Consider the following 70,545-nt stretch of genomic DNA (forward strand, 5'->3'; position numbering starts at 1 on the left):
GATCTCGCAGCAACAACTATCGGGGAGGAGTAGCCTGTCTGCTAGGGTGTCTCCTCAGCTTTCTGTGTGTCCCCACCCTGTAGTTTTCCCCATTTTGCCCATAGTCGTCAGATTTTGGAGGATGGCCAAAAAAAAGCAGAGATGGGTGTCAGAAGTGTAATGGGAAGGGAGGTGTAACTAAAAGATGACACACAGCCACACCTTCCAATGTGAGGAAGAAAGTTTGAACTTGTCCCCTACAACACTAGCTGATAATTGTTTTGTAGAGATTTCCGTGATGGGGGGCATTCATGGTAACAGCTTCGAGTTCCTATCCAGAAAATCAAGTGTTAGTGATTGTGGTGTTTCAGGAAACTTACCTGCCACATACTCTTCATGTGCTTCTGGGTTTCTCTTGTCTTGGCAGTTTGGTAACTCTTACTCGCCATCCCTCCGAATTAATGAATGTTCCACTTCATCAGCCACAAAAGAACTGTAGAACATTAGTGAACAACAAAACCGCTGCTGCAGCTACTGCTCTTCAATCTACATGCCCTCTGTTTACTGCAAAGAGTTGCTCTACTAGTGGAAATTCTAATCTTTCACAAACACAGGTAGGGAGAAAGATTTGCGAAGCTTTGCTCTTTTGTGTTAAATGGAGAAATTGTATTTTAGTTAGGTCCCAAGGATGTTTCTTTCTTTCATTGAGCTCGATAACTTGTTAAAATCGAGAGTATTTATGTGGTTCGGGGATATTTAAAAATCCGTCGTGCACCTAAAGTTCTTCAAGTTCATGTGAATAACTTTGACGTTACTTCTATTTAAGTGCCTTTTATTTGTGCGTAGAGAGGAGATTGTCACCTGTTGATAACGTTGCTGTTGCTTCACTGTTTTCCAGAGTTCTAGTAACTCACGTTGTGTACTTGAAGCTACCAAGCATCAGGATATTGGATTGCCGAGAGCATTTTCTTTCTGTTATCAGAAGTAAATTGAATCCACTAAACAGACTTTGGGTAGTAGAAACAAAGCTTTGCCTGAGCAGGTTCGGATTAAAGTAGGAGGTAAGCGATAAAACAGAAGCTGGCAGGTGCTTTCTCCTCCTGCCTGATGTCTCTGTCCCCCCCCTTTTTTTTTGGCCACGGGTGGGGGAGGGGAGAGCGGTGGTTTATAAACCAATGAAAGGATCTGGGAAGCCTGCTTGCATCTTAGGAATCCTTCTGTCCCTCTGCCCAGTCACCTCACTTGGAACATCCTTGCGAATTTTGAACATCACGTTTATCCTTGGCCTGGAAACGTTGAGTTTAGGGGCTGCTTTTTCTTAACAGTAACCTTCTTAAACAGAAACATGATAGACTTAGGTACATTTTCGATACTGACAGCAAATTTAGGGTTTTTTTTTTTTTTTTTCTCTTATTTCATACTTCATGAGTGAGGCAGGAGTCTGAAATCCGCTCAGAGCTTTAGGGGACCATCTGCAGATGGGCAAAGGATTGAGTTGGGAGCAAGAGGCCATAAGGTGATACAGAAAGTCTTAGAAAGAAAGAAACTTCTGAAGGCAAACTTTGCTTACCCCTGATGTTAACCCTCAATCCGTTTTTCCCGGAAAACATTCTTTTTCGAGTTATCCAACAATAACACAGCTTACACTCAGCTTTTCAAGAGCTGATAAAGACAGGGTAGGGATGGAGCTCTCCTTCTTTCTCCCACGCCAGTGATTAATTTTCCATTGTTCTTACGACATTGCTCGTGAAAGTATATGTGAGCATTTGTAAGGTATAAAGGTTAAAATTAAAATAGTCCCTGTACTGACTACTCAGCTGAGGAACCAAAATATTACCAATACTTGTGAATTCCTCTCTATGTCTTTTGAAAAGCTATCACCATTCTAAAATGTGTGTTAAGTGATTCTTTCACCGTAGAGGGTTTGGCTTTGTACGGTACCTCGGGAATGCACATCACCACAGGTACTTATTAGACGCCTGCTGTACTGTGATAGAAATTTGACATAGTTCTGTAGCACAGGTCAAAGCTATGACGTGATTACTCCTTTTGTGGGGGGAATCTCACTTGTAAGGTGAGGGCGTGTTTAATCCTAAACCACTTAGGTTCTGTCCTCTTCTGAGCATTGCAGTTAGAATATCAGTTGTCATCTTAGAATAATTGCATCTCAAGAAAATCTTTTGGAGAAAATATTTCTAGGTTTGTTTTTTTTTTTCCCATTCTGAGTATCAGAAAAATCAAACAACTTCTTGTTTTTTTTATTCATAGATGACAGTTAAAATGGCTCTTGATTTAAAAGGGGGACTTTTGATTGTATTGCTGTATAAGCTGTATTGATTACATAATACCTGGGGTGTTTTTTTTTTTTGCGGTACGTGGGCCTCTCACTGTTGTGGCCTCTCCCGTTGCGGCACACAGGCTCCGGACTCGCAGGCTCATTGGCCATGGCTCACGTGCCCAGCCGCTCCACGGCACGTGGGATCTTCCCGGACCGCGGCATGAACCCGTGTCCCCTGCATCAGCAGGCGGACTCTCAGCCACTGCGCCACCAGGAAAGCCCTCTGGGGTGTTTTAATTTAGTTTATGTTCAGCTGTATAGTTTGAAACCTAGAGCCTTGTGCCGGATGTTTCTGTGGAATTTTGGAGCGCTTCTTGTTTGGTTCTGTGTGCTCCTTACCCATTCATGTTTATATCTTGGATCGAAAATACCAAAAGATATATTCAGCATTCACGAGGGTAAGTTTAGAAGAACCGAACAATTAAAATACCACTTTTTCCTTCTTTTGCAAAGAAGAAGCGCTATGTAAACAAGCAAGAAATAAGAGGAGTCGGAGTAGGATACATCAGTTGGACACAAACATAGAACGAAGAACCCTTGGAGAGCTCCGGAATGTGGGTGAAGGCTCCACAGCAGCGCAGGGTGCTTGGCCGTCGGTGGAGTCGCCCCAGGCCGCCCTCGGGGAGCAGAGGCAGAGCGGGCCCCCGCGGGGCAGGTCCCAGCGGAGGGAGAGGCACAACCGCATGGAAAGAGATAGAAGGTAATGCGTGCTGTCGGTGGTATACAGTTGTCCTAGACGCCAAGCTGATGAGAGTCAGTGCTGGTAACAGGCACCTTTTTGTAGAAAACAATGGTGCAGGCACTTCTGTGTTCAAGGGAGGGAAAGCTGGCAAGAGTCAGTGGTCACCTTGCTTTGCTAGGTGGATGGGGGTAGCCAAGACCACCCCCAGGTTTGAAGATTCGTTAAGAGGACTCATGGCTTTGATTTATTTTGGGCAAAGAACCCAGCAAAGTCAGCAGAGGCGCATGGGGAGAGGTCTAGGGGCCCCAGGCGCCAGCTCCCCAGAACACCTCTCAGTGGAGCCACTCAGGATGCCTGTCACCCCCCAGCACTGGTGACATGTTCCCGGACAGCAAAGCTCCTTAGAGACTCGGGGCCATGGATCCTACTGGGGGCTGGTTGTGGGGGGGTATTCCCTAGGTGGCACGCGGCCAAATCCCAGACGCCCAGAAGGAAAGCTGGTGTTTAGCATAAGCCAGTGACCAATGGTGGTGGGAACCCCCCCGAAATCTAAGTTCCCAGGTGCTGGCCGGGGCCCCCTTCCTGGGAGGGAGTCCGCCTGCACACTGGGTTACTCCGTTTTGCTTGGTTCTTTTAAGGATATTGAAGAAGGAGGAAGTTACAGCTTATATAAGTTGTTTTATCTGTGGATTTTATTTGTGCTGTTCTGTGTAGAAGCAACAGGTGGTTACTTTTTCTGTTATAGCTGGGTACGGGATGATTCCCTAACATAGAGTTAATTAACTTAGTCATTTATTGAGTACTTTGTACCGGTTTCTGTTTTAGGCTCAGGAAATAGAGCATTGAGCAAGACAAATATTCATCTCTGAACCTACAGTGTGGAGCGGTGGAAATTTATTTCTTTAAAGGGATATATTAAAGCTAGGCATCTAGATCCCTTTCCTAAGGGTGTGTCCGCACATACACGCCAAGTGATGGGCATCACTGAACTCACCGTGAATCATAATGGGCATGGTTTATATTTATTTAATAAACATTTGCTGAGCACCTACCGTCTGAAAAAAAGCCTTATATGTACTACGTGTTGACGGTAAAAGTTTAAATTCTTGCTCTGCTCTTCCCTAGTTTAACAACTTCCTACACATTCTTTACCTCTCCACCTGAGTCTCTCGTCTATAAGATAGGTATATTACCTAGTGCGTAGATGGGACACAGGAAGTAAAGGAGCTGAAATGTAGTGTCTGGCCCAGTGCCTGCAGTTACAGAGCATCTAGTGAATTCCTGCTGTTGTTGTTACCTTAGAAAGTTGCTCTAAAGTTCTGAGCGTACAGGTGGGGAAATAGAAACAAGGGCCGTATTATCTGAAGGTAATACGTAAAAGTTAAAGATGGTCTAAGACTCCAGTTGTGATGTAAATCATCCCTAAAAAGACCAGGTTTGGGGTTATTAACCGGCTGGTAGCCTGTGGTCCTTTATGAACCGGGACCCCTGGAGGATCAAAGCTGTGAATCCTAGCTTCTGTGACTTTCTTGGCACCTGGAGGGCAGGTGAGTGAAAGAATGTCCTGCCCAGAAGAAACGCACACACAATTTTGCTTCCAGTTTCAGGGGGTTTGGGTCCATCCTTGGTCTAGAGACTTGGACCTGGTCCTTGCTCCTGGCCCAGGAGAAGTAAACAGGAAACTTTCCAGGGAGCGCAACTGGGCTTAGTGGGCCACTGAAGTGGGGCTGGCCGCTGTAGATGAGGCCTTAGTGAAGAGCGTCCGGGTTTTGCTGCTGGTCCTGGCTGTCGTGTAGTCGCTGCCATTGACCGCAGCACGGGCCTGGTTAGAGAACCGAGCTGAGGCTGGCACTGTAAACGTGGAACCTTTTGCAAAAGAGCCTTCCGTATCTAGATCCTGGGGCAGCGGCCGGCCGAGCGCCCCAGGCCGCCTGGAGTGAGGCCCCTGGGGCTGAGTGCTAAGAGTTTGTCTTCTCCGTTTCCCTTTTCTGTGCCTATGGGCATTTCCATCTTGTGTATTTCGTAAGTTCGTCAAGTTCCTTATTTTCCTTGTATATTTAGTTGCCTTTGAAAGCGATCCCTGTGTGCAGTTTGTGCTGATTGGATCATTTCTGGTTATTTATAGTGTGGTTACTCTTTAACATTAATTTTTAGCGATAGACTTGGTTTATTGTAAAAAAATAAAGCTTTTCTTTTTAAAACAATGATTTAATGGTTGGCTGTGTGTACGTAATAGTGGTAAACTCTTATTTATATGATTCCTTCAAATATGCTGAAGGTGTTTACAGCAATAAAAAAACTTAACTGTCACTATCTCTACTCAAAGATTAAATGGGTTAAAAACTTCCGGCCATTAATTTTTATGTGTCTTAGGCTTCCTGAATATTTGTGAAATTTAGTTACATTGAAGTTGTAGATTGTTTCTGGGTCGGATTACAAGACCCATCAGGAAACAGTCTGAAGTGACGTCAGTAGCAATTTGGGGGGGAATTAGAATGTAGGTAGCTTAAACCCTTGTGTCCTTCCTGTTTCCTTAGTGACTTTCCCCCTCTTCCTTGCATGAACATTTTGAAAGATGTGATACACAAAAGTCTTCCGTGATTTTCCTAAATTATTTCAGTACACATGTCATCCCACAGGTCTGTTCCGACTCTACCCAGGCTTGTGTCCCAGACACTGGGGGCACCTTGAATAAGACAGAGACCCCGTGGGCTGGAGGGAAGTGGCTAAGAGGTCGAGGGTGAATGGACCACCTCCATCCCGGTGTGGGGTCTGGTTGACAGGCTGCAAAGATGGCTCTCCCTGCTGTGCAAAAGGGAGACGGGACTCCAGGAGGAGAGGTTGGGGGTGGGCAGGAGTGGAGAGACAGACCCTGGTCAGAGGCCGCAGCCGCTCTGCTGAGACTGGCCAGGACCCGCGGTGCTGGATGTAGGGCTGCTGGGCGGAGGAAGTGGGGATCACGGTGGGGCGTGTGGCTGGAGCAGGTGGGCGGGTGGCGCCGTTTCCTGAGATGGGAGGATGTGTGGACGAGCAGGATGGGGTGGGGCGGAATCCACGTTCTGTGTCCGACGGGCTAGGTTTTCAGTGCCCAGGAGGCGTCAGGTGGAGAAGTTGAGAATGAGTAAACGAGTCTGCTAGCAGGTGGTTCGCTTTGTTTTATTTTTCTAATGAGCACAGAGTTCACTGAACACCTGCCCTCCCCTCACCTAGTGTGAGCCGTCAACATTTACCATGTTTAACACACACGTGCACGCGCACAGCACAGTTTCAAAGACAATGACAGATGCCATGACCCGTCACCTCTAAATATTTACGCCTGCGTCGCCCACGTAACGCCAGTGCCGTTTTCACACCTCACAAGGTCGATAGTCATTGTCTCATACCATCTACTACCCAGTCCGTATTCCCATGTCCCCCAGATGTTCTAAAGGTGACTTTTATGGCTGCGTGTTTTTCCAAACCAGCACCCAGCCATGCTCCTGTGTTGCCTTCAGTGACGTTTTTCTGTCTCTAAGCTATAGCAGTCCTTCCTACCCCACAGTTTCTACTACGGCACTGAGATTGTGAAGAGATTGGGCCAGACAGGTGCCTGTAGAACCCAGGATTTAGATGATTCGTTGTATTTATTTATGGTAATTAAAATTTTTATAGAATTTTAAACTTGCAGGAAAATTCCAAGATGAGTGCTAAGAGCTCCTTGTGTGCCCACCCAGCTTTACCCAGAACCCCCAGTTGTTCACATTTTGCCCCATTTGTTCTGTCTCTCGCAGTCTCAACCATTTGATGGTAAACTGTGGGCACCATGCCCCTTGATACCCAAACACTTCAGTGTGTGATTTTCAAGAATATTACATTATCTTACATAACCAGAATACAATGGCCCAAATCGGGACACTTCACATTGCTGTAATACTCTTATGTAATTCAAATTTTGCCTCGTGTCCCAATAACATCCTCTACACCATTTTCCCCCGTCCAGCCCCAATCCAGGATCACTGGTGACACAGTTGTTGTGAGGTGACATTTTGGGTTCATGACCTTGAACCCTAGCCAGGCTCTGGGGCTGTGGGGCAGTCTCTCACTCTCTGGGGCAGTGCTCCCCTCTCCTCTGTCGTGTCACCATCAGAGTCATTGGGCAGGACGGTGGCGCTGCCCCCCTGCTTTGTCTTCCCTCCTCCACCTGAAGAGGGGCTGGGGGCCGCCCCGCACCCACTTGTCCTTGCGCACCAGCCCCAGTTACCAGGTGCAGCTGTACTATTGCTTCTCCCTTTCCTGTGCAGTAGGAATTCTGTCCTTTTTATTTTAAATTTATTTTATTGAAGTATAGTTGATTCACAATGTTGTGTTAATTTCTGCTGTAGAGCCAAGTGACTCAGGTGTATATATATGTGTATACACATATATATACACACACGTATATATATATATATATATGTATATACATACATACATTCTTTTTCATATTCTTTTCCATTATGGTCTATCACAGGATACTGAATATAGTTCCCTGTGCTATAGAGGGAACTGTAACCCTATATAGGGTTAGGACCTTGTTTATCCATCCTATATGTAATAGTTTGCATCTGCTAACCCCAAGCTCCCACTCCATCAATCCCCCACCCCCACCCCCTTGACAACCACCAGTCTGTTCTCTATGTCTGTGAGTCTGTTTCCGTTTTGCAGATAAGACTGTTCTTTGTAAGGACAGCATTTTATCTATTCCTCCCATTTATTTATCACATTGTGATCAGTGAAGATGGCAGTTTTTAAAATCTTGTTGAGACTTCCATTGTGACCTCTTATGTGGTCAATTTTTTAAAATTCTGTGTTTATTTGGAAAGGATGTGCATTCTCTGTTAGGCGAATTCTGTATGTTTATTAGGTTGAGGTTACGAATTGTGGTTCAGGCCTTTCCTGTCCTCTCTTGTCTGTCAGACCTGTGGTTCTGAGAGCCCCCGTGGCATCTCCCGCCGTGACTGGCCTTGTCCCATCTCTGTGGGGCTCTCAGCGTGGCTGAGTGTCGGGGGCACACCCTCCCACCTGGGCCCCGAAGTTTGTCACCCCTCTTGGTTTCATTAACCCTTTTCCTTTAAGTCTCTCGTCTCTCTGTACAGATGACACCAGTTTTCTTCCTCTTCCTGACTTCCTGGTATAATTTCTTGACATGTAATTGGAACAGTCTTTCTTTTTCCTACGAAAAATAGTTTTTATTATTGACCTTCTCCTATTTACAAATTTAATGTGAATATCCAACTTTGACCAGAGGTCATCTCAGGGTGTCTGATGAGTTGTAAAAATCCCTTCAAACTCAGCTATTTCACTTAAGTTTCATTGAAATAGACGCTACTTGAGAGAGCAGAGTAACAATTACCAGCTTCCCTTTGAGGCAGTCAAGGGCGGGAGGTGTCCACTTGTCTCCCTCTTTCACGGTCACCCCAAGTTCCCATGAACTGAGTCGCAGGGACCTCGTGAGAGTCTAGACTGAGCCACACCTTAACCCCACTGCTGGCAGAAGTATTCAAAATAAAGACGGGTGCCCAGGGCTATCCACCTCATTTTATGACGATTGTTTAGAAAATCTCTTGAAGTACTTTCTTACATCTGAGAGATGATTCTTGTCTTCCTTCGGACTTCTATTTAGGTATTCTCAAAGGTAAATTCTACCTTCTCCAATATAGGCAAATATTTTATAGTTGGGCTTTGGGTGTCAGAATATAGACACCAATATATCAAACCATGGTTCATCTTACATTGCATTAAGACCCGTTGAAAATCTTTTATTTATTTATTTTTTTTTTCCTATTCTTTTTGCGGTATGCGGGCCTCTCACTGTTGTGGCCTCTCCCGTTGCGGAGCACAGGCTCCGGATGCGCAGGCCCAGCGGCCGTGGCTCACGGGCCCAGCCGCTCCGCGGCATATGGGATCCTCCCAGACCGGGGCACGAACCCGTATCCCCTGCATCGGCAGGCGGACTCTCAACCACTGCGCCACCAGGGAGGCCCGAAAATCTTTTAAATTTGGGGAAGGAAATTAGAATGTATTTATGTGCAGATATAGCTTCTGAGCATAGACAGTTGTTGCAAATGGCAGATGGCCTTGGTTGGGATGCCACTTAGCGTGTGGACAGGTGGAGTGCTCCAGCCGTTCCAGATGACTCAGAAGTCAGTGCAGTGGCAGCAGAGAGAGCGCTTATACTTCCCTTCCTGGACACAAATTAAATATAAACCTATTGTAGTCCAGCAACAAAGAGGCAGCACAATTCAAAAATGGGCAAAGGACTTGAATAGACATTTCTCCACAGAAGATAAGCACATGGCCAATAAGCACATGAAAAGATGCTCAACATCACTAATGATCAGGGAAATGCAAATCAAAAGCACTTTAATGGATGTGAGATAGCAGTTCACACCCATTGGCTGTGGCTCTTAGAAAAGAAAATAACAAGTGTTGGTGAGGATGTGGAGAAATTGCAGCCCTCGGGATTGCTGGTGGGAATGTAAAATGGTGCAGCTGGTGGTTCCTCAAAAAGTGAAACACAGAATTACCATATGACCCAAAAGAATAGGAATTACCCAGAAGAATAGAAAGCAGGGACTGAAACAGATATTTGTATACCAGTGTTCGTAGCCGCTTTATTCATAGTCACCAAAAGGTGGAAACAATCCAATCAACAGACGAATGGATAAGCAGAATGTCTGTACAGCCAATGGATTACTATTCAGCCATGAAAAGGAATGAAGTTCTGACACATGCCTCACAATATAGATGGACCTCCAAAACAGGCTGCTGACCGGGAAAAGGCAGACACAAAAAGACAAATACTGTATGATTCCACTTACATGAAGTACCTAGAGTCATCAGATTCATAACGTCAAAAAGTGGAATGAGGGGGGCCAGAGACTGGGGGAGGCAGATGGATGGAGGGAACATGTTTCACAGGGACAGAGTTTCCGTTTGGGGAGATGAGAAAGTGCTGCAAATAGATAACGGTGATGTTTACACAACATTGTGAATGTACTTAAGCCACTGAATTGTACACTTCCAAATGGTAAAAAATGGCAAATTTTATGTTATATATATTTTACCGCAATAAAAACATATAAACTTAGACTTAATTGTGTAGGAATGCTGTGCTTAAAAACAAAAACTTACAGAAATGTATACATGCACAAAAACGGAGAGGCTACAATAATGAACTCCTGTGTGCAATAACTCAGCTTCAGGCATAACTTTGTTTCACCTATACATCGCCATCCTCCCACCGTCACTGAGTTCTTTTTTTTTTTTTTTTTTTTTTTTTTTTTTGCTGTACGCGGGCCTCTCACTGTTTTGGCCTCTCCCGTTGCGGAGCACAGGCTCCGGACGCACAGGCTTAGCAGCCATGGCTCACGGGCCCAGCCGCTCCGCGGCACATGGGATCCTCCCAGACCGGGGCACGAACCTGTATCCCCTGCATCGGCAGGCGGACTCTCAACCACTGCGCCACCAGGGAGGCCCAGTCACTGAGTTCTTTTAAAGCATTTCCAGATGTCATATCATTTTCCTTCACAAATGTATCTCTAAAAATAAAAGGGCTGTTTAAAAGCACAATCACGTCATCATCATCTTCCTTAATCTCCATCCCTGTCCAGATTTCTCTGATTGGCTCACAAGTGTCTTTTTACTGTTGACTTACTTAAATCAGTATCCAAAGACTGCATTTGGTTCATAGCTCTTAAATACCTTTTAATCTGTTATGGCTCCCCTTTCCTATTTTCCTTGCTGTTTGTTTATTGATGAGGCTGAATGGTACTGAACCAGTTGTGGGTCCACTTGCCTGCACACAGTAAAGCCAATTTGCTGCCACCAGTTGCGGTGAAAATAAGTTCAGCGTTTCTTGCAGGTGCCAAACAAGCAGTGTGGGCAGCTATTGCTCAAAAGACCTGAAGTTCTTGTTTGGCACCCGCAATAAAAGCTGCACTTTCTTTCACTGCAAGCCAGTGTCTCTAGATTGGCCTTACTGTGCGTGGGTGAGTGGACCCATCATCTCGGCCCCCCGCGTGCCTGCATGCCTTGCTTTCAGCCGCCCTTTGAGCCAAATTCCCAAAGGAAGACAGGCACAAACTCACCTCCCACCCAACACGACGCCCACCTCGCCACTGTCCCCGCCCCCAGGAGAGGGGACCGGACCTCCCATCACTTCTGGGCGGGCTGCCCGGTCCTGCAGACCATGGGAATAAGGCCGGCCATTCCCGTCGCATCCAACGCGACCAGGGACGAGCAAGGAGGAGAAAACAAAAGCGTGCGGTGGATAAACACGCAGGCATGTTTCCATCAGAAGCAGGATGAGGCGCGGCTGTCACAGCCGTCACTCCTGGTGGCAGCCGCTGCGCTGGTACCGACAACGACCCTCCTCCATGAACCCGTCCACGCTCCCTGGGCCCCCGAGCAGCTGCTGGGAGTCCGTGGCCTGGTGGGTGACCCAAACCTTTGCTTCTGCCGGGTCTGAGCCTCAGCCGTCGGGCCCGAGGGCATCGCTGTGGCTGTCCACCGGCCTGGAGGACGAAGAGGACCTGGGTTCTCCGGCTCCTCACCCTGGACAGTCGGGCCCTGCCACCCCTGCTTTGGGCCTGAAGAGTCCCAAGTGGCCAGGCCACAGCCTCCCGCGACGGCCCCAGGAAGCCTCACTGCGTCCCTGCGAGGAAGCTCTCTTCCCCTCGGGACTGAGCCCTCTAGATCCGAGAGTCACAGAACAGGAAACACAGATTCTGCGGGGCATCAGGAGAGGTAATAGATAGAGGGGCCACCGCATTCGCACCCCTTGATTGCAGATCCAGCAATCCAGATCGCAGAGCTTGGTTCTAACTGGGCCGTTGGGCCAACCCCAAACAAATGTTCCATGATTTCCCCAGAGCTACGTAGTCCCTGCCTTCATGTTTCCAAGAAAGGTGCTTTAGCCCTGGATTTTTTTTTCCAACCTCTTTATTGGAGTATAGTTGCTTAAAATGGTTTGTTAGTTTCTCTTTTATAACAAAGTGAATCAGCTATCCACATGCACATATCCCCATATCTTAGTCATGGATTTTAAGGAAATAAGATCTGTGACCTTTAGAACGATTTCTTGTTGTATTCAACAAACATTTATTGCATCCTGTGTGCCAAGCACCCTGGTTGTAGCAGGGACCAGAAGGGTGGCCTTCCCAGCCCTGGAGACGTGTGTAATGGGGTCCTGTGAGGGTCGGCAGCCATGTCCCTGGAGCCTGGGGCCCCTTGTTGGCACTTGAGGGTGGCGTGTATTGACCATACACGTCTCCACGTCTAGTCCTCTGCTCTCCCATCTTAACACGGCAGAGACGTCTCAGGGGTCGCCTGGGGAGGCCCAGCCCCAACCCTGTTGTGAAGCGTTCTGCCTAATGCATTTCCTGAGCACCTTCTGTTTGCTAGCTGCCCGTGTTCTTGCAGACTTAGGTTAGCAGTGAGTTTAGGAATAAGGTGTATCTTTAATTTCCTTCTGATTTTCCACCGAGAACTGTCTTCTATTAGTATTCGATTAAACTCAGGCTGTTCCAGGCGAAGCGAGTTATGCTCTGATAAGAAAGGGCAGAATTAAAAGTTGGGCAGTGGGCCCCTCCCCTGATTGTCTGCTGTTACCGGGGGTCACCATTTCTTTCTGGCGAGCAGTGCCCCTCCCAGCATGTATGCGTGTGTGAGCATCACCATGGCTTGTGGAGGAAATGCGTCACTGGAACCTGGACACGGGGCGACGCCCAGTGCTTCAGGTGACCCTTCGTGTGGGTGGGGTTTATCTTCTTGGTGAGGCGGGGAGGGTTTGGAGTGGGGACTCGGCTCCCGTTTTCTTCTTGGCGGTGGAGTTGTGGGTCCTGCTGTTGACACTGGAAGTCTCTCCGTGACTGAGCACAGGGTGCCTTATTGGCGCGGAGCCCCTTCCCTGGCAGCCCGCGGACTGGGTCTTTTTTGTGTGTGTTTTCCAGATGTTCCAGGTACTGATTGTTTTTTATTTCTGTTAACATGACGTGTTTTACCTTTTTTATACACGTGTTGCAAGCTACCAAGTGACTTCCATTTGGCTCTTACAGAGCGAAGATTGAATGTTTACAGGTCAGTTCACTGTTGTCCTTGGGTCCCTGCAGTTGGCACTGTGTCCAGTAGAGGCCTGATTTCTCATACAACTGGTGGCTTCGGGAAGTCCTTTAAGAAACACTTTCCTTAAAGAGTCCCTTTTGCATTTCTTCTTACTTAAATGGTGGCGTCAGGTACAGTGGAAACCTAATGTTACTCTCTTTAAGGCCAGCATCAAATGATGTGTGTTAATTCCACTGCAAAGGCTGTGTGACTAAAAGCTAATGGACATGTACTATTTGGGAAGGAGGAGGCCTAACGGTCTACATTGAGCTCCGTTGATCTTAAGCTCCCACACTTCCTGGAGTCTCTCGCTTAGGCCTTTTTTTAAAAAAATTCCAAACTCTAATTTATCCCCCTGCCCGAGCATGCGGGCCGTGGGATACACTTTGTTTTCTATGTCTGAGTCTATTTCTGTTTTGTAATAAGTAAGTTTATTTATGTCAGGTTTTTTAGATTCCACATATAAGTGATATATATTCGTCTTTCTCGGATTTCATTTAGTATAATAATCTCTGGGTCCATGTATGTTGCTGCAAATGGCATTTCATTATAGCTGAGTAATGTTTTGATGTATACATTAACCACATCTTCTTTATCCATTGCATCCATCAGTGGACATCTAGGTTGATACATGCCCAGGACTGGGATTGCTGGATCATACAGCAACTCTAGTTTTTAAAGGAACCTCCGTACTGTTCTCTTCATTTTATTTTTTTGAGTAGTGTAGTTGACCCTTGAACAACATGGGTTTGAACGGTCCGGGTGCACTTACACAGGGACTTTTTCCAATAGTAAATAGTACGGTACTGCACAGTCTGCTGTATACGGAGGCCAAGTATAAGTTATACACGGGAAATGGATGGGAGTCCAGTTCCTGCATTGTTGAAAGGTCACCTCTAATTTTGAGGGTAAGTAGTTGCGTGAAGTTGAATAGGTAATTGTACGCATTTTAATAAGAATTGTTGTAGCCGTGATTGTACAACCTACTTAGTCGGTGTGATTATCTTGGTTGTAATTTGTGAAGCAGAAGTTTCTCTCTTGAGTGTCAAACTTAGGTGCTATGGTTTTGTTTTTCATATGCTGATAGAGACACTCAAGAGGTATTTAATACACCTTTACTACAGGAAGGGAAGTGAGGTTCTCCCCCAATGTAAAGAGAGCTATACTGTGTATAGGTTGCAAAGATAACTTTATATATAGAGAAAATTAGGATATAAAGAAAGGATATAAAATATGAAAGGATATAAAGAAAGCAGAAACCCCAGAAATGGCACCATTTGGAAGCCCAGTTACAGCTGTGGATGTGTTTGTGAACTTGGTTGGGGCAGGGTGGGGGTGGGGGTCAAGATGTGCTGGGAACTGTTACCTGCTGGCTTCGCTCAAGGGTGTGGGGCTCTTTCCATGGCAGGGGCTGTGGAGTTCATCATCCTTTAATTACAGTCTTAAAGAATTGCATCATATGGCTGTTTCTGGGTTTTTCTCAAGCTGGTCGCCTGGTGATGGACATTGGTTTGTGTCCCTTAATTTTTTAAAAAAAAAAGGCATGCTGGGAGCCCCCTTACAAATGACACAGGCTATTTATCATACTCTGACTGGCACTTGACACGATGGAGTTTCACAGTTGTCCCCATTTCCCTGGGCAGCACACCTAGCTGTTAGGTTTGCAGTTGGGGTTGAAGGCAGGGACACCCTGGTGTGAAGCCTGCCTTCTTCCGTGGTGCTGCCCCTTGAGCCTCCCAGCCCCCTCTCTGCTTATCAGAGGACTTACCCTACTTGTTAGTGTGTGGGTGTGGTCATGCTGTGGTCAGCGGAGGAGGACGCTGGGGGCTGCCTTGGTCAGGACTTGGCATGCTGAGCCGGCACAAGGAGTGGTCCCCCTGAAATGCCCCCAGTGCCCCATGGAGACAGGGCTAGGTCAGTGCTAGCCATTGACTCTTTCGGTTTGTTAGATTGTAATTTAAACAGTATTTGTGTTTTTAGTAGTAAGGTGGCTTTCTTCTGCACTTTCGCGACCCGGGCAGTGGTGGCAGGAGTCGGAGAAGTTGCCTCAAGTTGAGCTCTGCGTGGATCTGTAAAATCCTGTTTTTATTTAATAACTGCTTTATTTAAGCTTGGACCTTCCCCACTGCCCCCCAAAGGTAGACATTGGCCTCTTCTAATCTCAGAGAAAGAAAGGAAGATTCCGGCTCAAGTATACAGTTGAATTCTTGACGTTTGCATTTCCAAGGTCTCCAAGCATTACTTTTGCCCCTTGGCCTGTGGCATGAGATGCAGCTCCACTCATGAAGCACGTACTTGTGAGAAGCAGCAGGCCTTTGGTTTCTTCCTCCAGCCATTTTCTCTTTGGACTTGAGTGGCCGTCCCTCTGAATGCTGCCGTTTCATAACCGGTGCCTTCTCAGTCATCCGAGGAGAGGTGGGGAGGGTCTGGGAGAGCAGCCTCCTGGAGCGTCACTGTCACGGCCCTTCCGTCTCACTGGCCCATCAAGAGCAGCCCTTTGAAGTAGCCAGTAGTGTCAAGTCTGTGCCGTTGGCCATACTCAGACTGACCCCTTTGCACCTAAAATTAACAAGGACCCCAGAGGGCTTTTGTTTATGTTGTGTCTATTGATATTTTCCATATTTGGCATTAAAAATGAGACATTTAAATATACTTAAAAATAATAACGTAAATAACACTTTATGGAAACTGTGTTCCAAAAGAAAAACAATTTAATGAGAAAGGTAGTGTTGTCCTAGGGTTTTGCAGGTCTCCTGAACGTCTGGCTTAAGCGACAGTAGCCGGATTCTCTGGTCTCCTTCGTCCTATCTCTGTCATTTGGCTTCTGAGAAACCACCACGTCTGTGCCCTTAGTGTTGTGCAAAGAGTTTGACCTTGGGGGGGCTCTCCTGAAAGGCCCGGGGGCCACACTTTGAGAACCTCTGCTGTAGGTCATGGTTAGAAATGGTCTTGTTGTTGAGAAATGGGAATTTCAAAAGGCAGCTGACTCTGAACTTTAACACCTGGGAAAATGGGTTATATTTTAAGAAGATACGGGGCCCTCAACCACGTTCTTGCTTTTTGGGAAAAGCGTGGACTATCTGGCTAGTTTGTGGTCCCCAGTGAAGAGGGTTCAGTGCACACGTCCCCCTCAAAGTGGACCGGCGGGAACCAGAGCCCCAGAGTACAGCCGGGGTGCGCTGTGGGTGAGGAGGCCCCAGGGGTCTTTGGGCCTGAGGGAACGGTGGCATTTTGCCTTTACCGTAGGCTGTCCTCACCCACAGCCTCTCACCGGATCCTTACCAAGAGCTCTTGCCGCAGCGAGACACAGTGAACCGGGCCTGCACTGGGTGCTACGGGTGACACGGGGATCTGGCAGCAGTGCCCCCGTGGGTGCTGGAAGGGAGTAGCCAGCCCGGGTGCACTCGGGGCCCAGACAGACCACTGCGGACATGAAAGCGATAGGGTGGGTGGTTAGGGGGGCGGAGCTGGAGGATCAGGGTCCCTAGGAAGCAACCCCTGAGGTGCCCAGCAGGGCTGACTGTCCTGGGGAGCGACTTACTGTGCCCAGGTCCCGTCTGTGACCCTCCCTCCCCCCCACCTCACAGTCACACCCTCTGTCTTGGTTGGGGAAGGATGGGGGAGGCTCCCGTTTGGGGGCCCATCCCATTGTTGTCCTGGGCATTTAGCCAGACCTGCCCCATCTTGCAGACTCGGTGAGGACAGGAGCCTGTGCAGTTCAGAGGGTCCCTAAGACCCTGGCGGGGGCCTTGTCTTACAAGCACCAACCCCCAGGGTGTAGGATTCAGAGAGTCCCTTGCCAGTGTTTGAAGCCATGTCTTCTTGTTCCTTGAGAGACAAGAGGGAGCTGCCTCAGTGCCCTCGGGCTGCCGTGGCAAGGACCACAGGCTAGGAGCTTTGACACAGTGGACTTGATTTCTTGCAGCTCTGAAGGCGGGAGGCCCGAGGTCAAGATGCCGGGGCAGTTGGGTCCCGGTGGCAGGGCCAGGTGGGCTCTGGGGCCTCTTTTCCAGGGCAGATATCCCATTCAGGAGGGCTCCGGGGACACAAACGTGCAGACGCCAGCAGGAGTCCATCCAAGGGAGCAAGCGGTTCCGTAGAGGACAGGGAAAGCCTCGTTGCCTCCACCTTAACCCTGGATGCATTCAGGTGGCTCTGCTGGTTGTTCCTGAAGCGCTTTTGGAGAGCTGCCCACCGAGGTCACAAGCCTGTGTTTTCACTAGGAAGTGGATAGAGAGAAACCAGAGTGCCCGCTGCCCGCCCGCCAAGGGGGAGCTGGGGTCCCGGCCTCACCAGAGCTTTGCCGAGGCACCAGTCGTGGCGAGCTTTTCAGCAACAAGGTTGACTTTTTGTCTGCACAGACCCGTGAAGCAAAAACACCTAAGAAATTTTGGACAGCAGGTGGTTCCTAGATTTCTCTCTGTAGTTACCGCTTGAGAAGCTTATCGTGCTGTGGGTCCTTTTGCTTCAGTGGAATTTGAATGACAGTGTTACTTGGCAAGCAGCAGACTTTGGATTGGCCACCTAAAGGACTGCAGTGCCACTGGGGCAGTCGAGTCAGGATGAGCGTGGGGTCGCTGAGAGGGACCGCTGCCAGGGCGGCAGGATGTCGCATGTCCTCTCAAATTCCTGGGCGTGGCCTCGTTAGTGACTGTCCCATTAATAAAAACGGAATTGTGCAAGAGGCTTGTGAACTTGTGAAAGCTTGCTGTTTTCAGTACTTCATAGAACTTTCAGCACCTTCTCAATGCCTCCTCATCCCCAGCAAAGGATTCGTCATGAGACGGACGACTCTTAACGTGAAATATCAGTAACTGTGAACTTTGGCCCAGCCTGTTAGAACCATAAGTTGAGTTAGCAGAGTCCGAAATACTGAGGTTACGTTGTAGCATTGGATATAATTTGTGACCGAAATAATGAGGTTCTGTTGTAGCACTGGATATAATTTGTGACCCGCAGGTTAGAATTGTTTCAAAATTAAAAGTGTTAGCCTTGAATGTTGTTTCGGGGTGTGAGATTCGGAGGACCACCTTGTTTTGCCGCTAGGTGGGCAGGGCAGGTGCACGCTTGTGTGTTATGTGTTTGAGAAGCCGCAACTGTTTTCTCGTGTTTGTTGTGCTGTGAAAATAGGAGCTTCATTGTGGTTCTATATGACATTTTAAAGTATCTCAGAGAAATGAGTCTCCAGTCCATAGAACTAAGCATCTTCAGAGGGGTAAGATGCGGTTACTTACCTGTGGCGAGCTTTGTAGTAGTGGAGCCTTCAGATTTACGTGCTTGTAGAGTCGGGCAGCACCCACGTTGTTTGTTTGGGGAGCGTATTTTGGGTTTTGCTCGAAAGAAAATCACTTCTGGCAGCTTAACGTTTTCCAAGGGTTGTATAGTCTGAAGGGAAGACGAAGTGGGGCTTTAGAACAGTTTTGTGGAAGCAAATGTTTCCTCTCCTCGGACACTGGAGTGCGGATTCGTGTGAGTGCTTGGCGTGTATCCAGAATGTTCTTGAGCTACCGGAAATGGGGTGTTTTGAAACCCTTTGGAGGCGAAGAGCTCAGAAGCCCTGTCCAGGGTCACAGTCGGCCTCGTGAGCCAGCCCTGCCGGGTCGGCGTTTGCACTGCTGGCACAGAGGTTCCCGGTAGTGCCCCTGAGGGGCCAGAGGCGCCCGCAGCCAGGGGCCGCAGAGCAGTGCCGATGGACTGCATTTTTCAGGTGGTGTGTGTCAGGCGTTACCTCGAAGATGCACAGTGTGAGACTCGAGGAAATCAGCTGACTATATTTGTTACTGATGACAAAATTCCGGTGTTAAAGGAAAATTAGCATTTGGAAAAGCTTTTATCTGCCACCCTGAGCTTGATGGCTTCCCAGTAATGAAAGACATTTCAGGAGATGGGCGCTCACATTAAGAGATGCGTCTCACGTCGTCTAATGAAATGTGCCAGCGTGTGGACTCTGCATGTGTCCAACTGGCCACCGTGCACATAGGCAAAAGATGTTTTCAGAGTGCGTTACGACGCAGGAAGGTGCGGAGCATTCATGGCTGTGGTTGCAGATTCGTGTCACAAGTGGTTTTCACGGCACTGCGGCCCGTCGAGGTTTGATGTGGTATCAGGGAACATCCACAATTCTGAAAGCCTTTCTCAGGATTAATTTTGGACATACATATCCCACATGAGCAACCGCTCTTTGGGGTCCTCAGTTTTTAGGGGTATAAAGGGACCTTGACAGCAAAACGTTGGAGAGCTGCCTGGGAGGTGGTGGGCTGCTTCCTGCCCTTGGGTGGCCTGGGGGAACCTAAGGTTTCGTGTTGGTGTTCCTAGGTCTGCTTAGGAAGTGGAGCCGTTTTCAGCTGAGAGGACATTTGCACTTAGAAATGTAAAGATACAAAACTATCTCAGTGCATCATGTTCGCCTCCAGGTTTTCTTTTTCCCAGTTTCAGGGATGACCGCCCACCGTTCTTTTCCTCTGGGGAAAAGTTGTTACTAGTACGGTGTGACCACCGTTTGGTGACCTGCCGTTGTGTGTGGACCCACATTTTAAGTTGTGTTAGGAACAGAACACAATTCTTCTCTTTTAACTTTTGCCTTGATCATAGGGGTTTGTTTTTGTTTCGTGACGTGAAATTTTACCTTAGAATTTCTGGGAAGAAATTATGGAAGCGATCTTGCAAATGTAAAATCAAAAAAAAGAACCAAAACGAACCAGATGATCTAAAATGATATGATCTATTCTGAATAAAGTACTTCATTCCACTTAACAGAAATAGCTGGATTTTCCTTTTCTGACGATTCAGAAGTCAAATCCAGAGGCATGGGTTTCTTCTTGGGTGGGTGGTTCAGATTAACACAAACCTTAAAAACTTGTAAATTCCTGAGACCATCGTACTTTCTTTGCTTTTATAAATGTTCACTGTTTTGAACAGTTTCTCCTCAGAAGTTTCTCATTTTGAGATGGGTTGACCATATGTGAGAGAGGTGGTGGCCGGCCATGGGGGGCCGGGGGTGACCAGAGTGAGATGGTCGCTATCTCTTTAAAAGGAGGTGGGACGGAATGTTTGCTCTGAGGTCACCCAAGGAGACCACAGTTACAGGGGAGGCAGTTGGTGTGAGGTGAGGAAGAGGTGAGTTGCGGGCAGGGAGTCCTGGGTCTAGAAAGCAAAATGTGTTAAAATGTTAACACTGCGGACTTACCTAGAAACAGAGACACATTTGTGGAGCAAACTAGGTTTCGTGATTGAATGAGGGCACAGGAGGAGAAACGTTCTTTAAATATGTAAATACACATAGATGAGCTGTACCCTGGTGATGTTCAATCATCATCACATTAGTCCTCTGAATCTTCCTTAGATTTTTTAACTAAAAGGATGACATAGGTATAGTGTTCTAGGGCTTCCCTGGTGGCACAGTGGTTAAGAATCCGCCTGCCAAGGCAGGGGACACGAGTTTGATAGGTTTGTAGTTGGGACTGAAGGCAGGGACACCCTGGTGTGAAGCCTGCCTTCTTCCGTGGTGCTGCCCCTTGAGCCTCCCAGCCCCCTCTCTGCTTATCAGAGGACTTACCCTACTTGTTGGTGTGTGGGTGTGGTCATGCTGTGGTCAGCGGAGGAGGACACTGGGGGCTGCCTTGGTCAGGACTTGGCATGCTGAGCCGGCACAAGGAGTGGTCCCCCTGAAATGCCCCAGTGCCCCATGGAGACAGGGCTAGGTCAGTGCTAGCCATTGACTCTTTCGGTTTGTTAGATTGTAATTTAAACAGTATTTGTGTTTTTAGTAGTAAGGTGACTTTCTTCTGCACTTTCGCGACCCGGGCAGTGGTGGCAGGAGTCGGAGAAGTTGCCTCAAGTTGAGCTCTGCGTGGATCTGTAAAATCCTGTTTTTATTTAATAACTGCTTTATTTAAGCTTGGACCTTCCCCACTGCCCCCCAAAGGTAGACATTGGCCTCTTCTAATCTCAGAGAAAGAAAGGAAGATTCCGGCTCAAGTATACAGTTGAATTCTTGACGTTTGCATTTCCACGGTCTCCAAGCATTACTTTTGCCCCTTGGCCTGTGGCATGAGATGCAGCTCCACTCATGAAGCACGTACTTGTGAGAAGCAGCAGGCCTTTGGTTTCTTCCTCCAGCCATTTTCTCTTTGGACTTGGGTGGCCGTCCCTCTGAATGCTGCCGTTTCATAACCGGTGCCTTCTCAGTCATCCGAGGAGAGGTGGGGAGGGTCTGGGAGAGCAGCCTCCTGGAGCGTCGCTGTCACGGCCCTTCCGTCTCACTGGCCCATCAAGAGCAGCCCTTTGAAGTAGCCAGTAGTGTCAAGTCTGTGCCGTTGGCCATACTCAGACCGACCCCTTTACACCTAAAATTAACAAGGACCCCGGAGGGCTTTTGTTTATGTTGTGTCTATTGATATTTTCCATATTTGGCATTAAAAATGAGACATTTAAATATACTTAAAAATAATAACGTAAATAACACTTTATGGCAACTATGTTCCAAAAGAAAAACAATTTAATGGGAAAGGTAGTGTTGTCCTAGGGTTTTGCAGGCCTCCTGAACGTCTGGCTTAAGCGACAGTAGCCGGATTCTCTGGTCTCCTTCGTCCTATCTCTGTCATTTGGCTTCTGAGAAACCACCACGTCTGTGCCCTTAGTGTTGTGCAAAGAGTTTGACCTTGGGGGGCCCCTCCTGAAAGGCCCGGGGGCCACACTTTGAGAACCTCTGCTGTAGGTCATGGTTAGAAATGCTCTTGTTGTTGAGAAATGGGAATTTCAAAAGGCAGTTGACTCTGAACTTTAACACCTGGGGAAATGGGTTACCTTTAAGTAGATAGGCAATGTTTTCAGGGGGCCCTCCACCACGTTCTCGCTTTTTGGGAAAAGCGTGGACTATCTGGCTAGTTTGTGGTCCCCAGTGAAGAGGGTTCAGTGCACACGTCCCCCTCAAAGTGGACCGGCGGGAACCAGAGCCCCAGAGTACAGCCGGGGTGCGCTGTGGGTGAGGAGGCCCCAGGGGTCTTTGGGCCTGAGGGAACGGTGGCATTTTGCCTTTACCGTAGGCTGTCCTCACCCACAGCCTCTCACCGGATCCTTAGCAACGGCTCTTGCCGCAGCGAGACACGGTGCACCGGGCCTGCACTGGGTGCTACGGGTGACACGGGGATCTGGCAGCAGTGCCCCCGTGGGTGCTGGAAGGGAGTAGCCAGCCCGGGTGCACTCGGGGCCCAGACAGACCACTGCGGACATGAAAGCGGTAGGGTGGGTGGTTAGTGGGGCGGAGCTGGAGGATCAGGGTCCCTAGGAAGCAACCCCTGAGGTGCCCAGCAGGGCTGACTGTCCTGGGGAGCGACTTACTGTGCCCAGGTCCCGTCTGTGACCCTCCCTCCCCCCCACCTCACAGTCACACCCTCTGTCTTGGTTGGGGAAGGATGGGGGAGGCTCCCGTTTGGGGGCCCATCCCAGTGTTGTCCTGGGCGTTTAGCCAGACCTGCCCCATCTTGCAGACTCGGTGAGGACAGGAGCCTGTGCAGTTCAGAGGGTCCCTAAGACCCTGGCGGGGGCCTTGTCTTACAAGCACCAACCCCCAGGGTGTAGGATTCAGAGAGTCCCTTGCCAGTGTTTGAAGCCATGTCTTCTTGTTCCTTGAGAGACAAGAGGGAGCTGCCTCAGTGCCCTCGGGCTGCCGTGGCAAGGACCACAGGCTAGGAGCTTTGACACAGTGGACTTGATTTCTTGCAGCTCTGAAGGCGGGAGGCCCGAGGTCAAGATGCCGGGGCAGTTGGGTCCCGGTGGCAGGGCCAGGTGGGCTCTGGGGCCTCTTTTCCAGGGCAGATATCCCATTCAGGAGGGCTCCGGGGAGACAAACGTGCAGACGCCAGCAGGAGTCCATCCAAGGGAGCAAGCGGTTCCGTAGAGGACAGGGAAAGCCTCGTTGCCTCCACCTTAACCCTGGACGCATTCAGGTGGCTCTGCTGGTTGTTCCTGAAGCGCTTTTGGAGAGCTGCCCACCGAGGTCACAAGCCTGTGTTTTCACTAGGAAGTGGATAGAGAGAAACCAGAGTGCCCGCTGCCCGCCCGCCAAGGGGGAGCTGGGGTCCCGGCCTCACCAGAGCTTTGCCGAGGCACCAGTCGTGGCGAGCTTTTCAGCCACAAGGTTGACTTTTTGTCTGCACAGACCCGTGAAGCAAAAACACCTAAGAAATTTTGGACAGCAGGTGGTTCCTAGATTTCTCTCTGTAGTTACCGCTTGAGAAGCTTATCGTGCTGTGGGTCCTTTTGCTTCAGTGGAATTTGAATGACAGTGTTACTTGGCAAGCAGCAGACTTTGGATTGGCCACCTAAAGGACTGCAGTGCCACTGGGGCAGTCGAGTCAGGATGAGCGTGGGGTCGCTGAGAGGGACCGCTGCCAGGGCGGCAGGATGTCGCATGTCCTCTCAAATTCCTGGGCGTGGCCTCGTTAGTGACTGTCCCATTAATAAAAACGGAATTGTGCAAGAGGCTTGTGAACTTGTGAAAGCTTGCTGTTTTCAGTACTTCATAGAACTTTCAGCACCTTCTCAATGCCTCCTCATCCCCAGCAAAGGATTCGTCATGAGACGGACGACTCTTAACGTGAAATATCAGTAACTGTGAACTTTGGCCCAGCCTGTTAGAACCATAAGTTGAGTTAGCAGAGTCCGAAATACTGAGGTTACGTTGTAGCATTGGATATAATTTGTGACCGAAATAATGAGGTTCTGTTGTAGCACTGGATATAATTTGTGACCCGCAGGTTAGAATTGTTTCAAAATTAAAAGTGTTAGCCTTGAATGTTGTTTCGGGGTGTGAGATTCGGAGGACCACCTTGTTTTGCCGCTAGGTGGGCAGGGCAGGTGCACGCTTGTGTGTTATGTGTTTGAGAAGCCGCAACTGTTTTCTCGTGTTTGTTGTGCTGTGAAAATAGGAGCTTCATTGTGGTTCTATATGACATTTTAAAGTATCTCAGAGAAATGAGTCTCCAGTCCATAGAACTAAGCATCTTCAGAGGGGTAAGATGCGGTTACTTACCTGTGGCGAGCTTTGTAGTAGTGGAGCCTTCAGATTTACGTGCTTGTAGAGTCGGGCAGCACCCACGTTGTTTGTTTGGGGAGCGTATTTTGGGTTTTGCTCGAAAGAAAATCACTTCTGGCAGCTTAACGTTTTCCAAGGGTTGTATAGTCTGAAGGGAAGACGAAGTGGGGCTTTAGAACAGTTTTGTGGAAGCAAATGTTTCCTCTCCTCGGACACTGGAGTGCGGATTCGTGTGAGTGCTTGGCGTGTATCCAGAATGTTCTTGAGCTACCGGAAATGGGGTGTTTTGAAACCCTTTGGAGGCGAAGAGCTCAGAAGCCCTGTCCAGGGTCACAGTCGGCCTCGTGAGCCAGCCCTGCCGGGTCGGCGTTTGCACTGCTGGCACAGAGGTTCCCGGTAGTGCCCCTGAGGGGCCAGAGGCGCCCGCAGCCAGGGGCCGCAGAGCAGTGCCGATGGACTGCATTTTTCAGGTGGTGTGTGTCAGGCGTTACCTCGAAGATGCACAGTGTGAGACTCGAGGAAATCAGCTGACTATATTTGTTACTGATGACAAAATTCCGGTGTTAAAGGAAAATTAGCATTTGGAAAAGCTTTTATCTGCCACCCTGAGCTTGATGGCTTCCCAGTAATGAAAGACATTTCAGGAGATGGGCGCTCACATTAAGAGATGCGTCTCACGTCGTCTAATGAAATGTGCCAGCGTGTGGACTCTGCATGTGTCCAACTGGCCACCGTGCACATAGGCAAAAGATGTTTTCAGAGTGCGTTACGACGCAGGAAGGTGCGGAGCATTCATGGCTGTGGTTGCAGATTCGTGTCACAAGTGGTTTTCACGGCACTGCGGCCCGTCGAGGTTTGATGTGGTATCAGGGAACATCCACAATTCTGAAAGCCTTTCTCAGGTTTAATTTTGCAAATACATATCCCACATGAGCAACCAACCGCTCTTTGGAGTCCTCAGTTTTTAAGGGTATAAAGGGACCTTGACAGCAAAACGTTGGAGAGCTGCCTGGGAGGTGGTGGGCTGCTTCCTGCCCTTGGGTGGCCTGGGGGAACCTCAGGTTTCGTGTTGGTATTCCTAGGTCTGCTTAGGAAGTGGAGCCGTTTTCAGCTGAGAGGACATTTGCACTTAGAAACGTAAAGATACAAAACTATCTCAGTGCATCATGTTCGCCTCCAGGTTTTCTTTTTCCCAGTTTCAGGGATGACCACCCACCGTTCTTTTCCTCTGGGGAAAAGTTGTTACTAGTACGGTGTGACCACCGTTTGGTGACCTGCTGTTGTGTGTGGACCCACATTTTAAGTTGTGTTAGGAACAGAACACAATTCTTCTCTTTTAACTTTTGCCTTGATCATAGGGGTTTGTTTTTGTTTCGTGACGTGAAATTTTACCTTAGAATTTCTGGGAAGAAATTATGGAAGCGATCTTGCAAATGTAAAATCAAAAAAAAGAACCAAAACGAACCAGATGATCTAAAATGATATGATCTATTCTGAATAAAGTACTTCGTTCCACTTAACAGAGATAGCTGGAGTTTCCTTTTCTGACGATTCAGAAGTCAAATCCAGAGGCATGGGTTTTTTCTTGGGTGGGTGGTTCAGATTAACACAAACCTTAAAAACTTGTAAATTCCTGAGACCATCGTACTTTCTTTGCTTTTATAAATGTTCACTGTTTTGAACAGTTTCTCCTCAGAAGTTTCTCATTTTGAGATGGGTTGACCATATGTGAGAGAGGTGGTGGCCGGCCATGGGAGGCCGGGGGTGACCAGAGTGAGATGGTCGCTATCTCTTTAAAAGGAGGTGGGACGGAATGTTTGCTCTGAGGTCACCCAAGGAGACCACAGTTACAGGGGAGGCAGTTGGTGTGAGGTGAGGAAGAGGTGAGTTGCGGGCAGGGAGTCCTGGGTCTAGAAAGCAAAATGTGTTAAAATGTTAACACTGCGGACTTACCTAGAAACAGAGACACATTTGTGGAGCAAACTAGGTTTCGTGATTGAATGAGGGCACAGGAGGAGAAACGTTCTTTAAATATGTAAATACACATAGATGAGCTGTACCCTGGTGATGTTCAATCATCATCACATTAGTCCTCTGAAATCTTCCTTAGATTTTTAACTAAAAGGCTGACATAGGTATAGTGTTCTAGGGCTTCCCTGGTGGCACAGTGGTTCAGAATCCGCCTGCCGAGGCAGGGGACACGAGTTTGATCCCTGGTCAGGGAACTTAAGATCCCACATGCAGCAGAGCAACTAAGCCCGTGTACGACAACTACTGAGCCTGTGCTCTAGAGCCCACGAGCCACAACTACTGAGCCCGCGTGCCACAACTACTGAAGCCATGCGCCTAGAGCCCGTGCTCCACAACAAGAGCAGCCACCGCAATGAGAAGCCCATGCACCACAATGAAGAGTAGCCCCCGCTCACTGCAACTAGAGAAAACCCACGCACAGCAACAGAGACCAACACAGCCAAAACTTAAATAAATAGATTTAAAAAGAAAAGAATTTCTAAATAATGACTTTCATGTGTAATTTTTTTGTTCATCTTTTCATGTTTTGTTCCTTTCTCTCTGTCTCTGGGTTTTTACTGACCTGGGTCCGTCTTAAAAGTACGATTGTAATTGGAAAGCAGCTGGTACCAGTGATCAGTTTTGAAACCCTCCTTCCCACTGAGGCCTCTGCCCTCTGCCCACCAGCTTCCTCCCCACCAGTGCGCAAGCGGAGGCCTTTCCGGCCCCCTGCTTTCAGAGTGTAGTCAAAGTATCTTCCCTTCTTTAAAAGTCCTTAAGGAAGCAGGGGACTTTGTTTTGTGGATATTGTTTGTCGACTCGCCCAGTGTCTTTGTGGGTCATGTAATGTACATTCAAATAAGAGATTGTTTGGAAAGCTTCATGCCTTTTTTTTCTTAAACATGATTTTAGTTATAGTTGCTTTAAATCTTTAAGCGGTTTTGTTGTCTTCTTTTAGGAGCTTACTCCGTGGTGACTGTCTCGAGATAATCTGCATTGTAATCTGTGAATAGTGACCGGCAGCAGCAGGGTTTCGGGGCTTGGCGCTTCCCTTGGACCCCACAGTTGCATCGGCCAGGTTTTCATTGTTTCTGGGAAGTCGGAAGAAGCGCCCAAGCTTCCGTGTGGGGCAGGTAACGTGGCAATAGTGTTAAACGCCAGCAACACAATTTTAAGTTTTAATGTCATGTTTTCTATTTCAAAAGCGGCATTATATGTAAAGAAACTGATGTGACATTAGTATTTGTTTGCAGTGGTTTAAGCTTTAGCCCAAGATTTCTTGAAGAGTGTCTAATTGTGTGTTAAGAATCTGATTCGGAGTACTACTTTATTTTTACATGGGTGGTTTCTTTAGTGCATTTACGATGACGGTGTATGTTGTCTCTGGTGAGAACTGTGTTTTGTAGAGGAGAGTCCTTCCTGCAGAAAGACTTGGGTGACCAGGACAGTGGCGTGGTCCTTGGTGGCACAGGTGCTGATGTCACAGCTACTCCTGCAAGCTTCCAAGTGGCCTGGGAGAGTGTGGGTCCAGGCCCAGGGTGGGGGAGTTGCAGGCCTGGACATGGAAATGGGAGGTGACCATACTTAGTGGGAACCAAAAAGAGAGTTCAGTTACGTGTGATTTTTAATTTTGTATGTTTTCTGTTTGAAGGTTTCCATTCTGTACTAGTCCTTCCCCTGGGATGGCTCATGGCATAAAACCTGAGTCATCGTTAGCATTTAAATGTAATTGAAGCCCGCGCAGCTTGGGAAAAACTTCCCAAGGTCTATACTATCTTTTTCAGGCTTTTTCATTTTAAACAGGAGTGAAGTTTTCACAAACACGACCGTTTAAACAGTCTGTTAGAAAGAGGAGAGAAGAAATAAATACCACCGGTGCTGCGTGGGTCAGAATTTTCTCAGTGTCCTGATCGTCTGCTGCTGCAGACCCTGCGTGCAGAGCTGGATGGGCCCATCTTGTGTCAACACAGTCGTGGCTCGGGAATCTGGGCAGGGCTCAGCGGGGGCTGGGTGTGGGTGTTCAGGGTCCGAATCCCCCATCTCCACGTGATCCCTCCAGCAACGTGGTCAGACGTCTCACACGCAGCTCGGGGCTTCCAAGCACTAGGCCCAGAGCCAGCACGGCGTTCTGTCCACTGAGCTCTGCGGGCAGAGCCAGGTGGGCCCCGCGTCTCTGTGCGGGCGAGGCCGAGGCACCCGCCACCCTGTCCTGTCCTGGCAGCACTGCTGCTCGCTTCCTCTTTCCCCGCTACCTCTTGTCCAAATCCTCGTCCTCAGCAGTTGACAGATGCACAGATTTGGTTTGTTAGCTGTGTGTTTCTGCTGAACATTAGCTCCGTAACTGTTACACTTTTCTTCAGAGATCACCTTGAATCCTCTCCGCGCACTTTAGGAAAAGCCTTCGGTTTTTGTAGGTGGAGAATTCTTGCGATTCACTGTGTCTGGGTTTCCTCCGTGTGGGTGGTGCCCCTTCTGGTGCACTCTCGTGGCTGGTGGGTGCCGGTCCTGGGCCTGGACCGCGGCCCTGGCTGACGCCTGGCGTGGTTTGGTTGCATTTCCCTGTTAGGTATGGACGAGGAGGATGACCCGAGTGGTGAGGACGCGCCCAAGGCCATCAAGCCCACCAGCAAAGTGTTCAGGAAGACGTGGAGGTTCCGGAGGAGCACCATCGGCAAGCGCGAGGGCGCCGGGGATGCGGAGGTGGATGCCCTGGAGCCGCTGCCCCGGCAGCAGCAGAGCCCGTCGCTGCGTCGCAGCGGAAGGCAGCCGAAGCGTACGGAGCGGGTGGAGGAGTTCCCGACCACGGTCCGGCGCCGGGGCCGGAGGGGCACCTCCGTGTCCCTAGAGGCCTCAGAGGAGCCGGCGTCCTGTCCAGTGACAGAAGCGGAGAGCGCCTCCGAGGGGAGCATGGAGAGCACCTCGGACGGGAATAGCGGTCCCAGGTCTGGCTGCACGGGTGCTAAGGAACGAACGGCCTCCTCGGTAAAGGCCAGAGGGCGTGGCGACGAGATTGACACCTCCAATAGCCACAGTGACGGTTTGACTTTGAAAGAACTCCAGAATGGCCTGCGGAGAAAGCGCGAGCAGGAGCCCACCAACAGGCCCCCAAAGGGCATCCAGAACCGTCTGAGGAAGAAGCATCGGGAGGAGGACCCGGTGGAGACCGTGGATGCTGAGGCAGGCGATGCGATGGAGGGTTCGCGGCCCGTCCCGCAGGAGCCGGAGGCCGACCTGGGGGCTGCGTCCCAGGCGGCGAAAATGGACAGAGAGAGCCAGCTGGAAGGGAGGGCGGCCCCAGGGGGGAATGCAGAGGAACCCGGAGACGCAGTCCGACACAAGCCCGCATGTGAGGTGTACGACCCCAATGCCCTGTACTGCCTGTGCCGCCAGCCTCACAACAACAGGTGGGTCGTGGGGGGATGAAGTGGCTGCCCAGGCTTCCGGGGGGGAGTCGGAGGTGTGGAAAGTGCCAGAGAGGGTTTTGCATTCGTCTTAGTTTAGAGAGTCCCAGGGTGGCCTGAATGAGGGACTTGTTCTCTTGGGAAAGACGAGCAAGTCATTGTCAAAAAACAAAAACAAATATGGCATGGGTGGGCACTGCCAAGAGCCACACCCTCCACCGAGGTGGGGGCTGGCGTGGGACATTGGCTGCCTCGGTCCCAGCAGCCACGGACAGGGCGGCCTGGACCAGAGAGGATCTGCTGTCCCAGAGAGCTCGCTGGGTGACGCTGCTCCAGAGCGGCTGCGACTGGGCTGTGGTGTGGACGTTGGGGCAGCTCAGGGAGGGGGCGGGTAAAGGCATGGCTGCCCTCCTGTGGACAAGAACTGTGGTGTCCAGGGCAGAGTGCTCCCCTGAAAGAAAAGAGGAAGCAAATTTGATTGAATGTTAGTAAAATTGAGAGGGGCACGTGGATGCTCTTTATTCTGTTCCGTCCACGTGTCTGTAATATTTTTGTTTTTTTCATAATAGAATGTTGAAATTTGACTTGTGTTTAAAATTGAGTTGGTCTCTCACTTTCCATTCGTAATACTAATAATAATCTCCATTCCTTATTTTATCATTCCAGGTTTATGATTTGCTGTGACCGATGTGAAGAATGGTTTCATGGCGACTGTGTGGGCATTTCTGAGGCTCGAGGGAGGCTCTTGGAAAGGAACGGGCAGGATTACATCTGCCCAAACTGCACCATCCTGCAAGTGCAGGACGAGCCCAGCTCCGAGACCACAGGCACGCAGGACTCGAGGTCGAGACCTGCAGATGCCGACGGCATGGACTGTACAAGTATAGGAATCGTGGAGCAGAAATCGAATGAAGACCAAGGAATTAAGGTTAGAATTGAGAAAGCTGCCAACCCAAGTTGCAAGAAAAAACTCAAGATACTCCAGCCCGTAAGTACCTGTCTCCCAAGGTCAGCGGTAGAGGTGACTGTGGAGCCCTCAGCTGCCGTTGGCAGAAACATCAAGACAGAAGCGTTTGTTTCCTGAGATAAGTTAGCTCTTCCCAGGAGTGGCATTGGGCGCGGGGCTGGGCTCTGCGAGCTCCCAGGTCCATGCACCTGCTTAAGGCTGGCACGCCTGTCTATTCTTTCTCTATGTTTGTTAATCATATCTATCTCCTATGCTGTTATTACTGACTTAACATTTTCCATAAGTGGACTCACTTTTGTAAGTCTTCCCTTAAGTTTTCTCATGAATGGATCCGGAGTTTGAAGTACATATGTGAACAAACAAAATTATTTTTGAGTCACAGGGGCACGTGTGCACCTATAGTACCCGTCAGCGCCTTGAGAGAACCAGTGGTCTAGTCCCTTCCTCGCAGCAAGATGCCAAGGCCAGCGGTGGTGACCGCACGGGTCCCCAGGCTGACAAGACAGCTGCGGCTGGCACGCCCTCTGTTATGGTGTTCTCCCACTCACCAGTGCTTGTGCAGCTGTGTTTTCTCCTTTCCCAACTCTGTTCACTCGTGTCTCCTGCCCAAGGGCAGGATTTTTTGTCATGGATTCCGTGGATCTTGAGAGCTGTCTGAGGCTCTCATGATCGTCCTACTCAGAGCATGTTTTCACCCCAGGCCTTCCTTGAATTGGGGGCCCATGCCGCCCCCACAGCCTGTGCTCTAGCCAGTGTTGGGCATGCAGACGCCCTTGCGGTGGCCGTGTCCTAGCTTCCCGCCGTCTCCCCCTTGCACTGAGGTAGCCTCGAGGGCTGGACCGTTTAAATTTTACCTATCATGGGCGTATGAGGAGGCATCGAGTGGAAGTATGATGAGAACTGGTAAGGAAGAGAATGAATGGAAATGGAAGTCAGTAGGAAACGTCCTGTGATTGCTGATGTGTTTGAGACTACCCAGAAACTTAAGTATTTCTCTGAGTAAAACTTGGATTCTGTGGAGGAAAAACAATTAAGTGCATAATTTGAGATTTAAGATTTTGCTCCAGTACATTGGAGGGGTATGTTCATGTATGTTATTAGTCTCGACCACCAGAACATGCTCTAGTGATCATGGACAGCTGTGTTCAGCCCTTGTAGTGAACCAGGTTCCTACCGCACGGCAGGCAACCACAGACTTGTTCAGCAGCTTAAACAACACACATTTATTAGCTCCGAAATCCAGGCCTGGCTTAGCTGGGCCCCCTCTGCTCTGGGTCTTCCAAGACTGCCCTCCAGGTGTCTGTGGGGCCTGAGGTATCAGAGGCTCGGCTGGGGAAAGATCCACTTCCAAAAGCTCTGACTTGGTTTAGCATGAAAAATATATCCCGGGCAATTTTTGTGGCCTGATAATAGCAAAAAGTGATCTGTTGTTTCTGAGAGCCACGTTTAACTGGGTGTCCTGGGTGTCATCTCCCAACCTTGCCCGCCGAGCCTAGGCATGGGCGCCCTCTCAGCAGAGGCAGCAGTGGAATCCTCTATCTTCTGGAGGCTCAGTTCCTCTTTGAAGGGTTTTCAGTTGATGAAGTTGGACCCTTTGGACTAACTCAGAATCCTCTCACTTGGGATCTTAATTCGTTGGTAAAATCCCTGCCCATTTGCCCGATAAGGGAACCTACTTGTGGTGTGAAACCCCATTGTGTTCAGAAGTGCGCAGCGTGAGCGCCGGGTCCGCTTAGGGTTCCGCCCTTCTTGCGTGGCTGAAGGGCAGGTAAGAACCCGAGGGCCTTCCTCAGGGGAGGTAGATTTGTGTGTTTTGAATAAACAAAGGTACATGTTTATTCATAGTTTTTTCATACATGATTAAAAGCAGTCATCTCGGTACCATAAATAGTTATGTTACAAAGTGCCATACCCACCTAGTGGGTGAGTACACTGAAGCCACGTCTGATCCTGCAGGTCCTAGAGGCGCCTGGTGCCGCCAGATGCGTTGGCCCCGGGTGCTCGAGCGTGGCGCAGCCCGACTCTGTCTACTGCAGCAGCGAGTGTATCCGGAAACACGCCGCGGCCACCATGCGCTTCCTGAGTGCAGGGAAAGAGGAGAAACCAAAACCTAAAGAGAAACCCAAGACAAAGCCGGAAAAAATCATTCTTCAGAAATGGAGCGTTCAGGTAAGTTGACTGAAACCAACCATTTGTGTAGTTCAAACCATGAGCGTCTGGAGGTTACAGGCTCGGTGGGTTGATTTGGAGAGTGTAGGGCACACAGGCCCGGACGGGATGCAGGCACCTTCACACTGCCCTCCGCCTTGCCCACCAGTGTTCTTGTCGAAATGACAAATAGGCACGTGTTCTCATGTTTTCCTTCTCCGCCTCCTGCCGAGGGATTAACTGATAGAAACGTGGGAACCGGCTGCTGCGTGGAATAGCTCTCCACCCACACGCCAGCCCCGCTGGGAGGAGAGTGGTCCCTGCTGGAGTCTGTGCGGGGAGTTGACACACAGTCAGCGGGGTGGCCAGTGGGTTCTGGGGGCACCGCACTGAGTGGTGGGGTACAGGGATGTCGTTTGTACGCCTGTCCTTTCTCCACGTGCTGTTGTGTCTGCAGCTCCTGCCTGTCCGTGCTGCTTGGGCGCGTTCTCACACGGGGCCCCGGTCTGCCGTGCTCTCCGCCTTGCTTCACTGCCTCACTCCACGGCCCCTCGGATATCCTGGCGGCCTAGCGCCTCATCAGGATGCTAGGTTGACGGGTTGTTGTGTCAGGGACCTTCTCATCGTTCGGATGTTGATGCGGGCCTGCTGGATGTCGGGGAGTAGCCAAGCCCTCTGCTGAGCAGATGCAGTGCATTGGGCTTAGGATGGTCCAGGAGCTGATTGAGTCGTGACCCTCACTGCAGAGTGCAATGCGCAAAGGTTAATTTCTGACCTCGTTCATGATTGTTGCTTTACTGATTATCCAGGCAGGCATTAAAATCTCTTCTGTGCACAAGAGACCGGCTCCAGACAAGAAGGAGAACACAGCGAGGAAGGTGGCGGTAGTGCCTCCAAGGAGTGAGGTCCTCGCTAAGGAGCCGCCCTGTGAGAGCAGCACGCCGTCATGGGCCAGCGACCACAATTACAATGCAGTAAAGCCAGAAAAGACTGCCGCCCCCTGGCCGCCACTGTTGTATAAATGTATGTATCACCCGGTGGGGGGAGCTCTGGACCCTTCCCGGTCTTTCTGGACGGCCGTGCACTCGGGCCTGTCCAGAGCTAGGAGTTCTAGCCGTGTTTTCTGCTGCACCTGCAGAGATCAAAGCCCTTGCCCAAGTCCAGGAGGCCTCCTGAGCCCCGCGTGCCCATCCTTAGTCTGTCGGGACTTCCTGTCCGTGTTTCCAAAAAGCTGTACCAGCCCCGTTGCTGAATGTCTCACCTCCGACGACTGATGTCTTTAATCGCTTTTCTTTATTACCAGGCTCTGGTAAGTATGTGTTGTATCTTCAGCAGAATCTGACAAGGGGGCGCGCTGCCCGGCACTCAGGGTCCGCCGTCATCCAGGTGTTCACCACTGCGCCGTCACCGCCGTGGGCTCTCCACGCGGGGGCCTTTCCACACAGTCTGCTCCCAGCACACGTGACCCTCACTTCTTTGCATATTGTGGGAGCCTATTACTATCAGCACAGTAGGGTTGTAGCTGATTTTCAACTGAAGCATGATTTGCAGGAGTTATATTATTCTTGACCGAACCGGAATTTTTTTTATGTCCAATTCACATACTACACACAACATAAACACACATGCCAGCCTTGAAGGCTGTTTACCCTGCTTCCCGTGCTTGAAAGTAAGTGAGCACAATGTCTCTCCACTCTGAGCAGCACCCAGACCAGGAGTCTTGGCGTGCACTGCTGGGTCATGCCACCCAGGCTTCAAGTTCAGACAGACCTTTGCAATCCCAGATGAGATCATGCAGCTTGAATCTTTTCTCTTTCTTCTTTTTCTCAGCTCATTCTCCAAAATTAAATTTTAGAAATTTAAATTGCTCTGGGGCACATCTTATTCTTATTTTTCTATGATTAAGGTCATTTTGTGTTTTTATTTATGCTATCTTTTATACTCTTGCAACTTTTTTAAAAAGCACAAGAGGTTAAATGGCCCTAAATTCCAGGATTATAGCCACGTGCTGCTTCCTCCTCTCAGCCGGCTGTTTAGGCCAGTGGCCTGAGGGAAGGCCTCGTGGATGTAGTGCGGTTAGAAGACTGCATAACTAGATGCATTTTGAGAATGTAAATGACCCAAGACCTAAGAAATGGCGTTGCAAGTAAACTGCCAAGCAATACTGTGTGTGTGTATGTCTGTATACAGATTTATTTGTGTATTTATTTTTGGATTTTTGGAGTGAGTGGTTAAATATAGAATTAACCAGTTGCTGTATTGAAATGAGTCTCAATACACCTCAGGTTGTTTGAACCAAGAACTTCATGCTAACAACGTGTCGCAAACATCCATCAAGTTATAGCACCTCTACACCGTAGCGCCTCTACAGGGGTTACGAGTGGACCTAAATATAAGCATCGCCCAGCTGTGAATGGGTGGGGAGCCGTCATGTTGGAATCCTGGGCTGAATGTTCTCAGTCGGTTATAGGCCCGTGACAGAATGAAAGGGAAACCGAGGTGTAGCCACAAAACCCTGGGTGATTGATTTCAATTCAGTTGATTTCCATCTCTGTCGACCAGAATCGGGAGACTGCCCCCAGGCTCGGAGTGTGGAGTCAGATGTAGGGCGCACAGTGAGAAAGGAAAGCTGGCGGGGTTTGGGGGAGGGGTGGGTGCTTACTTATCCCCAGTTCTGACTTCCCGGTTTTTGAGGGAAGATTGGGGTGGAGGGGCGGGGAGCCCGGCCTCAAGGAGGTGGTGGCTCTGCTCACAGGCCGCGTTTCTCTTCCCTCTGTCCCACCCCCCTCCTCTGCACATCACCTCCTCACTGACCACCTTCCCAGCGCATTTTTTTAAATTAGTTTCTGCTTTATAACAAAGCGAATCAGTTATACATATACGTCTGTTCCCATATCCCTTCCCTCTTGCGTCTCCCTCCCTCCCACCCTCCCTATCCCTCCCCTCTAGGTGGTCACAGAGCACCGAGCTGATCTCCCTTTGCTATGTGGCTGCTTCCCACTAGCTATCTACCTTACGTTCGGTAGTGTATGTGTGTCCATGCCTCTCTCTCGCCTTGTCACAGCTTACCCTTCCCCCTCCCCATATCCTCCATTCTCAAGTAGGTCTGTGTCTTTATTCCTGTTGTACCCCTAGGTTCTTCATGACGTTTTCTTTTCTTAAATTCCATATCTATGTGTTAGCATACGGTATTTGTCTTTCTCTTTCTGACTTACGTCACTCTGTATGACAGACTCTAGGTCCATCCACCTCATGACAAATAGCTCAATTTCGTTTCTTTTTATGGCCGAGTAGTATTCCATTGTATATATGTGCCGCATCTTCTTTATCCATTCATTGGATGATGGACACTTAGGTTGTTTCCATCTCCGGGCTATTGTAAATAGAGCTGCAATGAACATTTTGGTACGTGACTCCTTTTGAATTATGATTTTCTCAGGGTATATGCCCAGTAGTGGGATTGCTGGGTCATCTGGTAGTTCTATTTGTAGTTTTTTAAGGAACCTCCATACCGTTCCCCATAGTGGCTCTACCAATTCACATTCCCACCAGCAGTGCAAGAGTGTTCCCTTTTCTCCACACCCTCTCCAGCATGTATTGTTTCTAGGTTTTTGGATGATGGCCATTCTGACTGGTGTGAGATGATATCTCATTGTAGTTTTGATTTGCACGTCTCTAAGGATTAATGATGTTGAGCATTCTTTCATGTGTTTATTGGCAATCTGTATATCTTCTTTGGAGAAATGTCTATTTAGGTCTTCTGCCCATTTTTGGATTGGGTTGTTTGTTTGTTTTTTTTGCTATTGAGCTGCATAAGCTGCTTATAAATTTTGGAGATGAATCCTTTGTCAGTTGCTTCATTTGCAAATATTTTCTCCCATTCTGAGGGTTGTGTTTTGGTCTTGTTTATGGTTTCCTTTGCTGTGCAAAAGCTTTGAAGTTTCATTAGGTCCCATGTGTTTATTTTTGTTTTTATTTCCATTTCTGTAGGAGGTGGGTCCAAAAGGATCTTGCTGTGATTTATGTCATAGAGTGTTCTGCCTATGTTTTCCTCTAAGAGTTTGATAGTTTCTGGCCTTACATTTCTGTCTTTAGGCCAGTTTGAGCTTATTTTTGTGTATGGTGTTAGGGAGTGATCTAATCTCATACTTTTACATGGACCTGTCCAGTTTTCCCAGCACCACTTACTGAAGAGGCTGTCCTTTCTCCACTGTACATTCCTGCCTCCTTTATCAAAGATAAGGTGACCATATGTGCGTGGGTTTATCTCTGGGCTTTCTATCCTGTTCCATTGATCTATCTTTCTGTTTTTGTGCCAGTACCACACTGTCTTGATGACTGTAGCACATTTACGTCTCAGAAGTACGTGGATGGATAGCCACAGCTTGTAGCCTGCATAAGGGACATGCTGTTGAGCTAGTTGCTTCTGATCATTTTCTGTTATCCCAGAAATGTCATCTTCCCAAAAGATGATTGGGAGGAGTGTAAAAGGTCGAAGGTAAACACCGGACTTGAGCCTCGGTGAGCAGCAGCTGTGCCTCTGCCTCTTCCCCAAACCATTACTTGACAGTGGCAGTGGCTGTGGACCTTCCGCGGGTCCCCACACACAGGCACAATGGGAGGGGGCCCCCCGCACACACTCAGCAGAGCCCTGCATCCCCACCACGCCCCCACCCGCCTCCCTGGCTGCAGAGCGTGATATGTTTCTGGGTGCAGGTGATGCCGGGACCGCTCTTCGGAGGGGGCGTTTCCCATGTTGCCCTGGACTCGGGTCAGGGCTTGGGTGGATCCTTAGGCAGCCAGTGTGCGGCCCCTGGAGGTGCTCTGCCCCCACCCCACTTCTCCCAGGCCATTGGCACTGGCCTTGGGTTGTGGGTTCAGGGCAGCCTTGCATGAGCATCGTGGGCAAGACCTTGCTACACAGAGGCTCTGACCTGCTTCTCTCGTGGGGCAGTCAGTAGATCTTAAGGTCCTCACAGTGATGGGATTAACACCCACTTGTTCTCTGATGAGTTTTTTAAATTGTTTTTCAGACTTTCTGAAAACAAAAACAGTGTAACTTAGGGAAACAGTTGCCATTGTATTTCCCCCCAGGTCCCTGTGTCTCGTAGTCCTCCTCATGGTTTCTCTTCATTTCCTCTTCATCGCCTCTCGTTACTGTCCAGGCACAGGCACGAAGAGGGCTGAAGATGTTCTTCTAAAGTGGCCCTGGTTGCTTAGGGTTTGGAAGTGGAATTGTGTTAGGCATAGGTACATGTTCCCATGTTTGGGGCTCCCTAAATGGCTCCGAGATGACTTGAAACTCTGGGGACCTGAATAAATTTTGACTAGAAAATCCGATTTCTGCAGTTCCGTGTAGGTTTGAGAATTGAAATGGGGACCCCTGGCAGAACCTGTGCACCCAGGTCCAGTGATGTGTTAGCATCCTGCCCTGACGTAAGCGTTGCCCCGTGGTCTCCGTGTGCCACACGTCCGGTTCCTGTGCTGTGGCGAAGTGGATCTGGGGGCACGGGTTTCACAGGGATCGGTGGTGTGAGTTCCGGGAGCACGCTTCACAGGTAGTAAGAGAAGACAGGTCCCCATGGTGACATAGATGGGGGGCGCTGCCTGGACCAAGGGGTGTTTGGTAGGAATGGAACGGTGGGAGAGGCATGTTTTATCAGCTACACGAGCTGTTTTTCTCTGTCTCTTCCAGATCTGCAGTGGCAAAAAAATGTGGGTGGGGACAAAGCAGCCTTGTACATCTCACCAATTTCCTCCCCCCATTTGGTGAGAGAACCAAAACTTGTCCTGATGAGGATTTACCTTGACAGCTGTTTTTAATGTTATCCAAATACCTGGAATTTTCTTGGTCATTGGCATTCTCTCGTATTTTTAAGTGTTTTACTTTTTACAGGTTTTTTTTTTTTTAATAGACAACTGTTCAGAAAGTTAGTGCAGGGAAGGTTTTGCATGTACATGTACTTTTTCTGACAGAGACCCTCAGATGTATCCTGGCTGCCCCCCTTAGTTCTTGTGCTTTAGCGGGGGGTCGGGGTAGAAGTTTCTAGCAGGATTGGTCCTGCTCACCTCACCTGCCCTTTGGCCTTCATGTGGCCTCTGGGGCTCTGCATCTCCTGTGGCACTATTCACAGACGGTCCCGCGGCAGAGTCCCTTAGGTGGCATCGAGTCCCATGGGATCTTTCTGAAGATGCAACTGTAAACCCTCCCACACGGTGTAGGAGTCTCAGGTATACTTGAAGCTGTAAAGTAATGTTTTTGATTTTTTGCGTGTTGCACCTCACCGTGCACATAGTCGTAGTCTTACCTTCTGAAAGTTAAAGAAGTAAACCTGGAAGATCGATAAGAAGGGTTTCCACTTTGATTTCTGTCAACGAAGGTCGGGGCGTTGCCATGCACCTGGGGGCGACAGCAAGACGAGCACAAAGGTAACGGCCGCTAAACCCGCCGGGGTCAGCAGGTGCCGCGGGCTCTGTGCCCCAGAGTCTTATCACGCCCTCGACCCCCTCATGTTGCTTGAAGTAGCAGATGGCGCAGGCACAGATAACAGTTACAGTTGAACCTTGTCAAAGTGGTGACAGTGCCTGTTGGCGGGTCTTGGAGATGAGGGAAAGCAGCAGCTCTACTTGCAGCTGAGCGTCAGGTCTGGCGGCCCGTCCCCGCCAGTGCAGTTGGCGTAGACAGGAGAGCGGAACGCCTGCCTCACACACAGCCTCGGCCCCGTTTCCTTCTCGTGGTTCGTGCTGGAGGATGATGTGACCATTTTTTTCATATATTACCAGTCCAGCGTGAATTGGGTTTTGGTTTTCAAAATCTGTGAAACTCTGAAAAGAAGGAAGGGTCCATTTGCCTCCGGAGGCGTACTTGGTTTTTTGCAAGCTTGTTACGGCCAGTTCTGTGCACCTCTCTTGAGGTGTAAGTCGCTCACATACTGCACATCAGTAAGAAGAAGTCAATCTGGACAAGCTTTGTGTAGCCCCAGATCATGGCAGTTTGGCTGTGGACCCACATACAGACCCCTAGCGATGGAGGGCAGCTGGCGTGAGGGCCCCAGAGATGGAGATCAGGCCTCCCAAGTCTTCGGTGGGGATTGTCTCTGTTTCTGTGTAAGCATAACTTCTACAGGAATAATTCACTGCAAACTATTTAAGCAAAGGCACAAAAGTAAAATGGTTCTCTCTTGCTACTTGACTTTTCACACTAAAGTCTTGACAGCCAAGAAACAAAGTTGTAATGAGAAACGTCTTCGTACACGTGTCAGGCTGAGCTGAAATTAGAACTGATGTCACAGTGAGCAGAGTCCACTCCCCCCAACCCCTGCCGCTGGTCCACTGTGTCCTCTGAGCCCTGGCTGGTCCCGTTACGTTACCCGGGCCTTGTGGCGGTAGCTGCCTCGGCCTCACCACTGAGCCTGGGTGGATCTGGGGCCCTGTGGGAATGGCGGGGGGGAGGGGACGCTCCGACCTGCACCCCGTGGGCTTGCTTGGCGCCTGGTCACATCCGAAGCTCTTCGATTCCTTTGGCATTTACAGCCAATCATTCTGAGTAGTGTCTCCCCCCCTGCCCCCCACCGTGTCAGTGTGACTGAAAGCCTCATATCTGGGGATTTTTAGGGTAACTTGGCACCTCTTTGGGGCAGGACGAAAGGTATAAAGCAGTGACCGTCCCTCAGGGTTTCTCACTGGTCCCTGTGAGGGCCCACCCCGGCAACGGCTGTCCCTGAGCTGTGACTGGGCGGGAGCCACGCGATGCTGTGCTGTGCGGTGCGACTCGGCTCTTGCCAGGCGCCGGTTCCTTGTGCTGCTGCACAGCACTGGCTGCTCCCAGTAACACAGCTTCCACTCCCTTTTCCTCCTGTCCCCTCGAAGGCCCACCAGTGCCACCCAGTGGCCAGCAATGCCATAGCAGCATGGCCCACCTTGCCGTGTGGTGTGGCAAGGCCCCCAGTTTCATGCTTCCTGGGAAGTTAGCCAATTAGATTGTTGCTGGTCCCTGAGCGCACCGGCCTGCCTGGTTCCTGCCGGGCTTCACCACAAACAACTCGTTTCCAGTAGAAACCAATGGCCAGACGCAGCAGAAACGACGTCATCTGGGGCGGTGGCCTGGCCACCGGCCAGCCTTTCCTCCTGTATCTGCTCCCCGAGACAGCACCTGGCCTGGAACTTGGGCCACTCTTTTCCCCATCGGCAGCCCCCGGGATGGCCCAGACTGGGTGTACATTCCGAGGAGGCCGTCTCTGTCCGGCACGTGGGCAGGTGGTCACCCTGCCTCGAGCTGGCAGCACTGGGGGCCCTGCCACTGCTGGAGCCACTCTGCCGGGGGTGGGTGGGCTGCTGTCCTGTTCTAGAACTGGCGCTTCGAGGTCGGTTGGTTACGCCTTGCTCTTCTGTGAATGTATACACATAATACAGTTAAAAGGGAATTTGGATGAAGAATTTGCAGATGTGATTTTAGCTCTACTCAGAAGTAATGCTTCTGTCGCTGTCAGACGCTTTGGCACGACATGGTGTCACTGCCATTCCAGCAGCAGCTAACCCGCATCCAGCTGACGGTGGGACCACATGCACCTGTTTTCTGTTTTGAGCATTTTTCCTCAAAGTAGAAGAGGGATAGAGCTGACTTGTTGGGGTCCACCAGTTTCCACATTTTACCAACTTTTTATTTATGTAATCATACTCACATACGCTCTGAGACGCAGGTGAGGGATAATGAAAGTTGACTTTTAAAAGCCAGAAGCAGGGGCTTCCCTGGTGGCGCAGTGGTTGAGAGTCCGCCTGCCGATGCAGGGGACACAGGTTCGTGCCCCGGTCCGAGAAGATCTCACGTGCCGCGGAGCGTCTGGGCCCGTGAGCCATGGCCGCTGAGCCTGCGCGTCCGGAGCCTGTGCTCCGCAACGGGAGAGGCCACAGCAGTGAGAGGCCCGCGTACCGCAAAAAAAAATAAAACAAAACAAAAAAATAAAAAATAAAAATAAAAGCCAGAAGCAGCTAATCTTCTAGAAGAGCAGCACAATGGTTAAGGAAAGCCATCCCCTGCTTTTTAAATAGAGTACGTTCATTTGCCGTTACCACTCTTGGATAGCAGGTCACTTTAATCACCTGTACTGTGAATGTCCTAAAATTAAGCTCCTGGCTTCTGTTTTCCCTGAATGAGACAAAACACCGGTTAGACCAGTAGGAGCGTTGATCTTAGGGAGTGAATGTGTTCGGAGTCAACAGGAATTCTCACTTGAAACAATGTAAATGTCACATGGTAAGATGTGTTTGAGGCCCCATCATGGGTGCCTCATTGAGAATTCTGGAAGCCCCTTAGGCCAGCTTTTTAGAGTTGCTTAAAAGTGTGCTACTAAAATAATCGCAGCAAAGTTTGTATAAAGTCAGTGAGTGAGCTGGTTTTAGGACTCGATTTTAATCCTGACGGGTTTGTTCCTTCATCCCCTGCTGGCAGTCACAGCTGGCACCGCGTCCCGCTCCACTCCACTCTCGTTCCTTCCCCCAAGAAGAGGGGCCTCTGTCCATTTCATTTAACTTAAGCTCTAGCAGTCTCTCCCCCCACCCCCCGCCTAGATGAGGTGCTGTGGACCCCGTTAGCCGAGGCTGAGCTGGTAAAGATAAGTTTCCATGTACTGAGGTATGGTAGCGCCTTAGGAATATGGATTTGAGCTGATGAATAATATACGTAGAAACATAGTTCTTAGCTCCTATGACGTGGCCAGTTCCTCCTTTGTCAGACAGCTGTGACTTGCTGACGGGACGTGGGTGACAGCCAGCAGGGTGGATGTCGAGCACAAGCGTGCTGCTCAGCGGGGAGCGGGTGGTCTTGGGAAAGCCTGGACAGCATAGCCCGGGGGTGCCGGCACACGTGGGGCCAGTGATTGGGACACCGTGGACAAGGGGACATAAGGTTGGGGGGGTGCTCTGTGAGATGAAAATAGGAGATTTGCAGTCAGGATTGTTGCTTGATGACAATGAAGTACTTCTGACAGGGTTCTAAGTTTTGGATGTGTGTAGCGCTGTTGCAAAGTTTCTAAAAATAGGTAATTTCACCTGTACTATGCAATGGAAAAATCTTGCGGTCCCTGGGCTTTTAACACCTGTGGCTGAACTGGCCTGACCAGTGCTGGAGGAAGGCAGTCCTGAGGGCAGCGCTCGGCCCTTCGCCAGGATGGTCACGCAGGGTGTAGGCTGTGAACGCCTTGGGGGCTCTTGTGGGGTCAGGCCTTATTTGTAGACAGGGTCTCACCTCTGTCCCCGGACTTCAGATTTTCTCCCTGCTTCACTAGGACAGTTGCAAGAAGCACCGGCAGCCGACTGGCATTGGTGGGCGTTCAACCCCTGCGTAAAATCGGAAGGCTGCTAGAGCATCTCGAAGTCTCCTGTTTAGCATGTGGGGACTCATTGCGCTGTGGGTAGTTTGAGAAAAGCCTGCGCCTGGGGAGGCGGCTTCTCCGTCGGTCCTGTGTGACGTGGCCCTAGGTGGTGTCCCTGTGCTCTCCTGGCTTGCTCCCTGGACCTGCCTGCCCCCCCCACCCCGTTCTGCCCTGGGTCCCAGACGTTCTGGGCGGTGGGCCTGAGCGGGGCCATCTGGGAACACGCTCCAGCTCTCCGTCACGGCTCCCCATGGACGTCTGCTGGGCCGCTCGCCCCTAAGACCGAGGGACTGGTCTTAGGATGAACCTCCTTGCTTGCCTCTGACTGTAATTCTGGTAGTCTGATACAGGATTAAGCGGAATCAGTCCATGCGAAGTACTGGCATAAAGATTCTCATTTTAGCTTTGGGCTGTAATCCTTGTTTGCATTAAAAGTGCTAACCTACTGTCTTACCCCATAGCGAGCTACTACTAGAGGGGTGTGAATGGGAACGTGAATGACCGCAGGTGGCGTTCCTGCCACCGAGCTCCTAGTGTAAAAGTAACTGGTCTCCCCCCATGTTGCAGTTTTCTGCCAACATTCTATATATTTATTAACCGTGTCCAGTTGACTCTTGTCCAAGAGGACGATGAGCACCTGTGAGCCCCTAACCCCAGGGTGGACTCTCGCTAGTCCTTCCAGTGCCCCAAGGGCCCCCGAGGTGGGGCTTGGGTATGCATTCGAAGAGAATGTGTCTGATCCACCCTGGAAAGAGTTTCTAAGCCCCTGTTCACCAAAAACTGCACTGGGACTCTCCATGCGAGTGGTCTTTGAAATCTATGCCTTCTCTTGATACAGCGAAATTTGGCCTTGGAGTTCCAGGCTAAGCTAACGGTTCAGATCAAGCCTTTGATCGCTTACTGGTTTATCGGTTGAAGTAAAAGTTTTAATACTAACGCATTTCTCTCTGAAACAAAGTATATTCAGTATCGTAAATGTTGCTGGTAGCCCTGTTTACACTCCTTTTCTGAATTTAACAGTTACTTTAAAAATCCTCTTTAAATCTGTCTCACAGTGATGCCTGGTTATTAGCTTTGCTGGTTTCGGGTGCACATGCTGTGTGGGGTCCCCTGCACCCCTGCCTCACTAAGCGGCCCCTCTCCTTTCAGCCGTGAAGGAGGACAGACGCGCAGAGGCCAAGGCGGCGGTGGCGGCGGTGCCGAAGAAGGTGGCTCCTCCAGGCTCCTCGGGGGGCCTCAAGCAACCCTCGCCCAGAAGTCTCCTTCCAAAGAAGTCCCCTCCTTTTGCAAATGCGGCGGCAGCCAAACCGGCCATCAAAAAGTTGCCACCGGGGTTCAAGGGCACCATCCCCAAGAGGCCGTGGCTCTCGGCTGCCCCCTCCCCCTCGGGCAGCACTCCCTCGGCCAAGCAGGCAAGGCTGGCGCCTGTTGCTGCCACGTCTGCTTCCAGAAAGTTCCCCAGCTCCGCTGCTTCGGTGGGCGCCATCAGGAAGCCTGGGACCACCTCGGTTCCCCTGGCCTCTGCAGCCCCGGGACGCCTGGGCCCCGCGCGCCCCGCCTCGTCACAGCCAAATTCTCAAATTCGGCAAAACGTACGACGCTCCTTGAAGGAGATCTTGTGGAAAAGGTGGGCTGTTCCACTTTGTTTCTTATCTGTTGAAGTGGAAAATTTTCCACGTAAAGGGTGGTTGTTTCACGATGGCCCTGCTGTTTAAGAAAAATGTCACATGTGGGACTTCCCTGGCGTCCAGTGGTTAAGACTCCGTGCTTCCACTGCAGGGGGCACCGGGGTTCCATCCCTGGTTGGGGAGCTGAGATCCCATGTGGCATGGTAAGTGCAGCAGTTACCGTGGGGCTTTTTTCATTCCATCTAGAGTCACTGACAGCGATGACTTAATCATGACAGAAAATGAAGTAGGAAAAATTGCACTGCACCTCGAGAAGGAGATGTTTAACTTGTTCCGAGTCACAGACAGTCGGTACAAGAGCAAGTACCGCAGCCTCATGTTCAGCCTCAAGGACCCCAACGACCAGGTGCGTGTCCGACCGTCGGGAATGGGGGCAGTCCTGGCCAGGGGCTGCCCAGGCCTGGGTTAGGGCACTGGGTCCCCCTGCGGCTGCGGGTGAGTGGCATGCTGTTCCCGTGGGGCCAGGCGCTCGCCAGCTGAGGTTCTTGCCACCTGCGCGCCTGTGTGCCTGCCGGGGCCCACGCTGTCTGGACCGTCCTCTTGACCTCTTGCCTGTGTTTAGAAGCAGGGCACATACTCTGACTTTCCATTTCGCCTTGTTAACCCGCTGGCAGAAGGGATTTCTTCTACCTTTGTCCCTAACACTGTACCTTCTTCAGTCAATTGTGTTTTCTGTGAAGTGGTCTTTGTAGCAGGGTTAGTGCGGTGGGATACTGGAGATCAGCTGCCCGAATTCAGGGCCCTTGTTCTCCAAGCTTCGATGGGAGGCTCTGGGCCCTCGTCCTGCCGCGGGGCAGGGGCTTGCCTTGCTGCCCACATCCTCTCCAGTATCTTAGAGGGTTTTGAACGAGTGAACAAGAGATGTTTGTTTACAGGGGCTCTTCCATCGTGTTCTGCGTGAAGAAATCTCTTTGGCAAAACTTGTGAGAATGAAGCCAGAAGAACTTGTCTCCAAAGGGCTTTCCATGTGGAAAGAGAGATCGTCAAATCCTGTGTGTGCCGACGGGAGAGGCGGCTGCGGATGCCAGAAGCCTGACACCAACGCTGCCCCCAACCCCACCCCCGAGTGAATTAATAGCCTATTGGCATGAGAGAGTCCCCTTGGGAAAGAAGGGCTAAGGGTTCACGTTTGTCTGTCTTTTTCATCTTAGGTGATGGAGTCCGGAACTAACTTGCATAATGAGACTAAGAAGCCGACCGTTAAACCGGAAACTATTCCCGATATGGAAGATTCTCCGCCAGTATCAGATTGTGATGTAAGCGTTTAGGATTTCCAGTGCTCACGAGAATTGACAAAGATGATCCCGTTCCAGACGTTGTTAGGTGCCTGAATTACTGGGCAAGACACTGAGCTGACACAAGTGTGTGTAGTTGTATTGCTTCTCAAGTACTTGTATTCAGTAGTCCTTTTCCTCTTTTTTCAGTGGTTCTTCATCACGTGAGATGTTTTTTCCATGGGTGCTGCTAATTTGGAGAGGGGGTGGGAAAGAGATGACCTCCTCTGCTTCTTGTGCTTTAGGAACAGCAAGAATCGGTGCGGGCGGCCCCCGAGAGGAGCGCGGTACCGCTGCTGGGCCTTGGCGGCGGCATGCTGCAGGACACGACCGGGCAGCACCGCACACACCTCTTTGACCGGAACTGTAAGATCTGCACAGGTGAGCAGATCCGGGGGGAGACTGTGGAGACCCTTCTCAGGACGGCTGCATTCATACCAAGTTACACAGTGGAAAGGCTAGAATTGTTTCTTCAAGCTTAGGAAGTGAGCCCCTACCTTTATAGTGTTGTTGTTTTAAAGCAGTGATCGTCTGTCTGCCCATGGGAAGGCTTTGCTCTCGAATGTGTGGGACTTCTCACGAAGGCCTGCCTTCTGTTCTCCAGGTCAGGTTCCATCGTCGGAAGATGAGCCAGCTCCGCAAAGACGAAAGTGGTCAACTTCTGCCAAGAAGGAGGACTCAAGGTCCAAGCGTGACAGCTCTGCCTCTGAGCCCGCTCTCAGCTCAGCCGATGATGCGGCCCCAGAAACTCTGCCTGAAAACACCTTGGAGCCAGACCTGGAAAGCGCTGCTCGCGCCCATTTGGAGGGAAAGTCCCTCCCGGTGCCTCCAGCGGACGGCCACCCCGAGCCCTCCGCCCTGGAAGGCGCCCCCTGCCCGGCCCCTGGTGGCGGCGCAGTGCTCACCACAGTCACGGTGTCCGGCCGAGACCCCAGGACTGCACCAGGCAGGCCGAGCACGGGCACGGCTCCCTCGGCAGCCCGCCCAGGCAGCGCCCACCCAGCAGAGCCCCGACAGGATGTCCCGAAGCCTCTGCCGACCTCCGTGACGGTGCCCAAGTCCATCTTGGTCAAGCCGTCCACGTTGCCCGAGCCCAGATACCTCCTGTCGGTCCCGCCGTCGCCAAGCATCAGGTGCTGCCCCCGTGTGTGTGGTCTGAGCAGCTGAGCTGTGGCCTTTCTTTCAGATGAACAAAGGAGCAGTAATGAGTGATTCAGTCGTTTGGCTCTGAAATCCACCCAGATATACAACTCTCCTCAATTTTCTATTTTAGAAAGGCATTTTTTTAAAGCTTCAGTTTTAGGATGACTAATTATCACCTTAGACATATAGTTGTTGAAAACTGGAATTTGAATTTACAGCCATCCAGTTGATTGCCTATATAGTTTATATTTCTTTGACCAGAATGTTCATATCATTATGATGAAGGTAATTAATTTGAAAAAGTAAGCTATCAAAACTTGCAGGAATTCACTTTGCTTTTATAAACACGTTAAATGAATAAATAAATAAATAAATCTTGGGGATTCTTTGGGCAGAGAAAGATTCACGTATTTTCTGTGGTTTTGTTTTACAGCATCTCGGAGTCCCAGTCCCCTCCAGAAGGAGATACCACCCTCTTTTTGTCTCAACTCAGCACCATTTGGAAAGGATTCATTAACATGCAGAGTGTAGCGAAGTTTGTCACTAAGGCGTTTCCTGTCTCTGGATATTTTGATTATCTCAGTGAGGTTAGAACCAGGAGGGAGAGAAGTGTGTGTGTGTGCATGTGCGTGCACGCGCGCGTTTTCCAAAGGCAGTCTGATCCCGCGCTGGAGTCAGGCGTGTGACCACCTTCCTGCTGAGTGTCTGGACGCACAAGCACCTCTGAAGGCAAAATAGGGGTTGCCGGGCCGAGTCAGCAGGTTACGCAGTTTGGACAGTGGCGAAAATTCAAATGAGAAATCAGACCCTCCCTCTTTTCTGAAAAAGCTGAAGCTTGTCTTCCTTCTCCCTCTGTTCCGCTAGAGCTTGTGCAAAAGCTGGGTGTGCATGTGCCCACTGCAGGTGTGGCCAGGCACGGGTGACCTGCCCTGGTGTGGAGGGGTGCACATGACAGGTCTTTTATTTTTCAAAATTAACGAAACAGCGCTAGCGTTTCAGACTTAACAAAGAGTGCTCAGTCTCTTCTGAGACATACCTGGATCTTTCCTGTATGTGTATGTTCATAAAAGACAACAGTAACACACTTTGCTAAATGGCATCCTATTTAGCAGAAGGTTATCCTCCTACCACCCTTGGGTTTGGTCACTCATAATCCCGGATGTTAGTCAACTAAGCAACATTTGACACAGTTATTGCCGCTGTGTTTGGGATAGTTGCAGTTGTCTTAGTTGTGAATCTCGGGTAGTTTGGGGTGTGTCTCTCTGTGACGGCCACGGTTCCACCGGCCATTGAATCAGAGCTCATTTCACTTAGGACCTGCCCGACACAATTCACATCGGCGGACGGATTGCCCCGAAGACAGTCTGGGATTACGTCGGCAAACTCAGGTCTTCGGTGTCTAAGGTACCTGCCCACAGTCTGACCTCTGCACCCAAGGGAGAAGGGGTTTGTTTACACACGGCTCTTTCTTTGACATCTCGTCTTGCGCGTTACTACTTAAACTGTCTGTAGTTGGTGAGATGTTTGCAGCTGGACGTTGAAGTTGACAGCTGGCTAACCTGTGAAGGGGGGTCTGAGTAGCACGACGGTGGAAGCTTTGTGAGAGCGCATGTGCGGTTCAGAGTTAGAAATACAGATGCTGTGTCCCTTGTTGTCTGAGCTGATGGAGGAGAGGTCGGGGGAGGCGGCTGGGCTGGAGTCTGAACCGCTGAGATGCGGACGCAGCTGTGTGTCTGCGTGTGCAGTGCTCTTTGGGGGAGGGGCTCTGGTTTTCACTGGGGTCACAGAAGGGTTACGACCCTGGTCTAGTTCAGCCCTCCCGTTTCGGAGGTGCGGGCAGCTCATCGCACGCTTAGTGGTCACTTAGCTCTGTGTCAGACGCTGCCCCAGACTGGCCCTGCACACAGAGTACCCCATCAGTACGAGAGCCCCAGGAGGTGGGCTCTGTGTTGAGGACAGTGGGGCTAAGTAGTTTTAAAGCAGGTCCTCCGAAACCAAGATCAAACCCAGCAGTCTTGAGACTCGGGCCTGTGTCCTCTTCAGCAGCTCATTGTTCTGATGTGTTGGGCAGCAGGGCTGTGACAGTCAGAATCAGGGCTGGTCGCTTCTCTCCTCGCTTCCCTCCTGCTTTTGGGGCTTAGGTGCAAGGAGAAGTGGCTGCCTTTCCGAGTGGCCGCAGGTCAATGCTCCCCGCCCTCTGTTTGTTGCAGGAGCTGTGTCTGATCCGCTTCCACCCCGCGACGGAGGAGGAGGAGGTGGCCTACGTCTCTCTGTACTCCTATTTCAGTAGCTGCGGCCGCTTTGGCGTCGTGGTAAACAACAGCAGGCACGTCAAGGACTTCTACCTGATCCCGCTGAGCGCCGCGGACCCCGTCCCCTCCAAACTCCTGCCCTTTGAGGGACCAGGTAGGCCCCAGGCTTCCGCCCACACGTCCCCCCCACGCCCTGCGGAGTCCGTCCCAGCGAGCTGCGTGCCTCACCTAGACCCGGCCTTTGGCAGCGGAACTTGGGAACAGGGGTGAAGCAGCGGATAGTGGAGGGTGGCACGGGAGGTCCCCTGAGGAAGGTGTGCATTGTCTTAGAAAAGTCCTGTGAAGAGGGACAACCCTGTCCGGAGCCCGCCCGCCTGGCATGAGCAGGGTGTTGCTGGCAGGGGCTGGGCAGTGCCGGGAGGGCGGGGCCTGGGCCTGGCCTGCGGGCTTGGCTCCTTGCAGGCGTCAGGCAGAGCCTCTTCGCTGCAGGCATTCGTTTTGAGGAGAAACGAAAAATAGCGTTGAGAGACAGGAGCTAGTTCTAGAAATAGTCACTTTGAAATCTGCTGCTCGAATTCTTGTCTTTGGCAGACCACGTTTTGTTCACTCATTCCTTAGAAAGTGCTGCTTCTAAAGAATTATTTCCAGGCTGACCAGAAAGAAAGTTCAGGCTTCTCAAGGGAGCTAAGGGTGATTCCAAGGGGGGGCGTGGTCTCTGGGGACCCAACTCCCCTTAACCCTGAGAAGTTGACGGGACTTAAGTCTCGCCTAAATGGGAGTGTCTCCTTGTCCATGGCGCCCCCAAAACGGCTAAGCCTAAAAGATGCTGAGTGTAACCCGCGGTGAGGGCTCTTGAAGCACCTGCTTCTAGAGGCAGTAGCTACGCCCACGCCCGGCGCCTCCATGTCCATGGCCAGCGCCCCTGCCGCGGCCAGGCACTTACGCGCCCCGGCGGCTCTGCGGCTGGGCCCAGCGTCCTGGTCGGTCCCCGTGACCGCAGGGCTCGTGTCCCCTGACACAACACACGGAACTGTCTCAGTGCCAAACACGTTAGAAGCCAAGCTCTCCGGGGGGCTGTCCCATTCCTCGCGCTAAAGCGGTGCCGCCTGACGGGCAGCAGGGAGGGCTGTGGCCGAGGTTCTTGGCGGGCAGCTCCTGGGGCGCTGGCCGGCTCCCTGGACGCCGGCCGGCTCCCTGGACGCCGTGTTCCTGACGCAGCGGTGACGGTGGTGAAGCCGACTTTCCGATACCGTGAAGAGCCTCCGGCCAGTCACAAGGGCGGAAGCCTGTGCGGGGCCTAGTGTGAGCGTAGATCCTGTGACACGCACACTCTGCGTGTCTGTAGCAGCGGGACCTGGGAGGTGACGAAGCCCTGTTTCACCCGTGTTGGAGCCCCTCTCAACGGCTCCACCTGCAGAGCCCGCGATGGGGTCTTGCCTGACACCGTCCCGGTGCACCTGGTCACACGAGCAGGGGGCTGCCAGGTTCGGGGCCACAGACAGACCCTGAGCGGGGCAGAGGTGGATGAGGTCAGGCGTGGTGAGGAGGCAGGGGCGCGGGGGCCACCGAGGAAATCCCCAGTCGGAGCCGCGGCGGGAGCTGGTGCAGTGCTGGGTTGGGGCCCGGCTGGCAGAGGGAGGGGGCCGCGCTGGGTGTTCCGGGGTGACACGGGGACGAGGAAGGCTGGGCAGGGCGCCCACCTCGTCTGCTAAGTGACCACACTTGATGACCAGCAGAGTGGACATCACTCCTCCACCTGCATTGCCAAGGCTGTCACTTCCTGAAGGGGATGCTCAAAAGCCTGCAGGTGTTCATCCACAATAGAGAACGAATGTTTCATTAAAATAAAGTAGTAGGAGGGGTTTTGGAAACGTGATTGTACGGGAAATTTTACCATAAACGTTTAAAGACTTTTTTTTTCAATCGAAGGGCTTCTAAATCTCAGCTTGTTTAATTTAGTATATATGTTTTTAATTCTAAGGGCTTTATTCACGGAAGGAAGAGCAGTCAGATGGGACGCTGGGCCTAGGCCAGGGTGCCCGGCCCTCCCGAGGGGGTGGGGGGCGCCTGTCGAGGGCCCTCGGGCATCTAAGGTGTGGACCACCCTGAGCAGAGGACAGGGACCTGCCTTCCGAGGCACTGCCGGGAGAGGGCCATTCTCTTAGGCTGGCTCCATCCGTGGTGTCTGCCTTCTGTCCTCACTCTTAACTGCTTCCTGAATAGCAGACCGTTTCCGTGACTTGCAGTATTGTCAGATAAAAGCACGTCTTCAGTTTCTGCGTGTCTTCCTGCGTAGCTGTGTACAGATGTTGTAATCAAAGGCAAAATGGTGCTGAATGGAAAGTGCTTCTCTCTCCTTTGAAATCAATGAATATTTCATGGAAACTGGCCATCGTTTGTCTGAATTTGAACCATTTGGTAGCTCTTGGTGCCCATCCAGGTGCACTGTGACGGAGGAGTGTCTCCACCTGGCTTTGCCTCAGCCGACGCCAGTGTGCTTCTGGCTGTGCAGGCGGCGGTGCTGCGCTGGGGGCGCCTGGACACGGGCGGGCGGACGGACGGATGGACGACGCTCTCCTCACTGGGACGCGGAGCCCTGGCTTTGCTCAGGTCTTAGGGACCCAAGAGTGGGAGCGGGCGAAGTCTGCATGGGAGCCGAGTGTGGCGGGCGGGCAGCTGCTTCTCCCTGTATTTGCTGGGTCTCTGCCCAAGTCCTCTTTGAGGATGGTTGCTGCTAACTCCAGCACAGTTTCTGTCCCCGCAGAGGTGGACGTTTTGTCTTGTCAGACTCAGACCATAAGAAGGTGTTCACTGTAAATACTGAATAGTGGAGCATGCCAGGTTGATTTAGGGGTAAAAGCCTCATTTGATAGTTGGGCAGCTTTCAGCTGGTTTCTTAATTAAAAGTAAACCTCGTCTCCCGCCGTGCCACGTCCAAGGTGCATGGGGGCTGCTTCCCCCGCGGCCCTGTTGCTGACACACCCGGACACAGATCCTGGTTTGGGTCTTGGCTCAGGAAATCCACACACACCTTTTCAGCTGTCCCTCGTCCCTGGGTTTGTCCACTTCTCTCTTTGTACGGGTGGTCTGGGGCTGACCCTTTCTTTCACCGTGAAGACTCGGGGACCTACATGCAGCTAGGAAGGCTCGTTTCATCCACACGGGACATTGTGGACACGTTTGCTCCCGCAATTTGGAGGGGGTCGGGCAGGGGTGCTGACGCCCCGGTGCTCAGTCTGACCAGTACCCCTTGTCTGGAAATGATAGTTCAGTGGCCTTCCACCTAGTTCTCATCTACTTGATGAGTCATAAGCCTCACCACTGCCCTCAAAGGGAGGTCGGTAAGTAAGCACCCCCCTTGTAACCATGGGACAGAGGCCCTGTGCGGAGCCGGGGGGGCGCCCCGGGCCCCCGGAGGGAGCCCTGTCTCTGCACGCAGGCAGCGTGCTCACTGCTGCTGCGCCGTCTCGGGGCGCCCTTTCCTCTCCAGGGGTCACACTCAACAGTGGGCACGCCCACAGGGGCCCCAGGCAGAAAATGGGGCCTTCGGGGGAAAGCTGCCCCTGCCACCGCCCCAGTGGTAGTAGCCCTTTGACTGTGTCCAGCGTGCCGTTGCCAGGCGCCTGTCGTGAGGTTGCGGAGTGGGGTGGAGCCAGACGTGCCCTCACCTCCCTAAAGGTCACTGCCGAGACCCCGGTAGCACAGTGAATCATATTCTTCCACGAGTAAGTCATCTCCACGGTGCTAGTTACATTTCAGGTCTCCATGCAGCCATAACGTGCACAGGTGAAGTAGAGAAGGTTTGACTGCTTCAAAAACAGCCCAATTCAAATGTAAAATCCTGGGGAAGATTAGTGGGGAAATGCATAACTAACACTCCTCCAACTCTGGAGCTTTATTAGATCGCTTACGGGTGTGTGTAGATGAAGTAGTTGAGAGCTGAAAGCATTTAAAAATACTAGCTGCTTAGTTAGATGCTGGTCTCCAGGGAGTTTACTGTTTTCGAAACAAATGTAAATGTTAAGTAATTGAATCCTACCCTCACCTGTGATGCCTGTGACCGCAAAGGGTAGAGTCTAGAGAATTTTGCCAAGTCGGGGGTGTATCATTTTTGTTAGGAGGCATATAAAGCTGTTGCAAGTTGTAGGGCTGGCACACCTCCCGAGGACAGGACCCCATCTCCCTGGATTTAACGCAGTGCCTTAGCCTCCACACACAGCATCTTTGACCTGAAACGTGATTCATGCCGCAAGCCCTGGTGTTGGCACCTTAGAGGTTAAGCTCTTCACAGGTAGCATAGCCCATCTGCATTGAGGACAGCGAGGACAGTCGTGGGCCCTGGGCTGCTGAGAGGATGCCCCCGGCCAGGGCTCCCCAGCCCTCCCCGCCCCCGCCCGCGTGGCCGAGCACATTCCTCTGCTGCTCCTGCTCACGGGGCTGGCCAACGCTCCAGCTTGTGGCTCGGCTGGGGACCTGTTCTGCCAGCTCTGGGGCCGTGTCGGTGAGAGTCGGTCCAGAGAGGGCCACGAGAGCTAGTTGAGCTATTGACTATGCCCCAGACTGGATATTAGTGAGCTGTGAATTATTCAGTAAGTGGCTGTTACAGCGAGTGAGAGATTTACTATTTTAAGTTAAAATAATTCATTTTGATTAGAAAGCGAACTTGATAGAGTATCTTTCACATCTGAGCAGAACCATCTGGATGCCATGCTCAGTGCAGTGGGCCTGGCCTTCCTGTGTCCACGCCCTCCTTTGCCCAGCTCCTCCTTCCCCTGAGTCACCACTGTCATTAGAAGGGCAGGCAGAGGACATTCTGGAAGCCATTCCTCTTATCATGAGTGGGTGTCTTCATGGGCACCTCAGCCCTTGAATGTCAGCCTGTGAAACGAGGCGCTGAGCACAGTGGGGAGGGGGGCCAGCAGTACCTCGCCGATCCATGCGGATGCTGGGCCAGCCCAGCTCACTCTGGCATGCCAGGTCTTCCTCCTCCTCGGGGGCGGGATGGGACATCCGCCACCCTCGTGCTCGGCATGTCACCCCATCTCTGTTGGAATTTAGGAAGGGTGACAGGCGCTCAGAACTACACAATGGGTGTCTAGGGACAACTCTTTGATCTGTGATCAACTTCAAATCACAGAAAGAATAGGAAAAACAGTGCTGATTTTCTTTTTTAGTGAGTCAACCAAAAATATATAGCATGAATGTCTTTTACACAATAGTGATTTATGTGTAAATTGAGTTTATACAATTTGATTAATTCAAAATATGCTGTTGAAACAAAATTTTGGTGCCGTGTTTATCGTTTCTCCCTAACTTACTGATCTGTGACGTGGGCTTCTCTGTTCCCCTGTTGGTATTCCAGGTTTATTACTGTGAGGGTGGCGGAGCCGTACAGAAACAGTAGCATTCCTGGTCCAGTGCACCACAATCCAGAATGTGTGGACCAAGAATTTGTTAAGAAATCATGATGTTTTAAGAACTGTGCAATGTTCTGAAATTCCCAGCGTGTTGTGCGCGAGATCTGACCTCTGTTGCCCCTGTCCTGAACACCTTTGGGCTTTAAGCCGCACGTCCTGTGTTGACAGAGACCTGAGCGTTCGGTAGCTTTTGAGAAGTTACTGGTCATTGAATGTCTTTCTAAACCTGCAAGAACATTTGTTTTAGGCATTTTGGTCAGCATCACTTTTCCCATCAATTGTCATTTTGACACCAGTGACTCATGAATTTATCGAAGGGCGTGTGCTATATCGATCCGTATAATTTTGTTGATCATTATAATTGAGTTGTAGAATTGGTCCTTAATTGAACCTTTAATTTTAGTATGAATAGCTTAATTTACATATTGCAGCTCATAAGTTAAAGTCGAAAGGGGGTGCTGCCTTCCTGATTTGTAGCAAGAGGCAAATGAAGGAACACAGCTAAGAGTTTGTTTAGAAAACATCCTGGTACATACAGGCTTCCTTCCCAGTAGGTGAACGTCCTGGAGTGTGTGCGTGCTGGCCTTCCCCACCTCCCCCAGCGCGCCTCTACCCTAGCGTTGTGTATAATTGAAAATCTGTAATAATTTTAGCACTGGGCAAACGCACGTGTGCATTGGGCCCTTGGTTTTGTGGTTTGTGGGCCCGTCAGGCTGGGCAGGTGCGCGGCGCAGTCTGCATCTTTTGCAGCCGGTCTTCGAACACTTGGTTCTATTTTGCCACAGAATTTCCCCCTCCTCCTCCCTCTGGAAACCATCCCCCCGCTGCCCTTCACACCCAGAGTTGACCCCTGAAGGACAAAAGCTACAATTCGATTCTAAAATTTGCACAACTGTTTTGCTTTTTAGGTCTTGAGTCACCGCGTCCAAACATAATACTGGGGTTAGTAATCTGCCAAAAAATACAGCGGCCTTCAAATGCTGGCGAATCAGACAAGACAGAGGAGAAGCGGCCCCGTATTCAGACACAAGAAGAAATGGATGCCGTCCACCCCAGAATGCCAGCAGCCCTGCTCCCTGAGAAGAAGCCCCGCAAGTACCCGCTGCGCCCAGGGGACGCGGCTGTCAGCAGCACACCCCCGGGGTCTCCCCCACCCCCATCCCCTCCTCCAGAAGCACCAGGTGCGCCGGCCTCATCTTCCGGGTTACGGATACTGTCGTCGCTCAAACCAGGAGCCACGAACACTGTCACAGCATCACCCGCGTCAGTGACGGTTGCGGTGGCCGCTCCCTCTGTCACTACTTCTTCTTCAAAAACAGCTTCACCCCTAGAATATATCCTGCAGACTCTCTTTGGGAAGAAGAAGGCGTTTGACACCCCCACCAAAGAGCCTGCCGAGTCGGCCCCAGCCCCCCACCAAGACTCGAGAGCCAAAGCCGGCGGCGGGGTGCCGTCGGCGCTTCTGCTGGACCCAATTGTCCAGCAGTTTGGTCAGCTCTCAAAAGACAGAGCTCTGGAGGAGGAGGAAGACGACAGGCCGTATGACCCCGAGGAAGAGTACGGTCCTGAGAGAGCCTTGGACACTCAGCTCGGAGACCGCGGGAGACGCCAGGACACGGACAAGGCCGCGGAGGCAGCTGAGCGGGAGGAGGTGGCCTATGACCCGGAGGACGAGACGATCCTAGAAGAAGCCAAAGTGACCGTCGACGACCTGCCCACCAGAATGTGTGTGGACGCGCACGGCGGGCCTGGCCTGCAGGCGCCCTCCCTGGCCGAGCGGCAGCAGATGATAGAGGAGCTCACCAAGCAGATCGAGGAGCAGCAGAAGCAGGTGGAGGAGCAGGAGGAGGCGCTCAGGCAGCAGAGGGCGGCCATCGGGGCCTCCATGGCCCACTTCTCCGTGTCGGACGCGCTCATGTCGCCGCCGCCGCCCAAGCCCGCGCTCCCCGCTGGCAGCCAGGCCCCGGGCCCGAGCGCCGAGGCGCGGCTGAGCCGGGACCCGCGGCAGGCCAGGCGGCTGGCCACGGAGGGCAACGAGAGTGAGGCCGCGCCCCGAGGCCCCCGCCGGCCGGAGTAGCGCCCGGAGGGGCCGCTGCTCCCCCGGGGCCACTTCCAGCCCAGGCGGAGCCAGAGTCAGCCCCTCCACCGTGGGCTCCGGGCGAAGAGGCCCCACTGCCGGCCAAGCAGGACGGCCCCCTGCGCGAGCCCACAGAAAGCCCGGGGCCTGAGGGCGCGGCCGGCGTGGAGGGCGCGGCCAGGCCTGCCCGGAAGGTGCTGCTGCCCACGCTGCAGGGCGCCTCCTTCCAGCCCCTCTTCCCTTGGCAGCACGACGGCCAGACCTTCCACCCTCCCGGAAGAAGGGATTCTTTCTCGGGTCCAGTGTACGCCTCTCAGGAAAAACCTCTGGGCTCTTGCCAGTACGAGGATCAGAGAAATGCGCAGTTTCCCGAAAAACGTGACTCCCTGGCAGCTGAAACCGCAGGAGACAGAGAGCCACAGCCCAGGCCGGGTGAGGGGGCCGGCACGTTCCCCACCGCAGCAGAGAAAGGGGGGCCTGTGCCCCAGTTCCAAGGCCAGCGGGAGCCTGCACCGCGCGTTCTCGGGATGTCGGGCCTTCACGGCCCCAATTTCACAGGCCCACGGGGGCCAGTCCCTCCGTTCTCGGAAGAGAATTCTAATAACGATGGGCCGAGAGGGGGGCCTCCACCAGGCAGATTCGGGCCCCCAAACGGGCCCATCCCTTCTTTGTTCTCAGGGCCACACGGGCCACCTCCCTACAGGGATGGGAGGGGCCCATCCGTTTCCCACGTGGACGGGCCCAGGGGAGCAGGGCCGCCTCCATTTGGAGACCGCAAGGACCCCCACGGGGAGAAGAGGGAGTTCCCGGAGGCCCCGTACGGTGAGGCCTCGGGCCCCCCTGGCCAGAGCGAGGGGCCCGAGCAGGCCCCGTTCCTGGGAAGCGGGCACCACGCCTTTGCAGTTCGGGGGCCAGAGGAGGCCTCTGCTGTCCCAGTTTAAAGGACCCCGAGGTGGCCCTCCTCCCCCTCAGTTCAGAGGTCAGAGAGGCCCCCCCGCGGGCCACTTTGTGGGCCGAGGGGGCCACACCCTGGGCAGTTTGAAGGCCCCCGGGGTCAAGCTCCTGGATCCGTGCCGGGACCCAGGGGGAGGCAGCCTCAGCGGTTCGAAGAGCAGAGGGTCCACTCGCCGCCCAGGTTCACCGGCCAGAGGGCACCGGCGCCCTTGCCCTTAGGGGGTCCCCGGGGGGCCACTCCCTTCCCCGAGAAGAGCGAATCGGTGCTTCCACACTTCCACTGCCAGGGCCCGGCCACCCCCGGAGCCAAGCCGGCGCCCCGGGCGCTGCTGGAGCTGCCCAGCCACCCGCCCGCGCCACCCACCGCGCCGGCCCCAGGCCCCGAGGCCGAATTCGGCGAGGTCAGGGGCCACGAGTACAGAGGCCCAGGCTGCAAGGGGCGGCCCCGGGACAAGGCCCCGGAGGAGCCCGAGGCCCCACCGCCCGACAGCCGCCTGGGCCAGGCCCTCGAGGACCGGCGGCGCGAGCGGGAGCGTGGGAAGCCATGGGAGGGGGAACGCGGCCGGACCTGGAGCCGCGAGCAGGACTGGGACCGAGGCCGAGAGTGGGACCAACCCCGCGACAAGGACACTGGCCGCGAGTGGGACCGCGGCCGCGAGCGCAACGCGGGCAGGGGCGAGCGGCGCGAGTGGCACTGGGCCCGAGGATGGAGCTGCCACCGCGACCGCAGACGTGACCGGGAGAGGTCCTGCAGCAGGGACCACGAAGGCGACAAGGTCCGCGAGCAGGAGCGCCGGAGGGACCGCAGTCGGAGCCCGGAGCGACCCCGGGACCCCAAGGCCGCGGCCCTGCGGGGCGCCGCCCCCGCCACCCAGACCTAGGGCCGCCCGTGAAGCCGCGCTCACGTGCTAAGTAGGTGGTCTTGGAAAGAGCTGGGAGCTGACGCACAGGACAGAACCTTCTGGACTTGAGAAATTACTGTAATTTTGTGTGTGATTATTTCTTAGCAAATTTCACACCTTTACAATTCTGACGCTTTTTAAGTAAAAACAAAAAACTAAGAACTCTTTAACATGTCCATTTGAATGTACTGAAATGGGAAAGTACCTACAAGAGCATATTGCTTTTCAGATTATAAAGTTATGTTTTCTCATAACTTGACTGTTGTAAATTTTAAGGGAGTTTAGTGGACCTCAGAGCCATACCTTTCCTGACATCTTCTCATCTGTGATACCTGTTTCCAGAAGCTAACTTCACAGGGTTCGGGGCAGGCGGCCGCGTGTTTCTGTGCATGGCTGTGTCGGCTCGTCTCTGGAATGTTGAGAAACACCAGACTTACAGGTGCATCTTTCTGTTGTCATGAAGAAATTTGAAATACAAATTTCAACCAGGAAACAAAAACACATTTCTTGGTTTTGCTCAGTGTTTAGGTATCGCCTTACATGTTCCCCCCAGCCCCAAACAGGATTAAAAGCAACATCTGAATAGAAATTGTGGAATTTTAAAGAACAATTTATTTTGAAAGGTGTAAATTTTACCAGCCTAAAGAAAGTGAGAAAAGAAAGCAATTAAGTGTACTTTAAAAGGCAGGGTGGGTGGAGGGAGTAGGTTTCTTTGATTTGGATAATGAGGAACAAACGTTTTTGTTTGTTGAACTTTACCATCTGAGCGGTTCGTTCTCTGTCCCGGGAAAGGTGCACGAGCTCTGCACTGTGGTACTTGTCAGGTGACAAATCTCGACGTTTGTCGTTGAAACGGAACAATATTTGTGTAAAGCCTGAGATGAAAATAGTGATACTAGCTTAAGAACTGCCAACTAGAAAGCTTTTCTCTGTGAGACACAGGATACCGCTTCTCGTCATGTGTATTTTCCAAGTACTTCTGAAGTGCGAAAGAGAGAAAAAACTTGCTCATTTATTTGACTGTACAAGAAACTTTGATAATTTTTTTATATTTTCATAAAGTTACTTTTGCAAACATAAAATTAGAGAATTCCATTTTTTCTTTGGAGTCTGTTCCATTGAACATCACTACAGATTTTTCAGTTTCTAGCACAAACGTTTAAGTTATGAGAACATCGAGAACTTAGCAATTTGGAGTGATTGGTGTTAGAGACCCTGTCATTAGGTTACGTTAAAGTGGCGACGAGTTCCGACATCTAACGACATGTGAAGGCTTTTTTAGGTGTAAAACAAAATTTTTCTAATTTAAATACAACAAATGTAAAAAATCAAGTGTGTTTGTTTAGGTTTACTTGATAGAAATTTCTGTAAATTGTATTTTATATTGCAAAGTATTATATCACTGTACATTAAAACCTGGAGCTTCATAGCTTTGTTACTTGAAGTAGAATAAGCACCTACAGAAGGTTTTCTGTCTCGTGTGGCATCGCGTTGGAAAGTCGGGTCTGGAGAGGGATGCCTCAGCTCCCGCTTCTTGGCAGTCGGCGTGGTGTGGGCATCGGTGCCCTTTGGCCTGAAGACGCCTGCCGGATGCACCCCGTTCCCGGGATGGTTCCAGCACAGGACCCCATGTCGAGCAGGAAGCCCGAGGCCACGAAGGGAAGGACGGAGAAGCGCACGGTCAGGGGATGACAGAGACGTGGTCCCGGGTGGGGGTGGGGCTGGCGGTCGACAAAGGTACCGACAGGGTCGGCAGGCACCCAAAAGTCCCGGCCGCTGACTCGGGCCTTAAAGGAGCACCGGGCTGGTCACGAGCGTGTGGTGAGGCAGAGCTGGTGGCCCAGGCGCCTTGGCGGGTGGAATAAGGGGCAGGGGCTGGACCAGCAGATGCGGTGCCTTCAGGTCAGGGAAGCGGCCGCCGCTGGGAGGAGAAGAGAAGAAAGGTGTGGGCCTTGCCCTTGAACTTCAGGGCCACCGGTGACTGGCCCCAACGTGGTGGCCCTTGTGCCAGCATTTAGCTTCTCAACAAGTTTGTGCACCCAATGCCCACCGTGAGCCCAGACAGCCAGAAAACATCCCTCGGGCAGGACAGGCTCTACCCCTGTGGGCTGGAGAGTCAGTAACTTACGGTCTGGTTTACTCGGCTGAGCGCACAAACCAGGGGCAAGTGTCGCAAAGCAGGGGTCCCGCGAGGGGACGCCGCCATCACTGCCATCTCAGAAAGGCGTCGGGCCAGGCGAGGCCTGGAGGGTGGCCGCTCATCTACGGAGAACCCACCGCGCTAGCCTGACCTTGGCGAAGACCGCCCTACGGCGAGGTCCTGCGAAAGAGGAAATCCCGAATCCTGCAGGATAGACGCCGAGCAGGGCTGGGCACGGTGCCCGGCTCCAAAACGCGTGAGTCCCTCCGGCCTGCAGGCTGATGTCCAAGCAGTTTTCCCAAAACGTCGGGGAAAATATGCCCAAGTTTTAAAATCCTCCATCCCTGGAGTACAGCTGGGACATTTGCATCCTCCCCAACCCCTGCTTTATCTGCTGCAGAGAATATACTCCCGCGGCACCCGCAGCTCTGTCCTCACGCTGCCAGCTTCCCCTGCTCTCCTCCAGGACCAGCCCTGACGGCTCCAACCCGTGACCCCGTTTAGCCAAAGTCACTCACACGCAATCAGGTGCGCCGTGCAGAGCTTGGCTGTCCGGAAACCTGGCGTGAGGACTCCCTCCCGCTGGAGGCCTCGAGGGCCGCGGTGCCTGGCAGGGCCCCGTATCCCATCCAGCTCCGCAGAGGCAACGGTCGGGGAGGATGAAAGCAGCCTCCAAGGGAGGATCACACCCCAGGGGCCGGACCCTCCCCACCGGCGCACCAGCAGGGCCAGGGCCAGGGAGACAGCAGGGCGAGGGCACGGCGACGGGGACCAACTGGCTGTGCCCTTGAAGGGGCCTGAGCAAGGCTTGGGGAGGCCCCTCAGGGTGGGGGTGGGAGCTCCTGGCTTGGGATGGCTCTGACGCCTGCTTCCCATCAGACATTTAGGACAGGGGAGGCCCTCCAACACCACCCACACTTTCCACCCAGCGGTCACCAAGGGCAGTCATCTGTATCTTTTCCCTTAATCTTTTTTCCCCTCTATTTTTCTTTTACAAAATTGGGATTCTATACATTCTTGTATCTTTTCTTCACTTCTTATAACCTGGGCAATTCCCAAAGTTATCAAGTATTCATCAAGAGCATCATTTAGGACTTCCTTCGTGTTTCAGTGGTTGAGAATCCCCCTGCCGGGCTTCCCTGGTGGCACAGTGGTTGAGAGTCCGCCTGCAGATGCAGGGGACATAGGTTCGTGCCCCGGTCTGGGATGATCCCACATGCCGTGGAGTGGCTGGGCCCGTGAGCTATGGCCGCTGAGCCTGCGCGTCCGGAGCCTGTGCTCCGCAGCGGGAGAGGCCACAACAGTGAGAGGCCCGCGTACCGCAAAAAAAAACAGAAAGAAAAAAGGAAAGAATCCACCTGCCAGTGTAGGGAATACGGTTTCGAGCCCTGGTCCAGGAAGATCCCATGTGCCGCAGAGCAACGAAGCCCGCGAGCCACAACTACTGAGGCTGCGCTCTAGAGCCCTAGAGCCCGTGCTCCGCAACAAGAGGAGCCACCGCAATGAGAAGCCCGCGCACCGCAACAAAGAGTAGCCCCCACTCTCCGCAACTAGAGAAAGCCCGCGCGCAGCAACGAAGACCCAACGCGGCCAAAAATAAAAATATATAAATATATTTGTATATTAAAAAAGGCATCATTTACATTTTTCACATCGTTCAAAAGTTTCTAACTTCTACTTTCCAGAGAATGTGGGCTCCCTGGAGATTTGTGGGGTCCTGTGTGTTCCCAGAATGTGGGAAATGAAAGAGGTGTACGAAGAAAATCAAGATCTCCCAAATGCCGCCATCTGGAGACAACTGTTCTTAATGGTGTTTCTGGCCCACTTTTCCTGTACCCATGTTGCTGGTGTTCAGGTGAGGGGGTCACCAAGGAAGCACAGAGACTTTTTCCATCTTCGAGCTTCACACGAGGGTGAGGCAGGCAGCCCTGGTGGCTGGAGCGGCTTGCAATGTCACTGAGGGTCCCCCGTGCTCTGCCAACCTCAGCTCATGACTCTTGTCCTCGTGTTTGCAAGGAGGCTGCCCCTGCAGCCATCACGTCATCACCTCAGTGTTATAGGAGGAAGCCAGCAGGAGGGACAGAGCCTCTGTTCCCCTTTGAAATGTCTGGTTTGACCTCATTGGCCAGGTTGGCACACGGCCACCTCTGGCTACAAGGCAGCAAATCAGGGTATCGGGGTCTGCCAGAGAAAAAGAAGAGGAATACAGCCACTGTGGACCCCACCCCAGGGTGTCCCTTTACGTAAAGGGTCAGAAAAGTGACTGTAGCAAGCGCTGGCGAGGATGCGGGGTGGCGGGGAGGGAAGGTGGCACCGCCCTGGAGAAGAGCTGCGGGTTTCCAATCCGTGACTTGTCATTAAATTCCACACAAGCCGGCCACCCCCCGCTAGACATTCACCCCAAAGCACGCATCATCAGTGAGGGCAATGTCACCCCAAGGAGATGAGAACCCAAGTACTTAGAGTGATTTATTCACAGTTGCCTACACCAGGAAACCACCCTGATGCCCTTCAGTCAACACAGGGGTGGATCGTGGCCCAGCCACGGGGAGGAGGGAAGTGCATCCAGTGAGAGAGGCCCCAGACCAAGGCCACTGGCCGCAGGACCCCCTGAGGGACATGCTGGAGGGGGCAGGTTGCAGATGGGGGGGGTGGCGGGGCCTCTAAGGGGCAGCACAAGGGAGGCATCTGGGGGACGGGGGCGTCCTGCCCGATGGCAGCGCCGCAGGCACAGCTGTTTGCACTTGTGACTTTGACCGTGAGCAACACCCAGATGCACACGGAGACCAAGTGCAGCTCCCAGGGATAAGCCCCAGCCCCCGTGCACACACATGCACACGGATACGCACACACGTGTGCACACACTGGCACACACGCACACACGTGTCAGGAACGAAAAGAAAGCAGCTCAAGTGTGGAAGGCGAACCGGCCGCGGTCACGCTTCTCTCCCTGGACGATGTGCACCTTTCGTCTGTAGTGGCGCACTCTTGGATTTCAGAAAAGATCCCCACCCGTGTAATCAAGTGGTAAAGGAAAGCTTTCCTTTTGTTTGGAAAACAAGGAGTGGGGAGGGAGGAGGAGGGCAGAGGGAAGGAGAGGAGCCCCATGCAGCGGCCTCGGGTCCCTCTGCCGCTGCTTTTCTCAGCCACGCTATCACCCCCGTCAGGACGGCCCTGTGCATCCCTGGCTCTGGCGTCCTGCTGCATCGTGCCTTATTCTAGGCCAGTCCTGGAATCCCTCTACCCTGCTGGGCATTCGGACCCGATTCTCTCCAGCACAGGCTCCACCACTTGCTGCTCTTACTGTGTTGTGATTTTGCAGTTTTAACTGAAGACTCGACCCTTCCCTGCCTCTGCTGGCCTCTGACTCCTGCTGCCCTGCCCCTCGTCGCTGGAGTGTTCATCTCTTGACCCCGCGAGCTCAAACTCACGTTAATTTCCTTTGGAGTTCAAAAGCAGTTGCTCAAACTTTCCTTTAGTTTGTCTTTCCTTCTGTGCGTTGCGTGAGTGTGTGTGTGTGTGTGATTAATCAATACTTTATTAGCTGAGGAACTTTCGAGCAAGCAGCAGGAAACTTGTATTTTGTTCAATGTCCTATTTCTCAGTCCTATAAATCTATTAAACAATACTTTTAGAGATATTTAAACACAATATCGAACACTTAAACACCAAATTAAATACTGAACAATTTTTCCAAATATTTAGAAATCGGTCACAAAGGTATTTTATCGAATTCTCCTAAGCCGCTGATTGAAATCACATCTCTAACAAAGGTTTCTCCGTTTCTTTTACTCCTTAAGGAGCGAACAAAACTCACAAATCACAGCAATAACACGATGCGCAGCAAATGGTTTAGAGACGCCGGTGCCGTGGGTTTCACCGTCTCTTCGTTATCTGGATCAGAGAGAGACAGAGAGAAGAGGAGAGGGAGGGAGAGAAGAGGAGAGTGAGGGAGAGAAGAGGGAGACAGGGATGGGGGGACGCATCAGGGCCTGGTCTGCAGGCTTAGCCCCAGCTGTGGGAGATGCTGCAGCCAGAGCTGGACGGGAAGGATGGGCAGAGGGGAGGGCGTGGAGGGCGAGGTGAGGCCAGGCCGGGCCCCACGAGGATGGACTAGCCACTCTCACGTGTTTCTCTCTACCTCCAGCCTGGACGATGCAGACAGCCGGCCTGAGAAGCTGGCACAATCTGTCATAGAGGTTACAGGCACACCTGGCCCGAGGGAGGCTGAGCGGGCCCGGGAGGTGGCGTGGCCAGTGGGGACACTGCCCCCAACAAGGCGAATGCTACGCGTGTGACCCCAGGTCGACCGTCCGAGTTGAAATATCGGTGTGGCTGTTCCTCCCCTTCTGGTCTCCAGATCTCGTGCAGAACTGTCTCTGCTGATCCCCTCAACCGCGAACACACAGCAGAGGGGCTTCTCACAAAAGGGGCCCAGTTAGCCGCCCCGCGCCCATCATCTCGGCCCCCGTGCGCCTGCATGCCTTGCTTACAGCCGCCCTTTGAGCCAAATTCCTAAAGGAAGACAGGCACAAACTCACCTCCCACCCAACGCGGCGCCCCCATCGCCACTGTCCCCGCCCCCAGAAGAGGGGACCGGACCTCCCGTCACTTCAGGGTGGGCTGCCCGGTCCTGCAGACCATGGGAATAAGGCCGGCCATTCTCGTCGCATCCTACTCGACCACGGATGAGCAAGGAGGAGAAAACAAAAGCGTGCGGTGGATAAACACGCAGGCACATTTCCATCAGAAGGAGGAGGAGGGGCGGCTGTCACAGCCGTCACTCCTGGTTGCAGCCGCGGCGCTGGTACCGACAACGACCCTCCTCCATGAACCCGTCCACGCTCCCTGGGGCCCCGAGCAGGTGCTGGGGGTTCGTGGCCTGGTGGGTGACCCAAACCTTTGCTTCTAACGGGTCTGAGCCTCATCCCTCAGGCCCGTGGGCATCGCTGTGGCTGTCCACCGGCCTGGAGGATGAAGAGGACCTGGGTTCTCTGGCTCCTCACCCTGCATAGTCGGTCCCTGCCACCCCAGCTTTGGGCCTGAAGAGTCCCAAGTGGCCAGGCCACAGCCTCCACCAACGGCCCCAGGAAGCCTCACTGCGTGCCCGCGAGGAAGCTCTCTTCCCCTCGGGACTGAGCCCTCTAGAACCGAGAGTCCCAGGACAGGAAGCACAGATTCTGCGGGGCATCAGGAGAGGTAATAGGGAGAGGGGCCACCCCCTTCGCACCCCTTGATTCCAGATCCAGCAATCCTGGAGCAAGAGCACCACTGGTTGCGGAGCCCAGACCGTGTCCCGGGAGACATCGCCCCCGCCCTGGCCCGCACGGGGTTGCCACCTAGCCGGCACAGTAACTGAGTCTTCCAAAGGCCGTCAAGCACACCTCGTAGACTGCCCAAAGCATGCAGCCCTGACAACACCAGATGGGGCTGGGGATGCGGAATGACAGGAGCTCTCGTTCACGCCAGTGGGAATTCAGAATGGTGCAGCCTCTTTGGAAGATGGTTTGATTATTTCTTACAAAACTAAGCATCCGCTTACCATACGCTCCAGGAGCACACTCCCTGGTACCTACCCAAAGGAGCTAAAACCCATGTCCACACAAAAGCCTGCACAGGGATGTTTACAGCAGCTGTATTCATAGTTGCCAAAACTTGGAAGCAACCAAGATGTCCTTCAGCAGGTGACGGATAAATAAACGGTGTCCCACACAGACAATGGAATGTGATTCAGCACTAAGTGAAATCAGCTATCAAACCACGAAAAGACACAGAGGAACCTGAAATGCATTTAACTAAGTGAAAGAAGCCAATCAGAAAAGGCCTCATGATGCCACCTCTATGACACTCTGGAAAAGGCAGAACTATGGAGACAGTAAGAGGATCGGTAGCTGCCAGGGGGCAAAGGGGCAGAGGGTTGGGTAGGCAGAGCACGGGATTTTTAGGGCAGTGAAAGCACCCCGTATGCTATTCAACATGCATGTCCTATACGTATTCTGTGAAACTCACACCTCGGTGTGCGCTTGAGTGATGGTAGGCGCTACTGTACTTTAATTGCAGGGTCTGCATGTCCACCGCTATTGTATAGGAACATGACTGGTATTAGGATGTTGTTATGTTCTCCGACCTCGCTGAACTCACTGGCTTTTGTGTAGGTTCTGTAGGAGTTTCTCCCTAGGTCACCGTGCTGCCTAGGGAGAAAGTAGACAGTTCCACTTCTGGTCTTCCCACCTGCATGCTCTTCTTTCTCTTGCCCTGTCACGCCGAGCAGACCCTCCAGCACAAGGCTGAATAGAAGTGGCGACAGTGGGTATCTTTCCTTTTTCCTCATCGAGAGGGAAAACATTCCGTCTTTTGCCATTTAAGTATGATGTGAAGTGTGGTAATTTCATGTACGCCCTTTATCAGGTTGAGGAACTTGCCCTCCATGCTTGGTTTGCCGAATTTTTATCGGGAATGGATGTTAGATTTGCCAGCCACTTTTTTTTTTTTGCATTTTTGAGGTAATCATATGGTTTTCCACTTTGCTCTATGAATATCGTAATTTTACATTGGTTGATTTTCCAATGTAAACAAAACTTGCATCCCTGGAATAAACACCACTTGGTTACGATGAGTTATTCCTTTTAAGAAATCTTGTTGGATTCAATTTGCTAAGCTTTTGTTAAGAATGTGTGCCTATCTGTTCATGTCCAATATTGCTTTGTAGTTTTAATTTCTTGTAATGTCTCTATTCTCTATCTGGTTTTGCTATCCAGCCCTGCTGGTTCCACCGAATGCATATATTTGTACAGCGGTGTCATGTCCGACGCTTGCCCACATTCCTTGAGGCTCACATGGATGCTGTGCTTGGGTCTCTGGCCGTTACTCCGGAGCCACTAAACTGACTTTGCCACCCACTGGGGGTCTCCCCCTGCACGATGGCCTGTCCACAGAGCAGCTCCTCCTGTTCTCGAAAGCCAGCCCTTCGCATCGGTCCATGATGCTGTTTACTTATTCATTGATTTATTGTTTTGCATGTTTAGTTCTTAGCTCAGGGGAGCCCCGGTGGGGCCTTTCTCCCGCCCTGACCTGCTCCGCCGGGCTCTGCCTGACCCTACAGCCAGGGTCCTCAGCTAAGGAGGGCTACCCCTGGAGGGCTACACCAGAACCACTTGGAGCCACGTTTAGAGTTTGAAAAAAACATGTTTTATATTTTCTTCACATTTTATTTATAAAATAAGTCCCACTAAAGCCAGATCATTCTCACGTTTCATGTCTAAATAAAAGAGGGCTCAAAAACTGTTATCTGCAAGGAATCCGCCCAAATCAAGAAACACAGAAAACAGTGTAGGTGCCAAAGGTCTTTATTTCCAATAAGCGAAAAACCAAGTCGCATATAATCTTGATTTTATTTTCTTTTGGAAACATTGTAAATTTCACCATACTGCGTGATCTTGCTGCTCAAAGTGGGGTCAACTGATCAGCTGCACACACGTCAGCTGGGGCCTCCTTAGAAAGGTGGCATTCCGGGTCCCACCTAGGCCTGCAGAATTAGAATCTGCTTTTAAACAAGATCCCCAGGGCGAGCCTGTGCACATTACGGTCTGTGTTGATGTCACGCTTAGAATCTTCTCAAAGATTTTATCGATATCATCCTATATATTTAGTAGTTGTATAATTTTCTTTTTAAATGTAGGTATTTCGATGATCTGAAACTAATTTTTATGTTAGGTGCGAGAAAAAGGGCTCTTCCCCCCCCCCACACCTGATACCTTTTCTTGAGTAAGTGGTCCATCATTATCCTACTGGGGACATATTAAGTCGACAAAAAGAAAAGCAAATTTATATATATTTTGTCTTTTTACTTTTTTTTTGAAAGTTTTTTGGCTGTGCCACGTGGCACGTGAGATCTTCGTTCCCCTACCAGGGATTGAACCTGCAACCCCTGCAGCGGAAGCACGGAGTCTTAACCACTGGTCCTCCAGGGAAGTGCAGGATGATCTTACATTGTTCAAAGAAAAGATACTGCAGAAGAAATGAATAGCACTCCATAGATGTCTGAGCTCTGACAGAATGAGCGATTCAGAGCCTGATGGAAGAAAACTGCCTAAATCACAGGCCTTTCTTTAAACCACGTGGTTCCCATACAGAAAACAGCCAGTGGTTGAGATGGGGGTAAGGGTGAGAGGTGGGTACAGTCATCATTTTGAGCCTGCAAAAATAATTCTTCTACAGACCACCTCTTCTATGCTACCATTTATAGGACGTACCCAGGGTTGGCAAACCCATAGGGACAAAAAGAAGGTTAGTGTTTAGGGAGTGCTAATGGGTATGGGATTCTTTGGGGTGATGAAAATGTTCGAAAACTGGTTGTGGTGAAGGCATGTGAACACACTACCACTGAAGAGCGCACTTTAAAAGGATGAACCCACATGGCACGTGCATTCCAGCTCATCAGTGGCCAGTGTTTGTCCAGTGCATTGATTACACGAGCCCTGCCGGTTCTAGGAGGAACCGTGCACCACGTGTATTGATTTACCTGCCTGAGTTTTCACCTCCGTACAGCCTGCCTTGTCACACCTGTATTTGGGGCCGCTGTCTCAGCTGTCTACTGTTCGGGCTTACTGCAGGCCTCGTGTCCCGAGAAGGGGGGGACCGCAGGGCACCCCGTGGATACGTGGACTGGTGGTGAAGCGTTACCTAGAGAGGTGTCTCTTGCGTGCGCCCTGATACCCGGCCAGGCCCCGGGCGGCCCCGCGGACACTCGACCCAGGTGTGTCTGACCCTCGGACACTGGACTCGGGCGTCTGGCCCCTTGGACATTGGGATCCGGGCGGCCCGGCCCTGCGGACACTCGACCCGGGTGGTCTGGCCCCTCAGGCACTGGACTTGGACGGCCTGGACCCGCGCGCCGCGCCCCCGCCAGCAGAACGCCGCGCCCCCTACATGTGCGCGCAGCTCGGGACGGGGCGCCGCGGCGGGGGCGGGGCGGGCGGTGGGTGTGGGCCGCCCTCGGGGTGGGGCCTCCGGGCGGGGCGGGGCGGGGCGGGGCGGGGCGGGGCGAGGTGGGGCCGGGGAGGGTCCGCCATTGCGGGCGGGCGGCGCAGGCCCGCCGCGGCCGTCGGTGTCTGCGTACCCGGCCGCCCGGCCTGGCCCGGCCTGGCCCAGCCGGCCCGCCCGCGCGCCACACGCCTTTGGCGCAGGCCTGTCGGGCCCCGGGCAGCAGGAGGCGCCGCAGGCGGGCGGGCCGGCGGGCCCCGAGGGCGCGGACGCGGCGCTCGGCGAGGCGGGGCTGAGTTTCAGGACCAGCGACCTGAGCCTTGTGGAGATGACGGAGATCGAGTACATGCAGCTGCAGCACATCCTCTACTCGCACATGGAGGCGGCGGCGGCCGCCGGCGAGCCTGAGACGCGCGTCAACTCTTGCTTCCTGGCGGCGGCGGCGCCGGGCGCAGCGGCGGGGGGCTTCGCTGCGGCCGTGGGCGCGGCGGCGGGGTCGCGCCGCCCGTGTACCCGGTGCTGTGCCGCCTGCGCTGGCCGATGGTGGCTTCGCGGGCGCCAACCAGTGCCTGGGCCACATCGACTTCCAGGAGCTGCGCATGATGCTGCTGAGCGAGGCGGGCGCGCCCCGCGCCGCCGAGAAGACGCCGGGCGCCGACGGGCC

General features: G+C 52.0%; 1 protein-coding gene across 1 annotated transcript; it reads left to right on the plus strand.

Moving 5' to 3' along the window:
- The first annotated feature begins 2,833 nt into the window (after window positions 1-2,833).
- On the plus strand, window positions 2,834-58,991 carry LOC309806866 (death-inducer obliterator 1-like). The gene is given in 19 exon segments (XM_082625880.1): window positions 2,834-3,017; window positions 27,125-27,299; window positions 28,733-29,570; window positions 30,234-30,555; window positions 32,491-32,703; window positions 33,492-33,705; window positions 44,202-44,679; window positions 44,927-45,086; window positions 45,616-45,732; window positions 45,892-45,996; window positions 46,260-46,395; window positions 46,619-47,147; window positions 47,591-47,744; window positions 48,472-48,561; window positions 49,368-49,563; window positions 55,735-56,880; window positions 56,883-57,786; window positions 57,788-57,909; window positions 57,912-58,991. Coding segments are annotated over 17 exon segments (6,549 nt in total). The 5' UTR covers window positions 2,834-3,017; window positions 27,125-27,299; window positions 28,733-28,734; the 3' UTR covers window positions 58,739-58,991.
- The last annotated feature ends 11,554 nt before the right edge of the window (window positions 58,992-70,545 follow it).

The sequence above is a fragment of the Mesoplodon mirus genome, assembly GCF_964341445.2.
Source record: "Mesoplodon mirus genome assembly, chromosome: 6".
NCBI lineage: Eukaryota > Metazoa > Chordata > Mammalia > Artiodactyla > Ziphiidae > Mesoplodon > Mesoplodon mirus.